This window comes from Thunnus maccoyii, chromosome 5 (assembly GCF_910596095.1).
Source record: "Thunnus maccoyii chromosome 5, fThuMac1.1, whole genome shotgun sequence".
Lineage (NCBI taxonomy): Eukaryota > Metazoa > Chordata > Actinopteri > Scombriformes > Scombridae > Thunnus > Thunnus maccoyii.
The window spans coordinates 33,832,758-33,904,846 of record NC_056537.1 but is presented as its reverse complement, the minus strand read 5'-3'; the positions used below and the strand labels follow the sequence as shown (position 1 = coordinate 33,904,846).

The 72,089-nt window shown below is 38.5% G+C and overlaps 1 protein-coding gene across 1 annotated transcript; it reads left to right on the top strand.

Moving 5' to 3' along the window:
- The first annotated feature begins 30,159 nt into the window (after positions 1-30,159).
- pard6a (par-6 family cell polarity regulator alpha) lies at positions 30,160-71,649 on the top strand. The gene is made up of 6 exons (XM_042412356.1): positions 30,160-30,604; positions 37,932-38,154; positions 60,038-60,327; positions 61,631-61,756; positions 63,884-64,083; positions 65,070-71,649. The coding sequence occupies exons 1-6, from the start codon at positions 30,488-30,490 to the stop codon at positions 65,389-65,391; spliced, it is 1,278 nt and encodes a 425-aa protein (XP_042268290.1). The 5' UTR covers positions 30,160-30,487; the 3' UTR covers positions 65,392-71,649.
- The last annotated feature ends 440 nt before the right edge of the window (positions 71,650-72,089 follow it).

Genomic DNA, 72,089 nt, shown 5'->3' with positions numbered 1-72,089 from the left:
AAGAGTCAGACAACTCTTTTCACCACCAAACACCCAAACAAAACCTCACCTACGGCTATGTAATGCACATACTAACAAAGTGGTGTTTGTGTTTACACAGTGTTGCAAAGTAAGCTGTACTAAAGTATTGTTTTGAGTACTATTATGTACTAGTATGATTATTTCTGTTTTATTCTTCTTTCCTCTACCACTTTAGTACATTTTAGAGAGAAATACTGTATACACTTGACCCCACCTTTTACCAGTTGACAGCTTTAGTTATTTATAAAAAAAGATGAACATAACTGTTATGTGCTGGCATCGCTCAGTATGCAGCAACAAAAAAGACTCCAAAGTGTCTGCATGTTCAAATAACCAATTCCATAGGACTGAACTGGCAAAATTGTTGTGAGACTGAATACTTTATACTTGAACACTTGGAATGTTTTAAAAAGATGCAGACATTCAAAAAAGTCTGCACTAGTGTACTTAATAATGTGCAAAAAGCAAAATAAGAACTTAAATCAAAAACCTGTGTCACTTTTAAAGCACCTCAGTTCCTTTGGATAATCTATGTTGAGGCAAAAAGAAGACCAATCAGCATGGTAATGGCACTCGGGAAGCCCTTCTGGAAACTGTCTGCAGTCAACAGTCTGCTCACTTGGTAATGTGCAAAACAGAAAAATGAGAACTTGCAAATAATGTACAAAAAAGAGAGTAAAAAAAAATTCCCCATTTATTGCTCAGGCACTCGCATGAGATGAGACATCAGAGTTCAGGGTTACTGTACAGCACATGGTTTTTTGCAGGAGTCTGTTTCCTAGACCATGCACAAGTGAGGAACACTGTTCTCCACCATGAGGACCTTCTGAATTACTTTGAATGTGTACCTCAGTTCCTTTGGATAGTCTATGTTAAGAACAAAAAGAAGGCCCATCAGCATGGCAGTGGCACTGGGGAAGTCCTTCAAACCACACAGGATTATTTCCTCCTCAAGGACAACTGACACATTAGTGACATCTTCTCCTTCTTTCACCATAATAATGCCAATACATAAAAGTTCAAAGGAAGCAAAAATAACCATTTGTTTATTCACATCCAGGTCTAGCCCTAAACACCTTAGAAACACATTATCTAATGATATAGCTACTCTACATGGCATTACCCTGGCCTCCAGCACCACTGTAAGGAATCTGGGAGTTATCTTTGATCAGGATATGTCCTTTAACTCCCACATAAATCAAATTTCAAAGACTGCCTTTTTTCACTTACATAATATTGCAAAAAATCAGGCACATTCTGTCTCAAAAAGATGCAGAAAAACTAGTCCACGCATTTGTTACTTCTAGTCTGGATTAATGCAATTCCTTATTATCAGGCACCCTAACAAGTCTCTAAAAACTCTCCAGCTGGTCCAGAATGCAGCTGTATGTGTACTGACTAAAACTAGAAAAAGAGATCACATTTCTCCCATTTAAGCTTCTCTGCATTGGCTTCCTGTAAAATCCAGAATAGAATTTAAAATCCTTCTCCTCACCTACAAAGCCCGTAATGGTCAGGCACCATCATAATCTTAAAGAGCTCATAGTACCGTATTATCCCACTAGAACGCTGTGCTCCCAGAATGCAGGCTTTTGTGGTATGTGGTTCCTAGACTCTCCAAAAGTAGAATGGGAGGCAGAGCCTTCAGCTATCAGGCTCCTCTCCTGTGGAACCATCTTCCAGACTCGGTCCAGGGGGCAGACACCCTCTCTATGTTTAAGAGTAGGCTTAAAACTTTCCTTTTTGATAAAGCTTATAGTTAGGGCTGGCCAGGTTCGCCTTGGATAAGCCCTTAGTTATGCTGCTATAAGCCTAGACTGTTCTTGGATTTCCCATGATGCACTGAGCTCTTCTCCTAACCTCCCCCTCTCCATCTGTATGCATTCATGTACGATTAATGCATGTTTCTAACTTGGCTTCTTCCCTGGAGTTTTTGTGATTTCTTGTCTCACAGGAAAATCCAGAGTCCGAGGAGATGGTGGCGTGGTCCTGTGGGTGTCCTGCCTTGACACCTTCTCCAGCTATTATTGCTATTATTATTACTAGTCATATCTCCATTATTATTATCATTGTTACTGTTACTATTGTTATTATGCTTCTCTGTGTCTCTCTCCCCACTCTCCCTCCTTCTTTCTCTCTCAACCCAACTGGTCAAAGCAGATGGCCGCCCACCTAGAGTCCAGTTCTGCTTGAGGTTTCTTCCCATTAAAGGGCAGTTTTTCCTTGCCGCTGTCGCCTGCTTGCTCGTGGGGGAATTGTTGAGTCTATGTGAAAAGTGCCCTGAGATAACTTTTGTTGTGATTTAGTGCTATATAAATAAATTGAAATTGAAAATTTAAATTGAATGCAGGGAGCAATTATTTAATAGTTTTGTTTTTGGTAGGTAGAACTTTTCAGGTCTTACAGGTCATTTTCAATTAATTGACTGATTCTTGCCAACTGTAAAAGAGAATTTAATTAACGATGCTGACCTCCACAGTTGTGAAAAATATGAGGGATCTTCTTTGAGAAAATGAGGAAGGCCCAGCAGAAGAACTGTCATCTTCCTGTGTGTGGAACTCTGGTAAAAAAAAAAAAGCAAAATAACCAATACCAATTATTGTTTAGGGAGCATCCTCTGCTTGAAGACAGTTATGAACAACTTTTCTTTTCTTCATCTGTCCGACCACAGCTGACCTGTCCATGTCTAGATTACTTTGTGTTTTCCCTTCTGAAAAATCTGGCAGAAAATTCATATTTGACTTTTTGGCCCTCTTCAGTTTCCTTGCCTCAGTTTAATCTCGACATTAAAAGAAAAAGAAGGAATGGCAAATGGCTGAGGCAGCCACTGAGGCTCTCATCAAGGGATGATGATGACAGGCTTGTCGTATCTAGGGTTGAGTCTATGTGGTATGACTTGATGTATACTTTCAAAGTTGCTTTATCATTAGGAAGCTCTGATATGCTGCTCAAATTGCACAGTTCATTATCAAATTCAGGGTCTTGATACTGAACCACGAGGTCCCCATTCAATCCCAGTTTGGTCTTCAGCATCAAGTAGAAGTCATCAACAGTTTTGGGCAAGTTGTTCATGGTGACTCTTCTAATGTCATCTTCATTCAGGATGATGTGCAGCAGCATGATGACTCTCACTCAAAAAGAAAAGTAAAGAACACAAATGTTACATAATTTCACAACTTGACTGAGTGCTTTTCACATAAACACTAGTATTCATATTCTGATCAGGCCTTTGAAGTGTCCTGGTTATTTATTTGCGCATGTAAATATCATGTCCTGGTTTCTGAAACCTGGATATGCCCTTGTCCCACTTCTGAGAAATCCCAATATGCTGTCTCCAATGAAACTGGAATACTAGTCTGCATACACACCAATGCTGTGTATCTGGTACCTGGCATCTTTCCCCATGTATTTATATGGACGTGTACTGAAAATTGAAAATGTGAGAAATTTGAATAACAATCTTGAGACCATAATATGTATAGAGACCCGGAGTGTTCAATATTAAGGCATACTATGCACGATTTTCCTAGAAAACAATGCATAGACTCATACAAAAGTAATCCCTCTCAATCATCACTTATGACCCACTAGAAGTGTGTGGCGGTGTATGTATCTACAGACACCCTGCCCTCTGCCTGTATTTTCTTATTTTCTTATTATTTCCCTGTGTCTGGGATCCTTCTGGGCATCAACCTTTGGGCAGTGGGTGTGTAGCCCCCCGCCAATAACAGCATGCAGGTGTGAGGTCAGGACTGGTAGCATAGCGACCAGATTACATTGCTGTCTCCATCTTTCTCCTCTGCTCTCTGCCTGTGTCATGGATGTATAAAGACAACAAGTCTGTGTCTGCTTGACCGAGGGCAGGGCTGAGCTCCACACACCTACCCACACACACACACACACACATACATGCAGAGCAGAGAACAGCAGACTAGATGAAGTTCTGCATCTCTCTACTAAAGGAAGGAATCTCTGTATGTATATATATGTATGCATGTATGTATGTATGTATCCTCCTCTATGTATCCTCTGCGTACCTCAAGAATCGTTCATCCGATGTACTTCATACCTGCTGAATGTATTGCTGGGCGCTCAAGGAAGTGCAGTGTCAAGTGTGAAGTTGTTTGGAGCTGTTGTTTGAGAGGTTCTCGAGAAATATATAAAAATATCTGAACTTTGAATAAACAAGTGAACAGCAAGCCACTCAGCTTCCTGTCTGAGTGCAGCAAGGGTTTGATATAAACACTGTCACATCACAGTGGGGTGGGGCTTCTAGGCTGCACCCTGCTCAGTTGAACTGCCCGAGAGAGGAGAGTGAGAAAAAAAGGAGAAAACAGGAGAAAAAACTAGCCAATAGGAGCGCAGACATGTTTGATTGGCAGTAGAATCAACCAATGGAAGGCCATAAACTGCTTCTACAGTTTAACTTCAGTTAAGTCTCAATGGTGAAATTTCTGTCTGATGATTTAAACCATTTTTCCTGATCATTTTAATTGATTCATTTGTCAATTGATACATACATTCTCGAGAAATAATAAGTAATTTACTGTTTCGGTATGTTTGGAACGTTCCAAACATATCGATCCAAACAGGTATGTTTGGAACAGGCTTTGCACTAGTTCATGCAAAATCCAGCAATGCGGCATCTTCATGCAGGGTTGTGTGGAGGTGTGCAGGGGTGTGGACCTGTTTATTTGTGCTTGAGAGTGTAGCTGCCATGAACATTCATTAAATAAAGTTTTATTTCTCTGATTCACAGCTTTGTTCTCACTACCGCCGCTCACTCTTTTCATTCACTCTCTCGCTTGCTTGACCACCGCTCTCTCTCTCTCTCTCTCTCTCTCTCTCTCTCTCTCTCTCTCTCTCTCTCTCTCTCTCTCTCTCTCTCTCTCTCTCTCTCATGCTCCGGTGTTGTTGAGCTGGGGAGGAGGGGCAAACTTGAATACTGTGTTTACAAACAGCAACTGACAAATCTTTCATAGTATGCCTTTTAAATAAATAAGACTATTCCTTGAGATGTTTACCAGGAGGAGTAATATATTGCTTTAGGCCAACTGCCTCATTAAAGTTATAAAATGAGCATTTTAGTTTAAAGCCAACAAGTCCAGTAGTAGTAGATCCGAAATACTGTGCGCAGTCTGTGTATATGCAGGGTAGTGGACAGTTTGTTCCATAATGTCTGTGGCTACTTTTGTAATGTTCTGTGATTCTCTCGCAATTCCAACAGAAAAAAGTACAAAGTTTACAAGTCCACCTCATTCAACAACAACAAAAAAGAAAAAACACTGCTTTTGTGATCACGTAGACCTAAGGAAAATGTAAAGAAAAAGAAAGACTCAGTTATGAATGCTATTACAATCACATTTCTGCGCCAAGTTTGTTTTTTCTTAAAATAATTGTGTTCTTTTGAATTACCCCATGGGGTAGCTTCCACAAGAACAACAACAAGAAGGAAAATATCAGTTACAATTACATTGTTTTCACCATACAGTTATTTTTGCACATAGTTTCTCTATTTAATATTAGTATGGTATTTGAACAAGATACTTTGATACAGCACAGGGCATGCAGTTAGCTCAATTATGCAGCATATCAGTGGGAATACTCCAGGAGCTGCTGCAATATCCTCATGCCAGCATCAGTATCTGTGCAGTATAATTCCACTATCACAACAGCTGATTCATTATGGAAACCCTCACATCTAGTTAAAAGTTCATCATATTGACTGCACAAAGTCAGAATGGAGCTGTCTTTTTTAACCATCAGGGATTTCAGAGAGCTTTCTGAGAGAAATTTAAATACCATTGCAGTGAGAAAGCACTATACAGCCACAGGAATTTTTTTTTCCCATGCAGCTGTAACTTGGCATGCATGGTGTAAAGATGACCATGTCGCTTGACCGCTCCCATGTCCACTAACCTAACCTCCTCACCCACTCACTCACACTTCACTGTGTTCACAAACTCTGCAGCTGATAGCATCAGTGAGCAGTGACCCGGGTGAATGAGGGGAAAAACAGCCGTCAACAAGCACCACAGATCATACACCAGCAAATGTGGATTTGTTGTCTACTCTAACCTAAGTTTTGCTGGTCTGTGCGACATGAAGTCCACTATAATGGAGGGATATGTCGGCTCATTGGGTAATGTTTGGTCATGACAAAGCAGCTCGCTGGCTAACATTACTGAAGCCAAACCTTTGTTACAGTCCAGAAAAAACACACTGAGATAAAAATACTAACAACAGGCGACTCCTGATGATCTTTTTAAGGCCGTCTGTGAAGTAGTAAATCATTTTTTTTTGTTTATATGTTGTTTTTTTAAAGGTTGATAGTATCAGCAATGTGTATATTGTATAAATACAGTCAGATGTGTAGCTCTCTATAGAATGTACTACAGTATATCTACAGGGACAAGTCATAGAAATGCAGCAGGAAAGCTTTCAGTGGGCTTTATTTCTGACACCAACGTCTTGTTTTTTGGTTGAATATAGATGTATTTCAGTGTGGTTACAATTTGACAGATGGCTGTCTGTATGAAAACATGTTAATTTTTGAACTTAAACTGAGTTTTGAAGTAAGGATGTAAACATGTAAAATGTTCTGTATATCCACAGAGTTTTGCATGTTGTTTGTGTTTGAGTGAGAAAAGTATTCAGGAAACTTGAAGGCTGTAGTCATTGAATGTTTTTTTTTGTGAAAACAATGCAAATGTGTCACAGTTTGGTCCATAATTGTTGCTGAACTCAGTACTGAACCATGCAGATAACCAATCTGTAAAAAATTGCAATACTTATGATAATGTGTCCATTATTATGTTTTTTTGTTTGTTTTGTTTTTTGCTTTGTGTTATTATTGGTTTTTATGAAGTAAACTCTGCACACTTGCAAAAAAGGGTTTCTGTTCCTCTGTTATTTGTCTGAAGTTGAATGAAATGTCACAAACATTTTATAACAGCTGTTGTGAAACAGAATTATCTTGAATAGATGATCCAAACACTGGAATAAAATCAGTTGCTGCTCTTAAAGTTACTGTAGGCTCTGATGAAAAGTCACTGAGCGGTCTCAAAATGTATCAGTTCTAGTGGGAAAGTTGCCAAATTGGCAACCCAGGCTAAGTGGCATTTCAGTCTTTGTAAATTGATTGATCATTTTTATAATCTTTAGTTGCTTTGAGCTGTACCTGTACATTCCATACACAGCAGTCCTCAGCACACAGCCCAATGTGACCTGTGGTTCTACTTTTCAGCTATGTCAGCACTGACTCTCCTGCATTCTGCCTCACAGGTTATTTGTTTCTCCATACTTCATATCCCAAATCTGCCCTCAGTTTCACATCAATAGTCATACACACACACACACACACACACACACATACACACAAACTCCCAGACATGCATACACACGTATACCCACTGACAATATACGCACGTAAACCCCTCCGCCCCATGCATCACTCAGTGTAGACCCTGGAGCTTTGCTACAACTGAATCACTATCCAAACTATCAGGAGGCACTCTCTCTGTGTGTGTGTGTGTGTGTGCGTGTGTGTGTGCGTGTGTGTGTGTGTGTGTGTGTGTGTGTGTGTGCTTATTTCAGGGCTTGAGGGGGTCATTCAATTTTAATTTGAAATGGGATTTCTCTCTGTCTCTGTCTGCTCAGCAAAACAAAAGCAACATAACAGAAAAAAGACTTCAACTCAATTATGCTTTTATGGTCTTTATAGGGGGAGGGGCAGCATATTTCTTTGTCTGGATTTCATGTTGTCTTTGACTGCAGACCTCATTAATGCCTCGTAACAGGGTGACAGCATTGCAACTGCAGTGTAAAGAAGATATTTTAGTGGAAAACTGTTGATTTCTTTCATTGAGAATTGTAGTTTTTACACACAAAAAACCACTGGGTTCAAATTTTACCCAGTTTGGGTCAATAGAACACCAACACAATACTGGGTCAATGTTGTCCATAAATCCACTCCAAACAAGGGATTGTTTTGACCCAGTTTTAGTGTTATTTTTTATTTTACTGTTGGTTTTTTACCCAAACTAAAGCTTGTTATAATCTACTCTACTCTTTTTAAACTTACATGTCATGGTTTGTTATAGGTTGTTTTTGTATAAGAAATAATATATTTGTGACTGTTTTAGCTAAAGCTTGTTGTGTGTATCACTGGGTCAAAATAACAGATTGCTACTGGGTAAATTTAATATTTTTGTATTGGCCAAATTTTGTATTGGTGCTATATTGTCCCAAACTGGGTTAAATTTTAACCCACTAATCTTTAATCCGTACTTATTTTGGATCTTTATATGGCTAAACAGAAAACTAAATAAGAATCGGTACAGATATTTGAAAACAGGCAGTCGATTAAATGCTGCCAAACATTTAACCTTTTTTTTTTTTTTTTAAATGTGATGATTTTTAATTCCAACCATGTCCAGAATTAATGCTCGCTGGTGTTATATCAGAAAAGCCAATATTACCGAGAGGTATCAGATCTCTCTTTTAAGTACTTTAGGAAAACCATCTGAACACTTGAGTTTAAGTTACCCTGAATTATCATTCAGCTAGTTAACATCTGTCTAGACTGGATGATACTGATGGACAGGTTTTACTGGAGCCTGTGGACTATGTATTCAATATTAAATAAATAAATAAATAACACATTATGGAATAAGCCTATAAATAAGAGTGAACCAGTAAATTTCAAAATAATTTCATAAAATAAATAATCCAAGTTGTTATTATGAAATGCTATCTCATTATTTTCATTTTATTCATTATGTTTATTTAAATTTTCAAAAGTCTGTTTTGATTTCATCAGTATTTCATAATATTTCTCCCTATTACACCTTTTTTTCACAGAATAGAGCCTGCAGACGGAGCCCATTATTTTGGACCAGTCACTGCACCCTCCTCTTTTAATCATATTCATGAAAACATGAATTATGAAATATGACGAAAAAATGATTAAATGATATTTCATAACTGAGTTTTAATCATTTCAATTTATTTAAATATTTCGTTATTTTGGTCTTTTTTAAATGTTGCACACTAGGGCTCCATAATGGACTATTTTTATTTTTTATCTACTGTTTATGGTCAGAGTCCTTCATTCCAGATCTAGTCTGGTAACTGGACTCTGGCACTCCGGCCCTCAGCCTCCCTGTTGAGGTATTCACGAAATGTTCAACTGAGAGGAGAGCATGCTGGAGGGATTACATATCCCATATGGCCTATGTGAACTGTCTCTTTAAATGGTAAATGGACTGTACTTGTATAGTGCCTTTCTAGTCATTCACACACATTCACACACTGATGGCACAGCCATCAGGAGCAATTTGGGTTTAAGTATCTTGCCCAAGGACACATCAACATGCAGACTGGAGGAGCTGGGAATCGAACCACCGATCTTCCAATCAGTGGACGACCCGCCCTACCTCCTGAGCCACATCCGCCCCTTTAGCAGGTCTAATGTTCCAAAACATTGTTTCCCATTTCCTTTTCTCAGTTTTTCTCTTTCTCCACACTTTCAGCCAAAAACCGCACAGACTTCTGGTGGTGCAATAGTGTTGGGAGCAGATTAAAGGATGGATTAAAAGATTTTTAAAGTCTGCCTTTATACAATACTCACATGCCAATATGTATGCTTAAAGTGTGACTGCAGTAATAGTAACTCTTCACAATACTGACAATCAAGTGACTGCTTCCTAACATGATTACATTGTAAGAAATGGGGGGCAAGATCTACAGTCCTTGCTCTGTGAAAAAAAAGTATAAAAATGTTGAGCTAAAGTTAATATGAGGCTTCAGCAGTCTTAGTTAGACAGAGCATGTGATTATCTTCCAGATTTCTAATCTTTTTAAAGAAAAATTCTCTGTGTTTTTACAGACAGTGTCTCTGTGGTGAAGAGAGACACAAAGAGGGAATTTCTTTCAAAACCTGGAACTTTGGAAGATGCCTACTTGATCTTACTAACTACGATTGCTGAAACCCTACTAGTGCAGCAGCAAGAGCAGCAACTGTGAGACTAAAGCTGAACTTACTGGAAGCAAGGAGTTCACGGGAGTCCCGCTGTAGATACCTACGGAGAAGGTTTGGATTTTTATCGAGAAGGGCTGAGTCAAGGGCAACTAGACTTGTTTTATGCCAGGTTCAGACTACATAATATCAGCCTGATAATAGCCTGATACAAGAGACATAGGCGGTAGGCAATTTGAGGGGAGATGCTATCCCCCTTGTTAGCAAAATTATCAAAATACATTGTTAACCTGCCATCCCCCTTGTCCATCCCCTTGTTGCAGAGAGAGTGCAGGGGCAGAGGGGTTGTTTATGTTATGTTATGTTAGTCTGCCTGACCCATTGATCCTTTATCTGACTGAGGTTTGTGCAAGTTAGAATCTGTGGCCCTGACCATGGCTCTGAAATATCAGTAGCCTAATTGTGCTGTGTATTGATAAATCCATGGTGCTGTCCGTGGTGCTTAAGTAGCAGACGGATTTATTTAGCCAATGTATTTAGCCTAGTAGCAGTTCTATTAAATCAATATTATAATCTCAATTATAATATTAAGAAGTAAGCTAGGCCTATATGATAATCCTGCAGTCCTAGGGTAAGCCTCCCATTTAAAAATTAACAAATCACCTACTGGACATAGGGTGTCAGGACTGAAAATGGGCATTGGTGCGCAACAATTGATTGTTTTATCCTGTGTAATGTATCATAGTGGACGACATCTGATGCTGCATCTGGGAAACCTCACAACATCCCGACAAAAAGACTAGCGTGTCAGAATTTTTTGCCTTGCCTCGCTGAGTACAACAACTTCCACAGCATGTTCCATGATTTTGACCAATGGGAGCACAGAGCGCTCTTCCACACAGAACTGTAAACATACCGAAGTGAAAGAGGAATGATGTTGTTGGTGCTGCAAGTGTGAACTGCACGGAAAGGTTCGTGGCACCAAGGCAACCAGACAGCCAGTATCATACACACTGTTTCAGATTTTTCCTGGAAGTCAGTCCCTGGCCCTTCCTTCCGATGACTTCACGCAGGTTGTGAAAGATAGCAAGTTATGATTGGTCGGGTACTAACATGTAGTCTGTCACGTGTCTTGGCCTGAAAGTAACTAAAGCTGTCAAATAAATGTAGCGGAGTAGAAATAGTAGAATATATCCCTCTGAAATTAAGCTTAGCTAAAGTTCAACCAGGAAGACTATCTTCATGCTACTCCATTTATTTATTCTCTCCTTCTCTGTTCCTGCTTCAACTTAATCAGCTGCCTGAGGGCATTCATGCTTTCAGTTAAACCAATCACATTTTGCCACATCCTCTGTGAGCTAATCATCTCATCGCTGTCAAACTTTTAAAACTGTTCCGCTCTCTGCTGCTGTCAGCTGTCATTTCAGTATCAGATCGCTGCAACCCTCTTCCACCCCATTCACCTCCAGTATTCATCAGATGGAGCATCTATGGGTCATTCCACTGAGCTCATCAGAGTCCTGCTCCACATCTCATCCATCCAGATCTTCAACCACTGCTCTCACCTCTTCACCACCACCACCACCACCAGTGTCTAGATTAAATCGGGGGGATATTCCTTAACAGCTCATGGCATGATCTCTCCCTGAAAACGATGATTTCACGAGGGACTCTAATCACAAAGACTTCTCACATATTTCTTCAACCTTCTCCATTGTGCACACTATGTTAAATTAATTTAATTTAATTACTCTCTAAGCCTCTCCTTCAATTGAGTCTCTCCTGATTGAAATGTAGTGGAGTAAAAAGTACAATATTTCTCTCTGAAATGTACTGGAGTGGAAGTATAAAGTAACATAAAATGGAAATACTCAAATACAAGTACCTCTAAATGTACGTAGATGCAGTACTTGAGTAAATGTACTTAGTTACTTTCCACCACCTGCAGTTGACAATACTTTGAAATTAAATGTTGCAAATCATTGAATGTAATCCAGAATGCAAGATTGTCCTATAAACGCTCTCTTTGGTGATAGGGTTGTTTCAAACAGTGCTGACAGTGCTTACAATCAAATAAAGTATTCACAAAGAAATGTTGGGTATTAGTGAAGAGAAGAAGAAAAAAGAATTCAAAGAGAAGAAAACGCAGACACACACAGAGAGAGATAGAGGCCAGACACAGCAAAGAGACAAAAAAGAGGTAGAGATGAATGCATGTGTTGCAACGACTCCCTATATTCAAGAAAGAATTAATTTTACTATGTTGAGGAATCAACTATGAGGCAGAGAGGAGACTATGCTTGAAGCTGCAGAAATGTGGGAGCTATGTACAGTATGTAGAGCTGTGCAGCTCAGCTCATGGCTGCAGGCGAGTTGTGGAGGAGGTCTTGGCTTCCCCCAATGTAGATTTATCTTTAGACCAATGCTTTGAACATTCACTGCCCACATTGTTTCTCCTCTGATCTGGAGATCTTTTGTGCTGTCAAGGATTCTGCAGACATCATCTCTGCAAACCAACATTTTCAAATACATGTGCTCCCAACACTAAACTGCTATTAGCTACAACCAGAGAGGACAGGTGTGAAGCAGTGTGCCTGTATGAAACATGCTGTTATTGAGGAATGGATTCCCAACGGAGAAGGACCATGTATGTAGAGGTCATTGTCAAAAACAATTCCGTCTCATGGTACAGTATTCTTCATTATATTGAGTTAAATGTAATATGTTGATCAGTATTTGTTACACTGTTACTTTTTGCTTAGTTTTGTCTAGCTGTGAGTAGCTCCACCATTTCCTTTGTGCATTGCATTGTGGGAAAATAGTGTCCATCAACAGCACACTCAAAAATCAAGGACTTTCTAGTCTGCATACGAACTGTTTTCAATATATTTAATTTTGTCACTTTTCTAGTGTGAATACGCTACATACTCAAAACCTGCTTAGAATTAGTGTGGACTGGAACATTAGGTGGTGATTCTTGTGCAAATGTACGTAGTTACTTTCCATCACTGGGCATTACTCCTTGTAAGTATTATAAAGTAACATAAAACTTTTTAACAAGTGGTACATGAGTTTCACACAGCAGTGTGTTTCCAGGTGCTGAGGAGTACTGCATATGTGATAAAAGTAGTAGAAAGTCTATTGTGTCTCCACTGGGGGAAATCTGATAAATTGCCTCAAGTGATGTCACTTAAGTCAGCATCAGCTGGGGTTGAGGACTACAAGTTTGAAAATGAAAAAAATCTGAAATGAGTGATGTCACCAGAAGTTATCTGTAGCCCACTCCTCATCTCTGTATTAGGCTAGCAGGTCCAGGCTTCATTAGCTGCTACTAGCATAACGCACCTGAATTTGTACAGGTGTGTATCAAGTCAAGTTGCATCATGGGTAATGTAGGTGCCAGGTTTTGACAAGGAAGAAGAATGCATGGAATATCTCTGCTTCTGCTGTATCTTTTTTTTTTTAGTTTTTTTTAGTTGTTTTTTTTTCATTAAAGTTTCTACACACTTCACTCTTCAACCAGCCTGCCACTGGACACAGATCTGCTCATCATTAAATTAACTCCACAGGTAAAGGGAGGGGGGGGGCTGCAGTCATTTATTCTGCAGTTCTGTCAGCACAGAGGGTTGTTAGTTAGATTCAAGTGCAGTTGTTTTCTAATGTACTTAACTATCATAGTTTCTCCTCACCAACTGTAGTAGATTTTATATTGTACCAAGGCTATTATAACCAAGTACCACTATCTTGTGGGTTGAAATAAATGTTTGCAGAAAAAAATAAAGCTGCAAAATTACACATAATACATTACATTTTTCATACAAAGGATTTCCAGTTTTAAGAGTCTACAGATATAAAAATATAGATATACAGAATATCCTCTTGGTAGCAGTGATACTGTATCTTTGAACAATCAATGTGGAGAAACTGGGCTAATGCTGCTCAGTGCATCTGTGTGTTGCTGCTGCCACAAGGTGGATAAAGAAAGAAATGCTGGAGTCAGTCAAAGCAGCAACAGCAAAGTGATGATTAAAATAATGCTGCTGCTGATGAGGAGGAGGAGGAGGAGGAGGATGGTTTAAGATAATGTAATAAGATATAATATACATAAGATAATTATTGTGATGATGGCTGATGATTATATTGATAAGGATGATGGTGGTGGTTGTGGTTGTAGTGATGATGATGACAATGATAATGAAGCTAATGACAATATGATCAACAACATCAACACCTCTCTTTGTGTGTTTGCCATTGATGTCAGCATTCATCACAAGACTGGCCTCCTTCATTTAAAAGGTCCAGAGATACACAGGTTTAGGTGAATTGGAGACTCTAAATAGCCTGTGAGTGGCATACTGTATATGTCATCCTAAAATGTAATGACTTTTTTCTGTGTGGTTTGCTCTTATGATTCACCAATCTCTCTCAACTGCACACATTTGTCATTAACCACTTGTTTCAGCCTGATCAATGTCACCTGTTCATGAGGAGGTGCATATTCATAAGATTTGATCATTAGTGTAATCTACACCCCTAAAATTGCCATATGGGTGACAGATACAGTATGTCACATGGGTTCAGCTACTGAACTGTGTAAGCTGCTGTGGTGAAATATGACAATAAAAATCGTCAAATCTAAAAAGAAAAAAAAAACTCTGGCAGCCATGTTGATGATGATATGGTGAACGGAACGTTAGTTTTGCAAAAATGCATTTAAAAGTTGATGTGAAGCTTATATGAGGCTTCATCAGTCTGAGTTAGTCATATCAAGTGGATATCTGACACATTTACAGTCTTTTTAGCATCAAATTCCCTCTTTGTGTTTCCTCAGACAGTGTTTCCCTGTTGAGCTGTGGTGGAAGTATAGTAACAAAAAGAGGAACTTTGGCATTCAAAAGACTGAAATGTTGAAAGATATCTACTTGATTTGACTCATTTGGATGCTGAAACTTCATATTAGCTTCAGATAAACTTTTAAATACATTTTTGCACAGAAGGAGGACTGTGGATTTTGTCCTCCATCACTGACATTGTAAGTTCATTATGAAGGGATCTTCTAATGGTCAGTATGAACAGGAGGAATGATTACAGCAAGAGAAACATGTTTCAATGTTCATTTGGCTCCTGACTGCTGTTTTAAGACGGACTTAAAAAATTGTGAATCTGTCCTTTAAGATGATTTCATATCATGTCATACCTCAGTGACAATTCTGTCATTTAAGAACAAATCTGTTTGTATAAATGGTTCTGTATGTACCAGTTCTTCCTTCACTTCATCAGCAAAAGACAAATGAACATGAACACACTCATGTTAGATAAGCTGCATCCAGTCAGTAGGCTCCTGCCTGTACCGTGCAGGGATTTAAGGTCAGCATTTGCTACATCAGTGTCAAATTCTCCTGGAAGGTTTATATTTTGTGAGAAACATGAAGTAACATGTCTCTCACACCTCACCTAACCTGGACCACCTTGACCAGCAGATGTCACCAGAGAATAATGTGTCAAATATTTACAGTAATTAAAGAAGTGGGGCCCCATAAAGGGAATAGGCACTTGGAAGGACAGAACCATTAAAAATCTTAATGTCCTACAGAGGACATTATAGCCAGACTGAACCTTAGTCCATGTTCTGAAGATATCAGTTTATGTTTTTAAGCCTTAGAAAGTTGAGAAATAAGCTAATCTTGAGGAGAAAAATATATTACAGTGTATATGGAGTGTCCCAAACATCATCAAATACAACTGAAGCTACTTACATTTTAAGATTAATTCCATCATCCAGACAAGTCTGATGAAATCAGGGTCAGTTTGAACTATTGAGAAACAAGTTTAACACAACCAGAGGATTGAGTTGTTGTAGTGTGACCTATTAACATCATGGTGGTGCTGTTTATCCACATTATAGACAGACTGAAGCGGCAAACGTCATTCTTCACATTCAGTCATATTACAAAAATACTTTTTTGTTCATCTGTATGTCCATTTTTCCACATGGAAAGATGTGATCATTTAATTTTAATTTTTAATTTTTTTTATTTAAATTTTTTTTTTAATAATATTTTTTATTACTTTATTTGACAGGGACAGTGCCAGAAAGGCTAATTTTCATCTGTTGTCCCCGGGCAGGCAAAAGTTGGAAGCACAAATATTGCGAATAAAAGCATTGAAAATACGATCAACAATAAAAGCGGTGAAAATATGTCGATACAAACAAGCCTGCACTGCATAGAGACAAGAAACACAAGTCTTAAGACACAGAAAATCAACAATAGCATGACAACACATTCAACAAATAGCACGACAACACATACAACACATAGCATGACAACACAAACAACACATAGCACGACAACACATACAACACATAGCACGACAACACAAACAACACATAGCAGACAACACAAACAACAAATAGCATGACAACACATACAACACATAGCATGACAACACATTCAACAAATAGCATGACAACACATTCAACACATAGCACGACAACACATACAACACATAGCACGACAACACATACAACAAATAGCATGACAACACATTCAACAAATAGCATGACAACACATACAACACATAGCACGACAACACAAACAACACATAGCACGACAACACATACAACACATAGCATGACAACACATACAACACATAGCACGACAACACAAACAACAAATAGCATGACAACACATTCAACAAATAGCACGACAACACATACAACACATAGCACGACAACACATACAACACATAGCATGACAACACATTCAACAAATAGCACGATAGCACAGTGTCAGGACTGGTAAAGTGTGGATGTTACATACAAAGCTTATGATAAACAAGAGCAGCTCTTACACTAAGCATAATAATGACAAGTAAGACAATAAACAACACGAAAAACACCTCACTGTTCTAGTGTTCATCACTGCTGGATGAGCAGAGGAACTTGTTACTGTCATTTACTGCAACACTGTAGCAGTTCATTGTTATTAGGTATATTCAGTGTATCCGATATTAAATATACAATATTTATCATTTAATTCTTCCTTTCTGAAAATTGCGAAAATTACAAAAACACTGACTTGAAGAAAACTCCACAGAATATATTTTGAAGCAAGAGTATGTGAAGACCTTGTGAGAGTCCCAAAACAAGGCTGAATACAAAAGGCTTATCAAATGGATAACAGACACAACATGGTCGCTCAACTGAAGCGCAAAGAACAGAACTAGAACATTAAACTAAACTGATTAGAATGAAAAGTTCTGGGCTAAAGTCCAGCAGATTGTTGTGCAACTGATACATTTTATTCAACGAATGTTACTGTTGTCAAGACTAACTCACCAAGTCACTGGAATGGCAAAATCAAATCATCAATGCATTAAAGTCCAGTTCATTTATTTATATAGTTATTTTTTTGTACAATTTACCAGCTGAAAGGCTGAAATAAATTCACATATAATTACTATTACAGTAAGCTGTATATTGAATCAGTATAATGTGTGACTGGAGGACAAATGCTGTGTGTGTGTGTGTGTGATCTTATTGTGGCTCTTTGCTGTTCTCCTAAGATGACTTTATAGTATTTATTGTTCTCTGAGGTACTTTATGGGAACTGTTATTGTTCTCTGTTGTACTTCCTGTGTTTTAGTCATCTTTATGGTTATTTCACTGCCTGTTCTTTGTGGTGTGTGTTTTCAATCATAGCTTGATGTATTTTTTGGTTTCTTGCGGTGCATTCACGTTCTTCATTGTATTTTGTAAGACATTCAGTGAGCTTTTGTGGTGTTTTTGTTTATCTTTGTTGTACATGTCTTATTTGTTGTAGTAGTTTGTGATACTGTGAAAGCTTTTTGGTATTGGGCAGTATTTAATACTTACTGTTGCAGTGGGTGGAGGGAGGTCTATGTGCCTTGGGAGATTGAAAGTCAGACAAGCTCGCCAACATTCCAGACTCTCGTGTTTTGACTGAAAGGAATGTATCTGGATAATGTGACCAGCTGGTGTTCTCAGGTGTAAAATGTAAACTGATTTATCTCATTTATCTAGTTTCAGTAGTGTGGCCACTGCACTATTAAAAGCTGTGTGTTTTTTTTCTGCTCAGATTTCCTCATATTTGTCATTAGCGTTTTATCTTTCCTTCCTTAATTGTTCTTGATCTTTGCATAAGAGCTTAAGCAGGTTGGTCTGAAGGTAAAGTGCAGATTATACACATGGGTTTTCAATGTAATTTTAGCTGTCAGAGGTTGGTTTCCATTTTAACATTTTAAAGATTGGAGTTAACTGGTTACAATCAATAAAGCAATCATTTCAATATCTGCGTTCTGTTATCCAAACACAGGTAAAATAATGTGAGGGGAAATTTAATGTAACATGGGATGAGATGTCTCTGTAGAAAATGAAAACTCAAAGAAATAATAGCAGCACATTTATATCCAATGTGGAAAAAAAGATGGTTCACAGGGTTAAATATCACTGGACAAATGAAATGTGGAGTAAACCAAAGAATTTGAATTTAGATATAACTATTTTACTGAAAATGATGGTCTTTATAATGTAACAAAGAAAAAAGGTGTGTTGCTACCCAAATTAGAGCTGGTGTTCTGCCTCTTCATATTAAACCTGCTTTAGAAGACAGTCAGGTGTGTGCACAATCTGGGGGAAATAGAAAATTACTACCATGGGGTTTTTTGTAATCCTTTTCTTAATTACATAAAGGATACTTGTGAGATGATGAATTATAATGACTCATGACTCATTCAAAAAGACACCTTCAAACTATAGTGAATGCACAAGAGCTGAGTCAGAGAGCATTACATCAGTAAGATGGGATCATATTTATTTTCGTATCGCTTTCTTTTAGATTTTTCCTTTTCTTTTTCTTGTGATCATTTGTAGTAATTTATGATGACAACTAGAAGCTGTAAAAAGGAGAACAGTATTGATGAGACACTAAATATGACACTAAAAAAAACATCAATACAAATTTGAAATAAATAGTTTATTCATTCATTTTTGTATTAAAAATTGAAAGTGAAAAATTGGTTGTAGTGTTATATACTGTCATTATATGTGTCTATCATTATACTTATCTTTTAACCCGTTAGTGGGAAAATGTTAAATATTGTGTGTTTAGTAAAAATAATTTTTTTAAAAAGGTTGAAAGTTGTTTTGTATATCTTGCTTTATGAAAACAAAATCATGAATGATTGATAAATTGTATAAAAAGACAGAAACAACTTCAGATGGCACCCTGATGAAGGGGAGAGAGCTGGAAATGTTTGGTGTCCATGACATCGGCTTTTGGAGAAAAGTTAGATGACGTTACATTTTGATTGATTGAAACTCATACTGCACCTTGTGTTTGTCCTCAAAATTAGAAAGAGTGCAGATTCCAAACATGTAGTTTTAAATGTATTTTTAGACTGTCCTTTAAACAACTAATAAAACAATCATTCAATCATCTATGGTGCAGGCAGACACACTGGTATGCAGATCCTGCTGTGACAACAGGCCTGATTCACTTGCCATTGTATGTCAGTACGTGTGTGTGTGTGTGTGTGTGTGTGTGTGTGTGTGTGCGTGTGTATGTGTGTGTGTGTGAGCGAGAGAGAGAGACAGAGAGAGATCCACCCTGTATTGTTAGATCTGAGGCCAGCCAGGAATGAATGAGGCCACCTGACACAGATAAAAACCTGTCCTTCAGCATCAACACCTGTCACACCCCCGACACACAAAACAAACCTACCCAGAATGGAGGCTGGGACATACCGCACATAACACACATACCTGAGCCGAACTTGATTTAACGCACCTTGCAGAGTGAGGCATGTGACTCACAGGACTAAATAAAGTACTCATAAATTCTCACCTCACTCAAGTATGTCAGATAATGTCTTTGTAATGAAATAGTGGTTTCCATTCCGAGCGGCGGCAGTGATATCAGCTTCACAAGGCTGGAGACGTGGGGAGTGGAAATAACAATAAGTCAGACGAAAGGGAACAAAAACATATAGGAGAGAAAAAACAAAATACTGACCAGATGCATTGTGTTGCTTGATGGCTGAAGGAGAAGAGAAATCAAAAGGAACTAGAAGAGTGCAGATCTCCTCCAGATGTGTCTGGGGACATGTATAGTCTCAGTTTTCTTTAAGATGCATAGAATAGTATAATGGTATTGAAACCAAGCATCCCGACTCACTTACAGTCAAGACGGTGGTGAAGCTAACAAAAACAGGGATTTATTCATCTCTTATCGTGTCTAACTTTAGTGGGTCATGACATTTTTTTTTTCATGGTAAAACAAAGCAGCAGAAACTCAACAACAAAAGAGAAGAAGCAAATTGTGCAGGTGAGATTTAGAAAATCCTTAGAGGCTTATAGAAGGAATCTCACCTCTATACACGTTATAAAGAAATACCAAAGTCATGTAATCCACAAAAACATGCAAACAAGTAACTATAGGATCAAAAAGCAAACATAAAGTAGGCGGCATAAATCAAGTGAAGACATAAAATGAATAAAATAATGTAATGAGGGTGTGTGAGCTCTGGTGTATGTGTGAGGGTGTATGCATAAGTGCATGCGAGTGTGTGCGTGCGTGTACTGAAGCACACTTATGTTCAGTCAACTCCTTATGAAAGAGTGAGAGAAAGGCCAGTTATAGTCAGATATGATCACTTCGGATAGTTACGTTTGGTTCATCAGAAAGGTCCTAAGCTTATATTTGAAATTCTTGAGAGAAGTAGAGTGAAATGTAATTTGAATATAACTGTTCCATAGCTGAGCCCCCCTATATCTAATAGAGAATATCAGGTATGGAATGAATCTGCAGATGCTCCTGTTCAAGATGAAACCAAATGTTTCTATGGATGTCAGTTTTTGAGCCATTGTCTTATGATCTCCGGCAGCCGTAAGCCTGGAGGAGAAGAAATGAGACATGAAAACGAAAGAAGAGAAGAAATAAGAGATGAACAGGAGAGAACAGAAGAAAAGAGACATGAAAAAGAGAGGAAATGAGAAGAATAATAGAAGAAAAATAAGAAGAAATTAGATATGAAAAAGAGATTATATAAGAAAGAAGAAATGAAAAGGAAAGAAGGGAAGAATTCAGACATGAAATGGAGAAAAGAAAAGAAAAGGAAAGAAAAGGGATACTTGGAAAAGGGAGGGAAAAGACACCAGAAGAGAAGAGAAGAGAAGAGAAGAGAAGAGAAGAGAAGAGAAGAGAAGAGAAGAGAAGAGAAGAGAAGAGAAGAGAAGAGAAGTATTAAATTAAAAGCAGTAAAAGGTTGGCTCAATAACTTGACTGGTTCACATAGCTAACATTCCTGCTTACATACACACATCTCTCTCTATCTCTGTCTCACACACTTGCTCTCACACACACACACACACACACACACACACACACACACACACACACACACATCCCCAGGGGAAGAAGCAGGAAAACAGAGGGATCGAGTTATGAGTCAGGTTTGAATTCATTAAGCTTGAGTTAGCTGGTTTCCTGGGTGTGGCTGCCGGTTAGTAGAGTCACATACAGTACCTCTCTGTCTCATCACACTCACAATCTCATATAGCCATGTTGGTGTTGTACCTACGACATCATAATTAATGTTGTTCCAGGACCATCACTGCAACTGACCAATCATGATGTCACAGCTTTATGACTTAGGGAAAAAGACCAGAAAATACAAAAGCACGGCTTAGAGGTTAGAGGGTTCCTAATTTACAGCATTAGTTTTCTGAGAATCTCTTTCATATCCAGGCAAAATTGGTATTATAACTGAAATATCCCTAAGTGAATCGAATCAAATATCAGATTGAAAAGGGACATTGGGTCGTGGGTTGAATGAGAGAATAAAAATAATTGCAGTAAATATAATTAACTGGCCCTTGGATGTGGAATTTGGCTCAAATGAACGATTACCCACATAGCTAGTAGTATTTGTAGCTAGTAGTATTTGTAGCTAGTAGTATTTGCCATGACCAGGATTAACTTCCATGTTTGTCCTGGGCCATCATATGAATGTTTGTCATATTTATTTAAGACATCTGTTTTAAACTTAACAAAACATTTTCTTTTATAACAGAGTTTCTAGAGGGCCAGAGTAAGTTTCAAGTTTAAAGCCTTCCTAGTGGAGCATGAGTAACATTTTAGAGAAGAAATTTAACAGACAGATCACAAATCATTAATGAATCATAGATCATACAGCAGACCTCAAGTGTTGCAAACATCCCTCATTTTCCAAAGAATTCTTTCTTTCTCATCTCCACTGCTCTACAGAGAATCATGAAGAAGGGGCTAGTATAATACAACTGGCCTAATGTTTCCCACATTTACATAAAACTTTACACCAGTTTATCATATAAACCAATTCATTATTTTTTTTACAAACTCTGTTGTGTGATCATACATTGTTTAGACTCACAATAGTGTGTGATACATTCTACTGCATAGCATGTTGGATTTTTGGACTCAGTGAAGTGTTGAAACAATTTAGTGTATATGTATATATCATATATATAGTAAGTGATACTGTCATAAATTTAGATGTTTTTTTTTCCTTAAATGGAAACAAGGTTAAATATCACTGTCAGTCCTAACCTCACTGACCTGCACTGAGACACTCAGCTGGTTGCATCTCTGCAGTGAAATGGGATCAGGGTAACTGCTGCTCTCAGTCTGTCCAGGTCACACTGGACTGGCTGTGTGACTAACACATTGTTCAAATTCACATTTCTTAGCATCTTATCACTTATTGTAATACCTTTAAAATACCTTAAATCTCACTTCTGGTAATTTCCATTGAGTTGTGTTTATATACAACACATGTCTGATAACACCTAAACAATGTGATGCATATTATGTGATACAAGGAGCTCTGAAGGCAGGTAAACAACCTCACTGTGACTGTACTGAAAAGGGAAGAACTAGATATGGTTTTCATATTGTGAGTGTAGCCATGTTTGAATGTGCTGTGTTCAGATGACTTGCCTCAAACTGAAACATTAGAATGCACATTGATAACCTACAGTTCTTTTACAAGACTGTTTCAAAATGTCTTAATGTGTTGCTGAGTTAACTCAGTGAAAATTCCAAATTACAATAAATTATTTGTTTATTTACTGTAAATGTAATGTGTTAATTACCACCCATGATTTTTAACAATACACAGGCTTTATTTGATTTTTTAAGGGGAAAAAAACATAATTCAACACATTATTAAGTTAGTTAAGTTAATAAGTTAATTACTTATTTAAGACATTTAGCATTTTAATAAGCTTTTGACAATGGCAGGAGGTGGCACGATACAGAACTAAAATTCACTTTATTTCATGAATTGTTGCATTTCTTACTGACAGAATTAGACCATGTTGTGTACACCATCACCGATGAATACAAATCAAACAAAACAATAACACAATGATTTATGATGAAGAATGAATTTTATGGGACAACATCTCTTCTAATCATCTAGTAAATTAAAAGACAGTGCTTAAATCCAAAACTGACACATACTACACATTATAGCATCTGTACATGAAAAAAAGTAATACACTCAAGACACAAAGTGTCTTGGATTTCTTACTTCTTTTTTCAATTGTCTGTACTGATATCACATATCTTGTCATACTTTGACATCTGGAATTAAACTCTGAAGTGATTGCTGCATTCTTTCTTATCTCCTCATTGATACAAATTCTAATCTCATTTATTATTAATTTCTCAGTAACTGTAAAGACTCAGCACCATGTGTGTTTTAGTCCTTTGCACCTGGAACAACATAGGGAACAACACCAACTCAGCAATATTGGATTGTCATCACACATACATTCACAGTATAGACTTACATATTAGCCGGTAGCTGTATTAGTAGTTTACTCACAGTAGTAAGAACATTGGCTGGAGTACTTCACATTGGTAACATTTCCATCTTCTAACACAATCAATTTGACATTCTTTTGACATTTGTCATCATGACATCACTGCTTCAGCTATGTCAGATATTTAATTAGAACATCTTCCAGTAAATATTCATTATTGAATACTGTGACAGACTAATAGTCAGGGCTGTATTAATCGGCGAGGGGCCCCCAGGTAAAAATGAGCTGAAGGCCCCTACTGACACCCCATTTCCTCCCACTTTCTGTGAATTGTGTCACCTCTAAAGGGGTATTACACCAATTTTACTGTTGTTATAACTCATTTTAAATGTCAATATAACCAAATACACAACAGAGCCGTTTCCATTAACCTGTATTTATCTTAATCTTGAGATGACATTGAGATTATGAAATAATGATTTCATTACTGCAGTGTTGCACAGCTTGGGAATCACTATTGGTTATCAGATAGAGTTTATGGTCTGTGATTAATTATTTCATGTTCGTTCCATTGTCTGACAACAGAAACAGAAAAATACATATATAAGACCAACTATATTGTAAAGAAAAACTTTGTTGCATGTCATACCCCTTTCTCTCTCCTTAGGTTTCCTTTCTGAATTCTCACTATAAACTATCCAATAAAGGTGAAATAGACACAAAGGAATATTTAAAAAACAGTCTCTTGTGAGTCCCTTAATGTTATGGAAGTACAAGTGCAAATTAATGGAGTGCTCTTTTAAGTACATGAATGTACCAATCAGGTATAGTGCATACGGCAGTCTGCACTAAGCAGCTTCATTATATTTAAACAGGACCTCAAAAACCAGCCACTACTGCTATGCTGGAATACTACCTCCCCAACAGCTGTTGTGCTCTGGTAGTTTGTAGAAATTTGAACAAAAATGTTTTTAGAAAGATGGACCATGTAAGCACATATCAATTAAAGAGGGTTTGAAGGGGACATATTATGCTTTTTCTGCTTTTCAGTTATTTATATCCTGTTATGATATTGGATGATACTGGTCAAAGTTCTGAAACTACTTCATTCTGCTCTGAGCGCTTTGTTTGCACTTTGAGATTTTTTTTTTTTTTTTTTTTAAAAAGGCCCTTCTTATTTTAGCCCATAGCTTGTTTTGGTGACATAAAAAAAATCAACCGCAGTGTGTCTTTCCAGAAACAAAGTCCCTTATATTCTGGATAATCCACAGAACACACTGAAAAAATAGTAATGATAATTCATGGTAACAGGGTCGTTGTTTCTGGAAAGAGGTGTTGCTGTTGCATTTTTCAAATACCACGTATGTTTTAGTGTTGTGAGCACCACAAACAAAATTCCGCTCACCTCCACTGTGTTGGGAAGAGGCAGAAGTCTCAGAGACAGAGGGCAAAAAAACCAATAAACCACTAGGGGTAAGTGGGTATATATTTTTTATAATCCTTGAAATACCTATGTAGAACATTTTTAACATATAAAGAACATAATTCCATATATTCATATGGTGATGACATCAGTCAGCTGGTCGGTCATTCGGTCTGTCCATTCAGCACTTTGGGCCAAAGCAAGACATCTTGATAATTACCAGGCCAGACTATCCTGAAAGTGGCTCTGGATATTCATGATCTCCAAAGAATGATTCCCTCTGGCGACCCCTTGATGCTCATTGAGAAAGCAAAAGAAATCCTGACTGAAAGTAATATTCCTCATGGAAACTGTGTCATTTGTCTCTTAGGGTTAGCGCCACCAAACTAACTAAACCAACTAACACACAGGTTTCCATGAAATTTACTGAAAACATCTATGCTCCCCAGTGGATGAACCTTTTTCAACCCTCAGTGATCTTTCCGCAATTGCTACCCATCACATCTCATAATGATATTTCATAATGTTATGGCAGAATTATATGAAATTTGTCAAGCACACTCTTGCTCTCAAGAGGATAAACTATACACATCATCATCAACAGATCATTATCCTAAGATCAAACTTTACAGCCCCATTAGTGGTAAGGTTCTATGTGTTGCAAACTCTTCAGTATCATCTTTATTCCATTCAATACTTTAATATTCAATCAATTCAATATCACTCGTCAAGATTGTAATGAGTAACTATAGTATAGTATGTTCACAGTATGTTCACAAAAACTAGTGTACAAACAAGGAGAAACATTGCTCTAAGTTTCCTCTAGATTGGTGCTGCCAGAGGAGGCATCATAGTAAAACACAAGTGATTCAATATTCAGACTGAATAATCAGTCATTTCTAATTTTGAGTACATGTCCCCCTCACCCCATACACATACACACACACACACACACACACACACACACACACACACATACACACACACATTCACTGTGTGTATAAGGATCAAAGTTTTGGCTGACTGTATGAGATCACACTGTCAATGCAAGTCCTCCCTTTTCCAACTCTCTCTCTCTTTGCATTCCTACATTCCATCATCACCAAGGGAGGAGGAGGAAGATGGGAGAGTGGTGGCAAGGACAGAAGAGGAATGGATGGAGAGAAAGGAGGAGTGGATAGAAGTGAGGAAGATAGGACAAGAGTGTCAAGGCAAGGAGACAAGAGAGGAAGAAGAGGTGAGGACAGAGCAGGAAAGAGGGAAGATTCTTGATGTAACTCAACAGAAGATGAAAATGACCTGAACTGAGAAATAGATAGTTTATGATAAAAAAAAACATAATTCCATTGGTTGCTCCTCCCTTCTCTCTGGAATGCATCCTTATCAGGAAGGGTTATATGTTGTTGATAATTAGAGCCTCTTACATAAGCATGTAGGGGTCCTGCCATGCGCGCACACACACGCACACACATACACACACACACACACACACTGGCCCCTGTACCGGCTGGTACTGAGAACGATTAGGATGGGTTAGCATGGGGTGTAAATCTAGATGAGGAGAAACTGAGCAGGATGAAGAAAGGAGAGAGGGGTGAAAAGCTGAAATAAAACACAACTGTACCTGTGTTGAGTTCAGTCTTGAACTATTTGCACACATCATGGTGAATCATCTTAATATTGAATTCCAAAAGTGTGAATGCAGATAACAGCAGTGTGACATGTTTTGATATTTGATGACGATTCATCAGTGCTATGAGTTGAGACTTAAAGTGACTAAATGTTACTTTTTGTTCGGTGTGATCAATTGTGATAAACATTTCACCATGTCTGCAAATTAACAGATTTAGAGAGAACAGTGGGGCATTAGTCATCTTTGGTGCGTTACATTTCTGCTCACAAAAGAAAGACACTTTCTATTTTAGTATTATTAGGTCTAAGTGCAGTGTCTGACACTATTGATCATGATATTTTAATCGAGAGGCTTGAGAGGTGGGTTGGCCTATGTGAGTCAGCACAGTACTTGTGTTTATCATACCTCAAAGGATGTGGTCTTAGTGTTTTGGGAATTTTAGATCCAAAATATTATTTTTCTTGTGTGATGTTCTCCAGGGGTCAATTTTAGGCCCATTATTGACCCCTGATAACCTGACCCCTATTGACACATTATCAGAATGTATCAAGGATATTAATAACTGGATGTCTAGCAATTTTGTACAGTCAAATAAGGACAACAAGGAAACCCTGGTAAACCCTGGAAAAGGCTAACAGAGGAAATCTCTTTTGAATTGTCACAATTGTCTCTGGAAAGTGTCACACAAGTCAGAAAGCTTTGCGTCATCCTGGATGCTGAACTCACTTTCCGGAGCCACATTAGCAGCATGATTAAGACCAGATTTTATCATTTAAGGAATATCGGAAAGGTTAGGTGCTTTTTATCCCAGAAGGATGCTGAAAAACTAATCCTTGCTTTTATTTCCAGTCGGCTAGACTACTGTAATGTGCTACTCACAGGAATACCAAAAAAGCATCTAGACCAGCTTCAGCTACTCCAGAATGCAGATACCAGAGTTCTAACTAGAAAAAAGTAATATGACCATATCACACCAGTGCTTAGATTGTTACACTGGCTTCCTGTAAATTTTAGAATTGCTTTTTAAATTTTAATGCTCATTTTTAAGGCTCTACATGGTCTGGTACCCCGGTATCTGACTGACATGCTTGTCAGCTATGAACTATGAACCAGTTAGACCCCTCAGGTCATCTGGAACAGGCCGTCTGGTTATTCCCAGGGTCTCCTCGAAAATTGGTGAAGCTGCTTTCAGCTTTTCTGTTCCCAGCCGCTGGAACATCTTGGAGCACACCAGTCATGTTAGGTGTGCTCCAACATTATTGTCTTTTAAAATTTAACTTAAAACTTTTCTTTTTAGCTGCACCTTTAGGTGGTCTAGGCTGCTAGTCTTAATTCTTTTTTAAATTCAATTATTTTAGCTTTTTAATGTTTTTTTTTTTTTTTTTTAACTTACATGTCTTATTATTTATTTATATGTCTGTTTAACTGTGTTTTAACTATTTTGTTTTTTGGCTGCAACTTAGCTAGCTCACACTCTGTGAAGCACATTGTGTTCCCACCTGGAATGAACTGTGCTATATAATTAAAAGTTTTGCTTTGCTTTGATTGCTTTTGCATCTCTGTTATGTCACTGACAAGACCTGAGAGAACAACAGACATCACATCAACCAAAGGTCACAGGCAAAAGTACCACAATCCTGCATGCATTAGAAGACCTTCAACAGCTTTGTTATACCTATTAGATTAGCATTTATGTTACTAAAGGCTAGCATAAACGGCTACTTGAACTTAGCCCTGCTCTCAGTGGAACAGTATTAGCTAATCTCCTGTGATTTGCAGTAATTGTAGAGGTCATCTGAGGTTCTCTGCATGACTGTAATCTTTAAAGTAAAAGCTCTCTGAGAGGACTAAAAATGTCGTCATCATCATTAAGCTGAGGTTGTCAGGTAGGTGGGGGAGGGGTCATAGGATAATGTACATAATGGCTACGGTAGACAACCATGCAATGCTAGTACTGCCTTTGCCCTTGCTTTACCTTTATTGTCCTACTCAATTGGCCACAATCACAGCCAACAACTGAAACCAGCACTGAAGTCGCAAGTCTCAGACTATATCTATTCCTAAATTTTATATTGAAATGCAAATTCAATTTTTAGGTTGTGTACAGTTCACCTGTCACTCTTCTCATGAATGTCTTTGTGAGGAAAAGAAACTATGATTTGTTAAGTGAGCTTGATTCCGAAGCTTTGACACTACACACTATTGACAGGATTCATGAAACTCCAGTTTTTCAGGTAGTATGTTGAGACAGGCGGTGCTTTCGGCCATTCTCTCCATAACTGAACTGTGTGTGGACTTTACAGGATTAAGTACTACAATGACGAGTGACAACTGTGTGTAGGTGTAGTAGCAGGTTGCTTATGTAGCCAAAGTCACACACACATGCACGCACACGCATGCGCACACACACACACACACACACACACACACACAAGAGATACACAGTGAGAGTCAGACATGTGGAGCTGGTGAATTTATGGATTTTGATTTGTGGGCTGATTTGTTGCATAAAGTCACATTCAAGAAGTTCACTTCAGTGTACTGTAATGTGATTGTGCATCGGAAATATGAGAACAGAAATGGGTTGGGTTGGTGTTTTCAGTTATGGTCACTGGTTGTTACTGTAATTTCTGCATGGGACCTCAAAAAGGCAGCCCAGCTACAAGCAGCATTAACAGTAGCAGGCTAGAGCTGCAACAGTTAGTCAATTAATCAATCAGTTGTCAACTAATTTGACAATCGATTAGTTGTTTCTAGGCATTTTTGAAGAAAGAATGTCCAAATTCTCTGGTTCCAGCTTCTCAAATGTGAATGTTTGTTAATATGGTTTCTTTAGTCTATGACAGTAAACTGAGTATCTTTGGGTTGCGGGAACGTCATCTTGGGCTATGGGAAACAGTGATCAACATGTTTCACCATGTTTGGCCATTTTATACACCGAGCAACTAATCACTTAATCGAGAAAATAATTGACAGGTTAACTGATAATGATAATAATCGTTAGGAGTTGTAGCCTAATATTAAGTAGCTGTCCAGTAGCCTAGTTGAAGTCTGCAGTTGTGGCAGCAGCAAAAAAGCAGCCTATGCTATTGCTAATAGGCTGCTGATATAAACAGTAGTCCTATAGTAAGATATTAGTACGCTACTAGTGGTGGCAATATAGGCTATTAAGAGAGTATGGTAGTATTGTGGTGTTATTACTCCAGCGTCATGTCCCGCCCCCTCCAGTCACCTCCGCAGCCGCAGTCTCACCAGGTTGGAGCAGCGTTTGAGGAGGAGGACGAGTCATACTGGCTTCTCACACATCACATCCCACACTGGATATACCGGACTCCACCTGTCGCGAGCGCTGTGGTTTTTGTGTCCGTGTTGTAAGCGCGCGCTGACACAGGACTGCACGAGAAAAACACAGGCGCGAGACGAGGCTGTGTTTTTTTTTTTTTTGAGCGAGTGTCGTAGTAGTAAACAAAACATTAACAAAGACAGGTGAAAGGACCGCTTGTGCTCTCACCGCCTGCTCTGTGTGTTGCCTTGTTTTTGTTTTGTTTTGTTGTTTTTTTTTCCCGAGGACAACGGAGGAAACAACAACCATAATTCTGGTGGATGGTTTTATCCGCAGTGCCTCAGCCAACCAGCCAACCGGGGAGCAGAATGTCAAGACAGCAGCAGCACCGGACGCCGTTAAAACTCACCGACAACGTGGTGGAGGTCAAGAGCAAAGTGAGTGGTGGGCTAATGAGGTTGTTTGACAGGTAATTTTAGTGGTAATGAGAGGATACAGCGTCTGGTTTCTACCACCGGTCTGTCGGTGCGCTGACAACATCGACATAACCTTCTGTTGTCGTTCATAGAAGATACGTGATGTCTCTCCATTTCGCTCTCAAATAAACAAACCGACACGTACGTTTTATTGTCCGACGTTTGTAATTTAGAGAAATTCCTCTGTATATAGGTAAAAAAAAAAGACCGGAGTGCAGCTGATAGGCGGCCTGGGTGCGCCTACATCGGCTACTGTCAGCAGGCAGCCAGACCCCAGTCCATCGTCCCCTGCTCCGTTTGATTCCGCATTTATTCCGCCGCCGCCTTCCTCCGTGTTAAAACACCGATTCTGCTATTCCACCTCCGCAGGATTCCCCTCTCTCTGCTACTGTGTCTCTATTCCGTTTCATTCGACTACATGCCCCGTTGGACTGCGTCAGAACTGTACTTTTTGTTGAAGTGTCACTATTGTAGATCCGTGTTGACATGATAGCACTAAAGGCTACAGCAGGTGTTACGGTCATATTTACTTTAACTAACAACTCGGTTACTGTTCTTCAATACTGTTTTAAAGTAGGCTAATAGTAGCTACTTTATTTGAGTAACTGCATTTTAAATTATTTTTTCTAAATATTACCTGACGGCTGATATAGTTACTAGTAAGTTTGCATAATCAGATTTAACAAGCAAAATTCATCAGGTATGCTGTGCTGTTTGACTGTGATAGACTGTTGATTTCAAAGGAAGTTCAGTTTTCATATAAAATTAAGTTAACATGCACAAAGACGCTAAGGATAAAATGCACTTCATCGGAAATCTTGCCTCTGTCTGATTGTATTATCCTCAGTTATTATTCCTTGGAGTTCCATAGGGTCTCATTCAGAATATACAGTAAAGGCAAAGTGTTTCATGTGTCTTTTAACATAAGAACAGCTACAATACTTCAGGTCATTGCAATTTGCCATATCCAAGATGAAAAATAAAAGATGAAAGAGGCTCCTCATTTCAACTCACAATAGTAATTAAACAAACATACACTCATACAGTACTGCCACTATATTGTTAGTTATGTAAAGTGTGTAAAGCTACATTTACATTTAAGCTCTGTGCAGCTGCTGTATCTTAAACGAGAAAAAATTCAAATACGGGCATCCAGAGACAATCTGCATGCCTGGCATCATGGTTTATCAAGGCCTGCCATCTCATGAGCTGCCACCTGTAGTTAAACAACTGCCACCTGTGATGCTGTAATATACTAACTCACATACTCACAGGGATGCATAGTTTGAGGTATTATGACTGCAGTACTGTGCTGAAAGAGTTTTATATATATATATTTTTTTATTATTATTATTATTTTTAATAAACACACATAGGGGAATGGACAGTGAAGAGCAAGGGGCATTTATATTCGGCAGCATACTGAAACTGAAAGTGGCAATTGGGCCCCTGACCTCTAATCCTCGCTTGTCCTGTTCTAAACAGAGCACACTGTAGTTGTAATTACTGTTACTGTACAGCCGTTCTAAATTGATGTTGAGTCAATTCTCAGATATCACGCAGATGAAAAGAGAGATTTAAATGAGATAATGATGATTCAGCTCGTCACCTTTCAACGCTTAGATTACAATTTGAGGGCAAGGTTTTCAGGATTTGGAAGGGATTTTGTGATCAATACTCATCTCACTAAGCTCAGAATAATGAGAGCCAGTGTTACCAGGAACACACACACTCACGCACACACTTACTTTTTTTCTCTGACATTCTGTGTGTTATGGTCTCTCTCGAATGTTTGTCTAATGTGACCCGCTAACAATCTTCTGTGTCTGTCTCTCTCTCCCTCTCTCTCTTTCTCTCTCTGTCTCACGCTCTCTTTCTCTTTATTGTCAAATAATTCACTTGACCGTCCTAGTTCTTTATCAGAAACAGTATTAGCAAGATAGAATAGCCAATATACTGTAGTTAACATCAACGGGCAAATACAAACTGTGCTATAACCAGCTAGAAGGTCTTTTCACAAAAGTCTGGTCACGTACATAGGTGCTTTTCATCCACTGGGTAACAAACATGAACACAGGAAACAAAAAAATACTGCATTCCAAAGAGTTCATACTTACAGTATCAACAACACCAGCAGCTTATCTTTTTCCTTTTGTCCTCTGTTCCTATTCAAACCATATCTAGATGGTATGAAAACATATATTTAGCATGTTTACTAATATATAAAATAACATAAAACAAATGCAAAATTTAGATCATGTTGTCATTTAAAGCATCAAAAAACGTTACAAGGACATGATAAGAGACTGTAGTAAAGTGTGTTTGTATGTGTAGGTTTTATTGATAAAGGGAATAATAATAATTCTGAGGACGGTACCGTCTCAGTGTCTGCCTGTTGGCTTACATGTGAATCTTATCTTAGTACTTACTTTTAACTGTCCAACTACTGTCATCATTGTGTATAGTGTTTTATCCACATCATTGCTGGTTGCAAGTCAATTCTATTTAACAATATAATAATAATAAGGATACATGAAATAAGGCTGAACACAGTATCTACTGCCTGATCACATTATGGTCCACATGCACTAAATGTGCAGATGTGATGCACGTTCCCCAGAGACATACTGTGCATTTATCACACAAGTGCACCAGGCTTTAGGTTCGCATGTAATTTGTGGGAGTGTTTGTGAGATGCATCTCTCTCCTTATAGCATCTGCATTCAAAGTAGGATTGTGCATTAGGTGGACACTTACTGGTACTGGGGTTGAAAATAATTGGATGATGCGGGACAGAGTGAACTGAGCAGCCACACATTTCTCCGTTCTCTATTTGTCTGTTTAGCATCTTCAGGTTAGGCTAACCCATTGTTGCTGACTTCGGAGTTAACCCCCTTCACTTTTCCAGCCGTTGGGGAAACAACAGACATGACTTTTCTTGGTCTTGAGAAGCTGCAGCATTTATTAAGTGACATAATGTAGTCTGTACCGTACATTTATTGCCAAATTGAAAACTTACTGCTAACCTTTTCCTCTGCTGCATTCGTATTCACCATCACTTTTCTGCTCTCTCACTCAACTACTCACGCGTTATGCACACACATTACGCACTGTCCTATAAGGAGCTACGCTACCAAGAGTTTCCTAGGCAACAACACAGAGGTTAATTCACGTTTTGGTACAGCGCAACACTATTGATTTCTGAATGAATGGATATTTGGTGTTATTATTGCCATTAAAAAAAAAAAATCTGGCTTGGCGGGGGTTCTCGCTATACAATTATAGGGGAAACACTGGGAGAGTTAATTTTGTGCATCTCTAAATTCTGTCTCTGTAACTTAGGATTTTGTGCTGCTCTTCTCTTGTGCAGTACCTCATCCAAACTAATGGCATGTCTGGTCTGAAACTGGCATAAGTTGTCCTGCTGTCTGTCCTGCTCTGGCTATGAGCCCACATCCATAACAGCATTGTGTAGCTGCCATTTCCTTCACAAGTTTCTGAGGTGTTTCATTAGCTGGATTCATTCACCTTTTTCGAGTCTGCTTACACTGACACATCATATTAAATGCAGTCATTTCTGAAGGGTTATGACTTTAATTTGATTAGAAACTGTGATGGAAGGCAGAGCCTGTGCTGTTGTAGTTATGCTGTGTAACAGTCTGATTACTTGGACAAAAATATGATTTATTTACATGTAGTTATGCAGCAACTCATGCTGGCATATCACTGATTACAATTTTTCTGCTTGTGGTTCTGTGTATATTAAAATAACAATCTTGAAGATCTTTGTTTCATTCTCTATGGCGATGAGCAGTAATTGCAGGTGTGTTTTTGGACCTCACTTGACCTCACTCCTAGAGATCCAGTGATGCTTGTGTGACATCATGTTAGCAGAGACCCGAAAAAACAGTACACCACTTCACACAAAAGTGAGTTGAAGAGCGAGTCTGTTGTGTTAGCTCCGCCTACATTCTCTGGCGGACCAACCACTGCTGGGTGATGGAAAACGCGTCACTAACTGTGCACCTCCTTTGAATTTGAGAATGTCACCACTGACACCCAGTTTGTAAATAATACTGCAAATGCAAGGGCTTTCATCAGTGGGCCATAGGTTCAATCGCCATTGTGTTACTTTATTTGGTGATAGATAGTGACTTAACAGACATTTATTTAAATGAAAATCTTCGAGATTATTACTTTAATTTGAAATTGTTAATAGGAATTGATCAGCAGCCTATCATGTTGGTGATTCATCCTCAGATCAGGCCTAATTGGTGGATTTCTTAATTTGCTTTCCCATCAGGCATTGTTTTCATCATAATCCGAATTATAAAGATCGCAACTGTTCCATTATAGCATTAATAACGGCTCTATTTACATGCGTACAGTAATGCATATCAACACAGTGAGTTTAGGCAATAGTCCTGTTCAGCCATTTACATAATTATAGAAACCTGCCTTTCCTTGTAATAATCCACTTAACTAGTCTGTATAAATAACATAATAAGTATTTCCACCATTTTAATTACCAGTATGCATCTCCCCACCCAAAATAACATGCTCCCTGTTCTAGTACAATCAGACCTATTCATGCGCATATACTGTGTGATATACAGTAATAGAGTGGAGATGTAGGAGGCTACGTGATACGATCTGTGTTGCCTCGGTTTGCTCCAAACACCAAGACCTCGGCATCTCCCCATGAGAACGATTGACCAGGTGGATTCCAAACGCAGTGTGTGAGGAAGTGGAAGTGAGGCACATGAGCCGGCATCTAAGCTAGGCTAAAGGCTAACCCCAGTCGACCAGCTCTCCTGTCAGTCTTCCTCGCCAACGTCAGCTCCATCGACAATAAACTAGACTACCTTCTCCCAAAGGCTGTTGATGAAAGAAGGTTTTTAGATTCAACATGAACAGTCAGGAACAGGTCCAATTTGACCACAGTGTAAAAGGTCTGGCAACGGTGCACCTGTTCTAAATATTAACATATACAAAAGTGCAGAATTTCTGGTGTGCACATAAACATAGATATCAAACTTCTGCAAGATTTGGCTAATGAGGGGTGAAATAAATAAGTAGGGGTGAGCTGAGTAATTGGAAAATCTAAGGGTCCAGTATGGAGAGTATATCTCTCTTGCATCTTTCAGAACAAAGAAAATCTGATTTGAAAAGTCTACTGCAGGCTACTCCATGACGTGGTATTTTTAGTTTTGCATTCATGTAATGTGAGAACCTCAAACATTAAAGGCTTGAGAGTTGCCTGCTTAGGAGCAGTCTTTTACTAAAAGAAAGTACCTAGGGCTGTGCTACAGTTTTTTTCAGTATGGATTAATCTGTCAGTAATTTTCTCCATTAGCAGTGAAAGCAGTGAAAAATATTCATTACAATTCCCAAAAGCCAGTCTTCAATTAGCTTGCTTTGTCCAAAGCCCAAAAAATATTCAGTTTACTATCATATAAGACAATGAAAAACATCATCTGAGATGTCTTTAAAAAGACAAACTAGTTTTTGTTGGTCGACTAATTTCTTTATTAACTAATCGTTGGCTCTTAAGCTATGAAATCTACAGTCTCCTGCTCTTGATGCATGCAAGTTCTGTTTAGTAGGTGACACTTTTCAATGTCAGAGCTACACATAAATGCTTGAATGTATAACTCGACTGACAACAGAATTTCTGAGGCCAATACCAGTATTTGAGAGTTTTAAAAACCTGAGCATTGCATTAGTTCAGGCAGAGTACATTCTCACCCACCATATACCCCTGCATTTATCTGTGACAAGAGGAAATTTGTTTGAAATCTAAAAAATGTGGGCTGTGGTACAATTATACTTTAGGTCCTCATGTCATTGTATGTGTTATCAACAAATTGGATGTTGAATCCACCATAACAGCATCCACATTAGGTATGTGGCAAAGCTCATATATAGCACATCATATTTCCTCTTGGTTTTGTTTGTAGAAGTAATGGTTCACTGCAACGTACACATTGACTGAAAAAATTATAAACCTTGAAGCTTACTGCAATGAGTAAGGGATAGCTACACCTACACCTGGTGCTGATGGAAGACCTCATTGAGAGCAAAACATCAATCATCTTTTTAGCTACCAGTTATGGTGACCCAGGGTTTAGAGTGAAAAAAAAAGTGTTTGCAAATCTCTTCTCATCAGTAGGAATGTGAGGCTTGGCTCAGAGTGCCGCTAAGATTTCCTTGATGTTCTGAGTGAACACTTTGTTTGTAGTGTGTGTGGCATGCTTCTGTAAAACACTACAGTTTTCTTTTTAGTGAAAGAAAAACAAGCTGTTGCATAAGATGACGCATCAACTTGATATGCATGGCAATTTGCATGGTTATGACTGACTGACTATTCATAATAATCATGTCATTGACAGTGACAGGTACATGGTGATGTAGGTGACAGGCACTAAACCAGAGGAGATTACTAAAAACTGTTGGTGAGAGCCATTTCATTATTACATATGCATTACATGTGGCAGACGCTTGTCTAAAACACCTTCTTTTTCCCACACATACAGTACCAGTCAAAAGTTTGGACACACTTTCCCATTCACTCGAATGAGAATGTGTGTCCAAACTTCTGACTGGTACTGTACATATGATGGTTTGGGGTTCAGTGTCTTGCTCAAGGTAATTGAACATGTGGAATAGAGGAGTGGGGGTCTGAACCAGCATCCCTACACTCTTATTGTGCATGTTGCTTGTATCTATAGCAAAACCATTCAGTGTTGGATTTCTGCTCACAGAATGCTTCTCTGAGCCAGGATACATAATAAAATTGCCACTTTACACTAGTGTATATGTATTATGAACATTCATGTTTTTTAAAAGAATAATTCTCCTTAAGACTAAAACAAAAAATTACTTTTACAACTTTGAAGTCATTCCAGTGTTACCATATATGGACCAGTGCACTCTCTGTATCCAGCAGCCATGGTTAGGGATTTCTGAGTCTATCAGATAGTGTTACAGGAGTGTGATAGGAGACAGAAATGATGCTGTTACATGATATTACTATTATATTACTAATGTTATACAGTTGTATGTATCTGACACCTCTTTTGTCTTTGATGTTATGAGTGGCTGCAGCCAGACACACTTAAAATGGCTAAAATAACATTATATTTAAATTAAATTATAAACTGCAAACAGTGATAGTAGTCTGAGCTGTCAGTGTATTAAATTGCAAGTTGATCCTCTGCCATCCCCCACTGAGAAATATCCCATGGAAGACATCATATGATGTTTGTGTTCATTGTCCTGTTTACAGTTTGAGGCAGAATACCGTCGCTTCGCTCTGAAGAGGAACGGCCCGGGGGGCTTCCAGGAGTTCTACCGTCTCCTCCAAACCATCCATCACATCCCTGGTGTCGACGTGCTACTAGGATATGCCGATGACCACGGAGACCTCCTTCCAATTAACAATGACGACAACTTCCACAAAGCTGTGTCGTTAGCCAATCCGCTGCTCCGCATTATCATAACCAAGAAAGGTAAGACCTGGAGGGACAGACTGGCAGTTGCAACAGAGAGAACATTTATCAAAAAGCTGTCTGAACCCCTGCACATTTACTTTAACCCCTCATTGGAACTCATAGAACAGCTTGGGATGAAAACAGACATTTCTAAGTGCTCTACCTGTTGGCTGCCCCTCCTAGCTTTCAAGTGTTGCCTGCTGGTGTGTTTGTGTGTTTGTGTGTATTTGTGTGTGTGTGTGTGTGTGTGTGTATGTGTGTGTGTGTGTGTGTGTGTGTGCGTGCATGCGTACGTGTGTGTGTGTGTGTGTGTGTGGGGGGGAGAGAGACAGGGGCTGTGCACAGCTGCAGGGAAGGTCTTTGTTCTCCACATCAAACATATTTAATCGTCATACACAACACCACCTGATGATTCTTTGCCTGCCTGCTTTTTTAAACTGTTTCCTCCCCTGAGGTAGGCACTATGTTTTGAATATTTTCTGGGGTATGTCTGTTTCGTTAGACAGTGCAGTGTAGGTAGGCAAAGATAGATGGAACAGAGACACTGTAAGACATCACAAACCCATCACATCATTTTCCATATCTATATATATACATAAATCCTTATTCTTTTCAGTTCATTATTGATGGATACTGCAGTCGATCAAAAAAATTGCCTGTCAGCTTTGAAGTTTAGCTTGAATTTAGCCTCACTCAACAGTATGTCATGACGACAAGGATGGTTATTTTTTAAAAAGCGATCTTATATTGTTTTTTATTCAATATTTCAGTTTTTTCGTAGCCTTTAATAAACAGCAGGCCAAATGGTGTAGACGTTTTAGAAGTTGAAAAAGATGATATCAGAAGATTGTGTGTGAATTTTGTGGATATGGATAAAACCACATTTTCATTGGAGCTGTATGCTCATCAAGGTTTCAGTTTCTAATAACATGTGCTGTCATGGATGCCAGTTTGTGTATATGGAAAGTAAACTCCAGGAACACGCTTCAGTTTTTCATAAAGACTGGTGAAAGAAGCTCTGAAGAGATTTTGAGTTACAGAAGCTAGTTGAATAGAGGCTAGCATGGACGTGACGTCAGGACTTTGGCTCTCTATACAGTGATGAGTACATTTACATGAAAGATGCAGACATCCACTCACAATGGGGTCACAATGAATCTGGAGTTGTTCCATGGTTATGTTACCTAACCAATGTTGTCACCGTGGTAGCAACTTGCCTGTGATGGCACTCAAAGCGGCTATGCCCTTAATTATGCATAACTTAAAGCCTTAAAAAAATTTAAACGGGTGAGTTACATAAAAATTCACCCCTGTATAGTTGTCATAAACAGAGAAATTAGCTATAGAGACCAAAACCGTTTTTTGTACCAGGCTGTAAACATGTTTATCTCTGCTTTAAAGTTGGGCATTTGAACATGGAGGTCAATGGGGATTGACTTGCTTTTGGAGCCAGCCTCAAGTGGCCATTTGAGGAACTGCAGTTTTTGGCACTTCCTCATTGGCTTCATTTCTCAGTCTTAAGTGAGGTTGCCACTTGGCTGTGGCGCGTCTGGTGGGATAACAAGCATTGACTAGAGTTGCTGCGATCAGCTTCAGTGGCCATGGATGGAACGCGATGCGGATGCTTCCAGTGGGATCGAGTCGTTAGATGTCTTTGTGCAGATTGGACAAGGTGAAGTCATGTTGAGCTAGTGCAATCTGTCATTTACAGTGTGTCTGCACAATGAAGCCTAATAAGATAATAACATAACATAATAATAATAAACTAATAACATAACCTCATAAGTTCGGTGCATGTAGGGTTATGCTTATCATAGAATTTTGATTCTGTTTGGTCATCCTAAAAAACATAGCTACACAGTGATATACTTGTAGCTAATCCTACAGGTCAGTATTTCCCACAGCTCACACTGTCAGCCTATCACAACCAGGCTGTTCTTCTGTTTTGAGTAGAGCTGCAACGAGTATGCAAGTAATTGATTAATTTAGTAATTGATGTCGATCGACAGAAAATTATATTTTGATGATCGATTAATTGTTTCAGGGGTGGGTTTTTTTCAAGCAAAAATGCCAAATATTCACTGGTTTACTGATTCTTGATTCTTACTGATGATTTTCTGCTTTTCTCTTTCATATTAATAGTAAACAATTACACGCAATAAAGTAAGTGCAGATATACAGTACATACACACACCCAAACACTGCATACTATATATACACAATATATATATTATATATATTGTATATATACACAATAAGTAAAATAAATAAATACAAGATTAAATAAATAAATAAATTCATAAAAACTAGTGTTGTGCCCGTTCAAAATGTGCCTGTTCAGAACAGGCCGATTGCGTGTTATTTCTCAAGAACCGCATATGTACAGTTTGTATGTGTATATGTACAGTGAGACTTAACAGAGGTTGAACTGTAGAAGCAGTTTATTGCCTTACATTGGTTGATACTGCTGCCAATCAAAGGTGTCTGCGCTCCTGTTGGCTAGTTTTACGGCCTCCACTCCTGTTTTTTTCTCACTTTTTCTTCTCTCTCGGGCAGTTTAACTGAGCGAAGTGCGTGCCTTTCTAGCTTTTGCAAGTCATTAACACTACGGATGTAATGCCATTTTTTACCACAATGTGGGTTGTAAAGGCGCTGTCCATATTTCCACTTGTTGACTCCACGGGCAGAAGAAGAAGCAAATCAACGTTGTTTATGAGGTATTTGTATATATTTCTCAAGAACTGCTCATCCAAACAACTTCACATTCGACACTGCACTTCCTTGAGTCTCCAGTAATGCATCTGCCAGGTATGAAGTAGATCGGATGAATGGTTCTTGAGAAACACAAAGGACAAACATACAGACTGACAGACAGACAGACAGACAGAGATTCTTTGCTTTATAGTGAGATTAACTACCACCCAAAAAACCAACGAAAGGCCCCAAAGGCCAAATTTGATAATATATGGTAAGTTTATCTTCTATAACATGCCTTATTCTTTCAATGCGTAGTATGTCAGTAAATTAAGTCATCCAATTAACAACTGTTAGAACAACTTCTTTATTCCAGTTCAAAAGAAGCAGTTTCTTTGCTCTGCTTAAACAATAAGAAAGAAGTTGTGATTTATTCAATGTTGATATTGATTCAGATGTCCCCAGAGTTATTAGGAGTGGACCTCTGTCATATGTCTTTTAAATAATTTAGATGAAATCAGTCCAATAATTATGTAATTTTGAACAACTGACAAAACTATGTGTAAGATCTGCCTGTTCTATTGTACACTTATCACAGCTAGGTGGTGCATCAGAAAATATTTTATGTAGTTTTGTATTGTATTAGTACAGTCTGTGCACGATTTAAACTGAACCAGGCGATGTCTAGAGTTAATTAAATCTAAGTTAATCTTTTTTATACTTGGTTATTCTGATATTTTGACTCCTAACTCTTTTTGCCATTTGTTTTTTAATGCAGACATAGAAGGGTACATAAAACATTGTAAACATGTAAGAATTGAGTCAATGTCTTGCTGGAGTTTGCAAGTGGATTCAGACACCTTCCTAAAATAGTATCTGAGGCTTTTTCAAAATTAGAATTATGAGAGTATATATAATTCCAAAATTCTAAGAATCTAAAGAAGTGACTATACGGAAGCCTGAATTTCTGTTGTAGCTGATCAAATGAGGCAAACGTTCAATCTAAATATAAATCTACAGCAACACCTCTAACTAGTTTTGTAACTCATGAAACAATGGACGAGATGGGCTGTGTGTGTCCTACAAGAGACTAAAGGAAGCTTTCTGAATGCCTTAGATTTTGATTAAATCTAAAGTTTCTTTCAGTATATGCATCTGTGTATCACAACCAAAATAAAGGTTTGGCTCTAAGAAGTGTTGTCTTTTACTCATGTTAGCTGGCTGATTACAACAGTAACAGGGACACAGCATACGCAGATGTACCTAAAAGAGGGTGATGGAGTGATTGCAGTACATACTGATGACATACTTAAGTTCAAAATCAGAATGCTGTTGTTTTGGGCATGACAGGGTATGATGAGGGACAATGCAGCACAGATGAACCAAACCAAATTCAGAGTAATTACCACTGTCCAGCCTTAAAGATATATGATTATTATGCTTTTTTGGCCAAATCATATTGTCTCCTCGTGATCCAGTAGCAAATAGTTTGTGGCCCAGGAGTTGGGGACCACTAAATTAATTTACCGAATCAATCAAAGAAGGTCAAGTTTATATATTAGTTAATGAGTGGAGAAATGTCTGGATAGTCGAAGTTTGACTATTTTACTGCTAGAAAGTCATGTTTACTGGATCTATATTTTACCACTGGGAAATGGTGTGAGTTGGTGCAAAGATTTAATGAAGAATTTATATCTAGCAGAATCACTAATGAGTCCTGTGGCACATGAGGGATGTGTCTGTTGGCTGGGATAAAACAAATAAACTTCTCTTCCTACCTCTGTTCTGTGTACATCCGTCCATCTCCATGTTTAATTCTTCCATCATGGATTATGTGGCTGATTATTGTGTACTACACTGCTGCTTTGTTGCGTCCCAGTGCACCTACTCTTGCTGTGTCTCTATGTCTTGCATAATTCATGATGTAATGATGCTAATCTGCTGTTTAGCAGGCTGCTATTGTTGTCCAGAATCACAGACAGCTGCTAGTTTAATCAGATTAACTCAGTGGTCTGGGAGAGAGAAGGAGAGGGAGAGCGCAGTGGATGGAAGATGTGTAAGACAGATAGAATGAAGAGAGAGGAAGCTAGAGGAAATCAATTTATGCACTTTAGTTCCAACATCCAGTTTAGTAGACCATTCATCTTACTGATCTCGCTCAACAGACAATGCATTGCGAAATGTTTCAGAAGTCTATCAAATTCAACGCAATAAAATCTTAAACACACACACATGTTGCATTAGGAATAATGCCGTAATATAATCTCCATTGTGCTGCAGGAGCTAGCCTGCACCTCATTAGTAAGGATTAGGCTGTGAGTTAGGCAACTAAAAATCTACTCACCAAATCACTTTATCTTTCATCCCTGAGGTATAATCCTGTTTATACACCACATCCACGTGAATAGAGAGAGTCATTCAGCTGAAGCCTCTACTAGAATTCATACAACAGTGTGTTCTCTCATGGTGTTTGGGGTTCAGGCAACATGAACAGATCGAATGAATTTCTCTACAATTTATAGTAGTCTTTGCAACATTATAGTGGCTCTGTTATAATATTGCTCTGTATTAGGACTTTGAAGTGTGTTAAGTGTATGTGCAGATCTGTGAGGTTGTAAAAGCTCCCTGACTGCTTCAAAACATCATTAAGCTCTGTGCTTCTATGTCAAGGCAAATGGGAGTTCATTTTGTTACTGAAACAGCAGATTCTCCCTCTCCATGTGTGCCCTTCTCTCTCTCTGTCCTTCTTAAATTCATATTACTTTCCTGCATTCTGTGTGACCTTTACTATGGGTTGTTGTTGTGTGTTTGCAGACGAGACTGTATGTGTGTGTTTGTGTGTGTGTAGTGAGATAGAGAGCGAGTGAAAGAGTGATAGCAGCCCATCTGGTGTTGTAAACCATTAGCCACTGAGTGGGATTATCTTACTCTAAAAGACTTCATCAATCATATCAGCTGTGTGTGTGTGTGTGTGTGTGTGTGTGTGTGCGTATTTGATGTGCACAATGTAAAAGGTCTGAAAGGATTACATAGAGGAGGTCGATGTGTAATATGTGAATTACGTCCATCTGCATCAGTACGGCAGTAGTAGCTCTGGTAACAATCTCATCCTGTATTAGTAGCGCTGTGGTAGCTATGGTAACAGTTCTACAGGAGTACTACAGTTGTAGTCGTGGTAACAGTCCCATATAGGTATCACAGTGGCATGGTTACAGCTCTGCATGAACAGTGGTCACTGTGGTGTCAATCAAATATTAGTAATACAGTGGTAGTCATGGTAACAGTTGAGCAGAGGAACTACAGTGGTCATTGTGGTGTCAGTCACATAGTAATACAGTGGTAGTCATGGTAACAATTTAGTAGGGGAACTAATTAGTTTCATACTAGAAATGCAAGGTACAACAGCACCCCAAATATTAATTTGAAAACAGATAGTACTTGTTGTTATTATTACATGATGCAACTTTTTTCCTGACTCTGTGAGGCAAAAGTAGCTCACATAAATTACAGCTGAAAGAATGAAGTACAGTGGTAGTAAACAATAAAATATTGTTTTTCTTGCTGATGTCAACTTAATGATGATTTATGTACAACTGTCCTGGATCTCCCCTAGTCTGTTTGCAATGAATGGGTAAGGGTAAAGATGAATTTGCATACTCAAAACAAATAGGTGAAATAATCCATGGTAGGTGAGCCTATGGCAGATTAATTTTGCATCCTATTGGGGAAAGAGACTATAGGCTTTGTGATAAAAGAATCACTATACCAATACCAATATTACCCTAAAGCTTGTTTGTGTGTGTCTGTGCGTGTGCATGTGTGTGTGTGTGTGTGTGTGTGTGTGTGTGTGTGTGTGTGTGCGTGTGTGTGTGTGTGTGTGTGTGTGTGTGTGTGTGTGTGTGTGTGTACGACAGACATACTAAGGGAAAAAGAGTGAGTGAAGGAAATGAAAGATTGAGAAAGAGAGATTGGGAAAGAGCAGGCAGAGGGAGAGAAGGAAGAAGAGAGGATAGATGAAGAGAAAGGGGGGTTTATCTTCTTCCTGCCAGAGGGTGCCACAGAAATGACTTTCCAGAAATAACACCAACACACAGACATACACAAATAAACACACAGAATGGTGCCACAGTTGCTGGCATGCTTGTGTCTGTAAATGTGTATAGGAATGTATTTATATAATGTTCCAGCTGTCAGTGGCAAAGCTCCATGAGCCCTCTGACTGAAATCACTGAGTTATGGATGGAGAGCCGGCTATAGACGACTGAAAATATCAGTGTAGAACATGACGAGAGGAGGAGGAGATCAAATATTTATACACAAGCAGTGACATGCACGGATGGAGGAAGGAGAGAGGAAGACAGAGAGAATGAGAGAGCTGGAGAGATAGAGGTTTTCTCTCTGCAGTTCATTTAGTCAGTCTTCTGTCTTGAATCCCTGCCATGGCAGCAAATCATCAAATGAGCTGAAATGAGTCAAACTAGAATGAACTGATACAGTCAGACTTATAACAGAAGGAAGACAGTTAATGTTTGTGGTGCTTTGGCACTGCTGGCACAGAAAATGCACCATGGCTGACAGGCAAACTGGAAAGAGGAAAAGAATAGAGACCATCTCAGTAAATATCACGGTTTCACGGTATCATGGCATACCGTATTTCACAATTATTATTATTATTATTATTATCAGTTGCAGTGACCCTTAAAGGAATGAAAACATAAATTTTCTTTTGGTTGAACAAACACTTTATTATAGTTGAAACATTTTTTTAACGTTAGGATGTGTAAAAACTTGGTTTGCGCGTTAGCACCAGTGATAGAGGAAGTATTCACATCCTTTGCTTAAGTAAAAACACTAATACCACACTGTAAAAGTACTCTGTTACAAGTACAAGAAAATCTGAAGTAAAAGTATGTGAGCATTATCATGGAAATGTACTTAAAGTATTAAAAGTAAAAGTACGCAATGCAGAAAAATGTCCCCTGTGCTAAAATATGTAATATCATTAGATTATTATTACTCATGCATTGATGTAAAAGCAGGATTTTACTGTTGTAGTTGGTTGAGGTGGAGCTCTTTTGAACTATTTTGTATCCAACTGCAACTAATGATTATTTTCATTATGGTTTAATCTGCTGATTATTTTCTCCATTAATCGATTGTTTGGTTTCTCAAAATAGTGAGAAATGCTGTCAGAAGTGCTCTAAACGATTATCAAAATAGTTGCTAATTTACTGTAGGTGTGTGACAGCAAAGCCAGACTGATCTCGTCTGTACCTTTAACTCTCACACACACTCACTTATGTCAGCCCCCTTTATGGGGTCAGATCAGGGTCAGCGTGTGTCTGTTTGTAAGTCAGAGTTTACCAAACAGACAGACAATGCAGATGTAGCCGGGAGCCCGGATGTGGAAAATTATTTCAGTAGCACATTTTATGATTGATGTTCAAACATTCACATCTTTTTTCGTTAGGGTTTAAGGTTATAAACAGGACACTTACTTTGATTTGCACAGAGGGAATTTTTCCCTCCTTTGGCAGCCACTTTGCTTCCACATATTTTACAAATTGGCTTGTTTTTGCAATATCCAAAATATTCCTCTACTGCTGATTTCAACTTCTTTTGGGGGGATGGAGATTGGCGGCATCAGTCTCGCTTCTCTCTGCCATTTTCTCCACTGCATTTGTGTCTGTGGCGCCAGTTGCCGAGTCTGACAGGCAGTCGAGGAGGAAAGGAGATGCGCAGGCACAGGTGAGATTCTCCGTTCGGTTGTTTTTTTGTTTGTTTGTTTGTGTTTTTACAAAACTGGTAAAAGGCAAATGTACGTGGTATGATAACCATCAATTTTCATACCATGGTATACCGCGAAACCGGGATACCGCTGGAACCCTAGTGTATAATCACCTGAAAATAAGAATCGTTGTGTTTTTGATAGAATGGGCCTGTTATATCTACATATGGAGCAGGTCCTCTTCCATGGAGCCCACCATGTTGCACCACCATGTTTCTACAGTAGCCCAGAATGGACAAAGGAAATACTGCCTCTTGAGAGGGCCTTTCACAGCCACCATAAGTTCTCCTACACGCACATTACTGCCACCCTTAGACCATTGGGATAATGTGAAACCATTGGCAGGACTGTGCATCACATTACCTGTGTGCACATGTGCAACCCTGTGAATGTGCATGACCCTCTCGTAAAACAACTGCTCCATAGCAATACTAGAGGTCAGAAAGCTCACACTGTACTTTTAATCGTGTACATTCTATATTTACATAATAATCCATTCCACATGAGTTGGCTGGCTTAATTGGTAAAACTTATAGCACAATCCAACAATTCAGTGCAAAATTCTGTACATTCTTATATTTTTCTCTCAAACTATGCAATAACAGTCGAAAAGTGCTTATTGTATTTAACATAAAATAAATAATGAACAGTTTCAAATATGTTTGTAGGGAGTGTCTCTGCATCTGTAAATACTCCCAGGGAGTAATAATTCAAATAACAATACTGTTGATAATTCTGTGTCACAAACCAGACGTTTTATTAACCAGTGGCAGTATCTCCACTTTTGTCGTGCATTCCAGTGAGCTCTGTTGGTCGTGTTTGAGGGTGGGAAGGGTTCTTGCTGCTGTATTAGCAATAATAAAACATGTTTGGGTTTTTTGTAATGATTTCATCAATGACAGTCTCATCATCGAACAGTTATTTTGACTTTAGTTGAGTCCAAACACAGAAAGAAAGAGATGAAGAGACAGAGAATAAACTCCAAAAGGCAGCTCTTCAAACTTTTTTTTCTTAGTGCAAAGCCCACAGGGAAGTTATTGAAGGGTCAAATTACCATATTTCTCCTCCTACAGCAGTCACTAAGACAGGTCTCTGTCAGCTGGCAGCTTTATCGGTGGTTCATACAGACTGGAGCTGCTATAGGAGAATCTAAAACCTCTCTGTTCTGGTCTGAAGAGAAGAGAGGAAGGTGAATGCCAGAGATGCATCAAGTTGTCTTAGTACCTGTTTTATAGACAGGTTGTCGGTGGTGATCACCTCCCAGTGTAGAATTAAAGGGAAACTTTGGGATTTTTCAACCTGGACCCTGTTTCTACCCTATTTTCCCATAATTTTGTGTCTAAGGGACTAATGGGGACAACAATTTTTGAAATTGGTCGAGTATTGAGTGAGAGCGCTTCAGCCAGCAGCCACGAAACAGGCTACAATATAATCCTTTGGGGCAATAGTGCACTGTCAATGTACGTCCACTAAAAGTGCTTGTTTTTGTCACTGACAGGCTCAGATTGTTATTATAAGTGTCTGACAACATTATGAAAAGACCATACGGAGAAATAAACGTTTTTCTTTACCTTTTGCTTTATCCAGTCTGTTTATTATTGTGTCTAACCGAGTCTCGCTCAAGGAGAAGTCTTGTTCTGAAATCTCATGAGTTGACTTGTTGCAAGAAAAACAAATAAGCACTTTTAGTGGACCTACAGTGATGGGGCACTATTGCCCCAAAGGATTACATTGCAGCTCATTGTGCAGCTGCCAGTCAAATCAAAAACTGTTAGAAGAATCGTGATAAAGTTAACACTGTCAAGGATAAAAGTAAGCTCATTCCTTGACCAAAATCATTAAGGAAATTTTGACTGTGACATTTTGGTCCTATGAATTTCATGGATAATTGCAAAACTGAAGAGCGGAGGCTTTATTAAAGGAGAAGCGTGTTATTGTATGTTTCAACTGAGGTTGTAAGTAGGTGTTAAGGGTTAATACCACACCCTCACAGCATGCACTGTGCTCTTTGTTTCATGTCATGCCCTGTCTGTCTCTCCCCGCTGTACACAAGCCCATTGTAGACCTGCACCGGACTCAGCCATATGGCAGCCCCTTGGGCTCCAGATGGTGGGCACTACAGAGTGAGGTCATTGTTACACATGCACGCGCACACACACACACACACACACACACACACACACACACACACACACACACACACACAAGCTTATGACAGCTGCAGATCAGACACATAATGCTTTTGGGACAGATATGGGACAGAGACACTCCCACAAACACACACATAGACAGATTAATATCATATTTACAGATTTATTACCTGTTAGTCTGTCATCATTGTTTCAATCAGTCAGTGAATCATTCACTCAGCTGCTGCTAGTCAGCCACTCACATTTGTAGTCATGTCATGGAGTGAAATGACGTGTTATCATTCTTTTTAGAATTTGTATATAATTTCTGTTTTTATTTTTTACCCTTCAGTTTGTTCTGATTTAATTGATGATAATCTAGGTGTTTGGATAATATATCCAATAGATAAATGAGTGTAGTAGGTGTGGGTATCACCAGTATAATGAATGGATAGATAGGTGATGTAGATATTTATTAGTTTTTAATGGAATAATGATGTTTCCGAGCCACCTAGACTCACAATTTTATTGTGTTTATAGTATTTTGCCTTTAATATATAGGGTATAGTAGATGAGCAGACAGGAATGGAGAGTGAGAGTGGGGGGTTATACTGTATGCAACAAAGGTCCTCAGCCGGAACTGAGGGACACTGTGATGCATCCTTAATATTTACATCAAAGACAACAATAGAAATACTGTACATCTTCGTTCTCATACTGTCAACTAACTAATAATAACCTATAGTGGCTCATTAGTTTTTTTTAAAAAAACAAAACTTACTTTTTACAGTAATTTCCGGCCCTGGTCAGTCTTACTGTAAGTCATACAACTAACAAACTAGTCAATGAACCAGTCAGTCAGCGTATCATCCAGGCAGTAGTTTATAGTTGGTCATTTATTTATTATTACCAGGGTCTGCCAGGGAAGACTGGCCCTCAATGAACCAAGCCCCCACAGTTCAAACATAACATTTCATGATGTTTTTTTTTCATATTCTTTGGCAGTATACATATCAGTTTATGAAATAGTGATCTTCATTGACATGAAAATTAAATATTTATAGACTTTTTTGCGGTTTCAATGTGTAAATATACACGAGAATATGGCAACACATACATGCAGAAACACAGAGCTCCTCATATTTGTGTCTTTCTGAGGACCATTCACTATTAGCATTCCTTCCCTACCCCCTAACCTCCAACTATACCTTTATAACTTAAACCCTTACCATAACCTCATTGTAAACTCAACACCTAATTCTAAAAACAGCTCCAGCAAGAATGACTTCACTTCAAAAACACGTCTTCACTGAAGGTCAAAATCAGATTGGTTCCCACAAAGATGGAATTACAGAGATACACAAACGCACATAGAATCTGACCTAATTGCATTTTTCTCTATAAACATACAGTGTCAGGGTTTACACAAAAAACACATAGTCCAGTATATGTTGGCAGACTGAAGGCCATGTCAAACATATCCTCAACCTTCGATCCATGATTGACTTAATTATACTCATTTTACAGTCTGGATTCTGGATGGTTTAACATAATTAATACCATTTTGGAATCACGTTCATTTTATTCAGTTAACCATTGTGGTATTTAAAACAATACTCCCTACAACACAAAATAAAATGTTTAACGTCGTTACTTTTAAGCATAAAAGTGAGAGCCTATCAACATTAAAAAGGCGTTGTAACAGTTTACGGAAAATTTGGGCTTTTGAGTATTCCTTTGTTTTGATAATGCCCAGATAAATATTCCATGATTAGAGCAGAAATTTAGGAACATGAGAGGTTAACAATACTGTAGGATTTACATGGGATTAAAATGTTAATCAGATTTTGGGTGTATCACTGCATTAAAGGAAAGGGTTGGCCTCATATTTTGGGAAAGGAGAAAGCCTACAATATCGTTCTATCAACCTACTCTGTGTGTGTGTGTGTGTGTGTGTGTGTGTGTGTGTGTGTGTGTGTAAAGGAGGCTTAGCAGTGTGTGTGTGCCTTCAGGCTTTCGTCTGGCCCTTTCTGCTGAGGTTCTGTCTCCTCTGTCTGCCCTGTCAGGAAATACATACACACACATGCCAAATGTGTATGCGCGTGCATGCATGTGATGTGTGTGTGTGTGTGTGTGTGTGTGTGTGTGTGTGTATGTCACATTATTGTGTGTACTTTTACCATTAATATTGCTCTCCGTTGGTCGATACTGCTTCTCAGAGAGTGACGTCATGCACACACACATGCTGTGAAGGAAACAGTGTGTGTGACAGAGGGAGGAATGCTGTAAGAGGAATGTAGCAGGTCAGGTATTTGTCTCCAGCAGAGAGGCTGCCTTTACTTTGTTTGCTATTCTTCTTTCCCAACTAAAAAAAGTAGGTATGAGTCTTGGTAATTAATATGTGTGTGAATGTGTGACATGCTTCTTTGACATGCCTCTCATCGCTCTTTGTCACCAGATCCTTAGTGTGTCTATGCTCTGAGGCAGCATTACTGCCATGTCTGAGTGACTTTAAGGTTTACAGCAGTGGCGACTGGTGACCGCGGGGGGGAGGGGGGGGACAATAAAAGCTTCGTGAGCAAAAAGCCAATAAGAGTTATTTAATCCACGCAAAATATGGACAGACGACAAGACAGGGGGGGCTTTTAAATCACAATGGTAGAGGCTCAGTGGTCGATGACTGTCAGCAATTGGCGATGGCCAATGGCATTGCCCATTGGCAGGATCCTACCTTCCACTTAAGAGTACTGCACCGATTAGCATTCCTATAACATTTTCGCTCCTACATTACCCACAATGCAACTCGGCTGCTGACAGTTTGGTCAGATGCTGCAATCCATTGCAAGTCGAAAGTCGATAGTTCCGAGTCAGTCAGTATTCCTGACTTCCAGTCATATGCATCCCAGTGCATCTGCTCATGAAAACATGGACGCCCGCAGCAAACTGATGTTAGGAAGGCCATGTATGTGCAGGGTTTCATTCCAACCCAACACTACAGCAGCTGATTTAATAGATCAGCACATCTGAGACAGGAAGCAGCAAGAGACAGGAGGAGTAGGCTAGTACCGCATGCTCGCAAAGACTTCTATCAAGCACAGATCAACTGAATGGAAATGGAAATGGCAACTACAAAGTTGTTAAAGCATATTTCAAAACACGAACACTACATAAAGTAAAAAAGGATGAAAAGGTAATTCTGTTCACTGTGTGCACTGCCGTATTGCTGTGACATCAGGTGTGTTTCTGTTGGCGAATTCGGGTAGATGGATCTTGCCCGATTTTCCGACTTTGAATTCTGACTTGAACGACTACCATTTCACTTTTCCGTGTCGGAGGTTGTTTTTTCCGAGTTCCATGTACAATGAGTTGCAGCAAGAGATCTGGGTGTGTTATGCTAGTAGGGGCTAATGTATCCTGGAGCCGTTAGCCACAAGTAGAGATGAGGAGCAGGCTACTTCTTTCTAAGTGCACACAGATTTATTGAAATTAGAGTTATGAATATGATAAAAATCTGGAATTAATTCAAATTTGATAAGCAGATTCAATACTGAAATTAGATTCACTAAGTGAATTCAATAATTGATTCAGATTGGATAAAATGCTATCTAACCCAAACTCCAAAATTGCAAAGCCTCACAAAAATGATCAGTCTATAGGCTGTTTGAAAAGGGATGCATTAATGCAACACAGTACATTCCTGTCCATTCCTTTGTTAGGTCCCAAGTTTATCCTATGTTTCCAATTCTTAAGTAATCAGTTAAATCAGATGGCCGGTAAATGTATGTATAACACTAAAAAAAGGCATGAAGTCATGTTACTTCTCAAAAACAATTACTGTGCCCATGAGTGTTTTTCTGTGCCCCTGCATCTTTTAACTTAGCAGCACAAAATAAAGCTTAGTGCACAACAGTCAATAAAATAAAATGTATAATGGCCTTTGATTAGCATAATTGAAGTTGGTAGGTGTGTTGTCTGCTCAGTAAAAATTGTCTGTTTTGATGTGTAACCATGTCAGTCTAGCCAGTTAAACATTATAATTAGTTAATAGAGGTTTACAAGATGTGTGTAATGACTTGTAAGTCATATCCCCTTCAGCATTTTAGAATGTTGTTGTACAGGTACTATTAGAATGTAGTTTTGCTAGTCACATTGCTGGCATAGTTTTGAACCCTCTATTAGCTTGTGCAAGACAGACTGCTGAAGTGCCAGAGCAAGACTCTTCCATTTAGGCATTTCCCTTGTCTCCTATGAAGACCCTGCAGTTTAAGTCTTGAGGAAGGGATTGGAGAGTGAAAGGAGTCAGGTGGGGGGTGGATGCGCTGAGCAAATCTCGGGAGAGACTCAGCAGCCACAGCCGTTGAAGCTAACCCCCCCCCCACTTTTCCACCAGATGGGGAAACAACAGACAAGACTTTTCTTGGTCTTGCAGAAGCTGCAGCATTTATTAACTGACACACTGTAGTCTATACTGTACATCTACTACCAGATTGACAACTTACTGCTAACCTTTTCCTCTGCTCCACTCGCATTCATGTCACTTTTCTGCTACTTGTACTCACTCAACCACTCATCCGCTACACACACATATTACGCACTGTCCGATTCCTTAAAAGGAGCTACGCTACCAAGAGTTTCCTAGGCAACGACACAGAGGTTAACTCATATTTTGGAACAGCGCTGCACAGAGGCTGCCAAACGCTATTGATTTCCGAATGAATGGATATTTGGCGGGTTTTTTGACATTAAAAAATTTTTTTGGCCTGGCAGGGGTTCAGGGTTAATTTACAATTATAGGGCAAACATTGATATAATACTTAATTCAAATACATTGTACCTTGGACAACTTTTTTAGGCTCACAAATCTTTTCTTGCTTTAATCCCTGATCCTGTTTGCGTTTCCACTGCATTTGAGGAACCAGGTATATCATGCAAATTAGACCCATGAGGAATTAAAAAATGATGACAGCATTTAGAGATGCAGTATGAAGACATGAGGAAACAACAACACAGATTTGTCCTGTCCTGTTCTTTGTATTTATTGTTGAATGAGCTGGATGTAATAAATAAATTAAAAGGAGAAATGCAGAGGATGAAACTGAAAAATGAAACTAAGAGGATCTGTCTCCACAGTAAATTCTGTTGAGTGTTTGATGGTTATTTATTTTGGCTTTATAACGTAAGTGACATAAAACAATCAGAAAATAATGTTTTATTTCTCTCATTCACTGCTTTGTCTCAGCGTGTAGTCTGTCTGCCAGGAACGCTGTCATTAATTTGACTTTTTATCCAGTTTGAAGCCACATATTTATGACATACTTTTTAGATCTTGGTTGTTTTAACTGTATCTTTTAACTAGATGAAGGAGTTTAATCATAGGATGGCTGGATATTAAAATATCAGTGAAGCAATCTATGCGAATGTGAGCTCTCTTTTAAAATGAGTTGGGAAGCCAACAACAAAGCTTAACTTAAAAGTAAAGAGTACTTTAACGTTCACAAACAAAGAGAAACTTCCTCCCCTCGTCCTAAATTGATACGAGAGTACTTCATCCCCAAAGTTCCTGTACTTTTGGAAATTAACCCCCCCATACAAACAGAGCGGGGACTTTTTGGGGAGGTAAAACAATTTCCCTGCAACTTAGTTTAGACCCTGGTTTCTCCGTTGGAATAGAGGAACTGAGTTCCTCAAAAGGTTCTCAGTGCCTGGGGAAAGTTCTTGTGGAGGAAACACAGCTTGTATGTATTTCAATCATTGAATGATTATGTAATATGTGGGTGTTAAGTTTTTGAATAAACATTCTTTGTTCTGCATTGTTAGGTAGAATACATTTTAAATTTTTATCTCACATTTTAGGGCTGCAACTAACAATAATTTCCATTATCATTATAATTTAATCTGCTAATTATTTCTCTTAATCAGACTTGTTTTGTCTGACTGACAGTTAAAAATCCAGAAAGAAATTCACTTTGATGTAAAACAATGATGTAAAAACTGTAAGAAGCAGCAAATCACCAAATTTGAGAAGCTGGAACCAGCAAATATTTTTGTTTATCAAAAAAATTGTTTGCAATTCATTTTCTGTTGATTGACCAATCGATTAGTAAACTAATTGCATCAGCTCTGTCACGCTGATACATAAATTGTAAACATAATGAATCTATGTTTTGAACACTGCAGGTTGTTTTATTTGTAGATTTTGCATTTCCATATATATTTTGTTTGACCAACTTCTCCTGCTGTCTGTCTAAACAGTAATGGACCAGTTCAGTCTCTCTTTGGGGAAGCAAATAAAAGTCTAACTAACCTTTACTGACTGACAGTAATATGTCAGTCTGTGTCATTAAAAGTCTAAATGAACACTGACTCACATGAAGGGACAACAGCTCCTTCATTTGCTGAAAGTAAGCATTGTGCACTCTTGGTCACACCCCAATCATGATGTCACAGCATGTGTTTTCCACAGACAGGATATATTCAAATAATTTGCAAAGGCTGACAGGGAGGCTAAAAGGTCTACAACAAGCTGGTCGGGTTACTTTTGCTTAGGAATTGTTGCAACACAGAAAACAACAGCAGAGACAGACAGATGCTTGAAAACATTGTGGGTGATACTGCTCCTTAAAAAAACTTGACCTCACTATATTGCTAGTATTCTTGTCAGATAGCTTCAGAAACCAGTTACAATGTATGTATATTTGGTTCACATCAGCAACATTAAGTAATGTGTTGTTCATTCATGAGCCTCTAGAACAGCTTCAAGTCTCCTTGTCATAGATTCTCCATGTGTGTGGAACTCTACTGGAGGGATGAACAGCATTTTTCCCAAACATATTCCCTCATCTGCTGTTTAGATGATGGTGGTGGAGAGTGCTTGTTCCAAAATCTTCCATAAGTGTTCAGTTGGGTTGAGAGCTGGTGACTGAAGATCACAGCATATGATTCATATAATTTTCATTCACATCAAACATCAGGGAGACCTGTGAGCTGTATGGAAGCATCTGCATTCTTAATGTTTCTACACTCTTTTATATAAGTTTATTCTTTCATTTGTCACCTATCAATACCTCAGATTTAGATTCACACTAGTTTACATTGAAACTAAATGCAGCTGTAATGTAAGGCTATGATAGAATCCGGTTAAGAATGGTGTGCAGCAATTCTGTTGTTACAGCCAGATAGAAACAGAAATCAGATATGTTGCTAACATTGCCAACATTCAAAAGAAAAACAAAAACAGTCTGACAGACAGCTTCAGGAAGTTGCTGTCAAACCAAGAGTATGATTGAAGACTTGTCCTCCAGTTATGTGACATGACTGGGCATGGCACATGGCCTCCAGAGGAAGGGAAATTTGTTTTGATTATGCGGTTTACACCAGTCAAAATGCACACTCACTGTGTCTATAATGGTGCTTTCAGCAAATAATTATCAAACTGCATAGGGCCTGTAAAAAGCCTGGACTTCCTTTGCGTTGTGATTCATAGTGATTTAGTAGCTTTGTCCAGTCCAGATGCGGTTAATGCTCTCAGAAGTTAGTGGATATGGCCTTGATAATCCTGATTGTCTGTAAAATTTGATGTTAACCCAGTGTGAGTCATATGTTATTGCTTTTACTATATGCAGTCAGACATCAGTGGATGAATGGATCACATCTGAGTCACATCTGGAAAAGAGTAACCCTTTAACCCTTTCAATCTGACCCCTGTCAACCCTGTCTTTTCAGCTCACTGAACTGCTTAAATATGTTCCCACAATACAGTAACGGCTGTCACTCGTACTGTTCCCTGCTCCTTATATTTCAGTGTCTGTGAGTGTGTGTATGCATGCACACACACTGATAGAGGCAGCTGATACCTCAAAGAAGGAGACAAAAGAGAATCATCTGGTGCTGAACAACAACGATGGGATTATAGACTGAGATTAAATCCATCAGTGTTTAATCTGCTTCAGTGTCTCAACCCTCGATCCTGACCCTCCACAGCAGAAATCTTCTACAATCCTTTGATATTAATCTTAAATCAATCAGGCAAGTTACTGTGGGCTGCAGTCTTACTTATAGTCTCAGCAAGGAGAGGGGTGGCAGTTTCAGTGGGATAGAGAAGCTTTGAAACAGGCTATCAGAGACAGGACTTTATTCCTGATTCCCCTGTTAAGTATATGGATGATATTTTAGTTATAAGCCTTGGTGTTGTCTTCTTTTTTTGCTCCTCTTTTAATTTGCTGTTTATGTCTTATGTACATTTCCATAGTACAGTAAGAGTCATGTCAGAATCGCACACAATCTGCTGCTGTTAGTTTCTATTTTTAACAAAAATACATTTTCATTTATGAATTATTTCTGGTTGCTTCCACTTTTAGTGTTTCTAGTTTTTTGTAGTACAGACCATTCCAGGCTTTTCAGTTGTTACTCAGTATTAAAAGTAGCAGCATCAGTACACTTGTAAATAGTTCTATATGTAGTTTCACTTGTAGTTATAATAGTAGTTCAAAAATCATTAGTAGTCAAAGTTTTAGAAGTAATTGTACTTAGAGATGCAGTGTGTAGGATTTGGTGGCATCTAGTGGTGAGGTTGCAAATTGCAACCAATTGAATACACCTCCCCTCACCCTCCCCTTCCAATCATGTAGGAGAACGTACAGTGGCCACGAAACTTGCGAAAATGTGAAAGACCCTCTCTAAAGGCAGTTTTTGGTTTGTCCGTTCTTGGCTACTGTAGAAACATGCAACATGGCTCTGTGGCAGAGGACCCACTCCCTATTTAAAAATAAAGGGCTCATTCTAAGGTAATGAAAACACAACACGTCTTATTTTCAGGTGATTATACACTAATTGTATGAATATTATATTCTATATCTGCCAAGTCCATTCCGTTAGATGCCACTAAATTCTACACGTTGCACCTTTAATAATACTAGTAATAACTGTAGTTATGTTGACAGTTTTTGAAGTTTTAGAAGTAGGTGTTAAAGTACTTTCCAGGAGTTGAAGTAGTGGAATCAGTAATTGCAGGATTCAGGAAAGTCTTTTATTACATATCCCACTTTTCTGACCATCTCATATTTTGGCGAAGTCAAGCTGTCAGCTAATTGTTGATGAAACTGCAGAGAGACAACTATGCCAAAGTGAACAAAAAAAGAGGTACATACAAGGTGAAGAGTGGAATTGGAAAATGATGTGAATACTGTAATCCAAATATTGATAAAGACCCCCTTGTACATACAGTCAGAGTAATAGATCCAGATATGAAATATGATACAGAAAATAATATTTTTGGAATGAAGTGTGTTAATGTCACCTCAAACAAGAAATAAGAAAAATATTCTGATGTGCTGTTCTACTTGATTAGATTATGTAGATAAACCTGTGATGGTGCTCTACGGTAAATGAATAATCCTCTTTCCCTTTAGCAACCTTTCTTTCTATCTACTTCTCCTCTTTTTTTCCACTTCTCCCACACCTCTATGTGAATGAAGGTGGCCAGCGGGTCATCCCTGCTGTAGGTTTCCACAGCCAACTCACCAAACAAAATGTTGATTTTCATCTATTCTGCAAAATCTGCATTACAGTGATGTTTCAAAAAGTCATTACATTATCACTACAATACTTTCATTCAACTTACAGTTGGTAGGTTTAGGCATCTGAAATACTTGGTTGTTGTCATTGGTAAATATGAGCCATCAATGACTGCCGTTATGAGGCGGGATGGGAAACTTGGCCTCTAGTGTCACCTTTATTTGTCACTGTACTGTATGAACTTGGCACTGAATGATGGCAATGGTTCAGTATTTTTCCTCAATGTAGTACAGCTTCATATACCATCAAATCTATGTTCTATTGGTATAAATAGAATAATGTCCAAACTTTTGGTATTAACAAGGCTCAAGGTTCATTTTAATTCATTTTAAATGTTAAATTAAAATAGAACAAGTATATAAAAGTATCACTAAAGAAATTAAGAAAGGAAAAAATATATTGTATTTACAAGAAATACACAGTTACTTATACATTATATATACACACGTTTTTAGACTGTATTTGCAAAATAAATGTAATATGCAAGTTACAGTGCAAAAAAAAGTGAGGTAGTAAAAAAATATGAAATGCACAAAAATGCATAAAAGATGCTTTCAAAGATATTCCTTTATTCAAACATATTCTGGTAATATTAAAAACATCAACAAAGTTAACTGTTTTGTAGATGTGTGAATACATGATGTTTTACTGTCTGGGTTTTATAAGTCTAATGTCATTCTTGTTTGAGACATATTCAATCTGCCATCTTGTACTGCAATAGAGGACCACAGTGGAAATAAGCCCTGGGGCTTTTTTTGTATTTTAATCCTTGACAATTTGACCAGCCTGCCATGTATGTTTTAAATTTTGTCAAATAAATATATCTTTCCATCTATCTAACTTTGGCATCGGTATGAACATTTGCTACATGCATAGCTCTAAACATTAAAAACCACACCATCTTCTATGTTTTAATTATTATTCACTGTTATTTATGACAGAAGTGTATTTGAATAAAATGATAACTTTGGAAGTAAATTTTTCATAAAAATCATTTTAGACTGAACATGTTCTTTAACATTTTTTTTAATATATCTCAGAGATATCAACATATGTTGAGGTCATAAAGAACTGAAAGATAATAGCACTGTTGGAAACATATGTACATTTAGGGACAAAGGCAACATAGGACTTTGTTATTATCGTTATGTTCCCTCAAAAACAAAACCCCCACATCATGTTCAGGAATACACTTATCTTGTGGGGAACTGGCCAACATGTAAACTTAATGTTATACACTTAGTGTACAATATAGTTATACTATACTATCCCAATATAGTTAGGCTTCTTTTTTTAGCTAAGTGTATTGGACAGAGCTGTTCAGTAACCATCTACATGATTTTTCACTATAACTCGATAGTTAGCATGAAGCTGACTTAAATGTAACAAAGTTTTTGCATTAGGCGTACAAACACTCAAACTAGTGTATGCTATACTATGAAACAATTGGTAGGATTTTGTATTGTGTCACCCATGTGCACGTGCGGGTACATGTGCATTCTCCTGCTGCATGCATGACAAACCAAACAGGGACACAGTCATAAAAAACTGTTCCATAGCACTAGAGGTCACAAACTCCACAAGGAATGTTTAACAGTTATCAGGCAGATCTCCTAGATGGAAATACTCCTTTAAATGATGTAACAAATTCAGTATAATTATAAATGTACAAATGATTAAAGGTTGGTTTTATCTCTTTCTGTGTTTCTTCTTTAAGAGGATGAGCCTGTAGTTTTTGCCACCAACTCCCTTCAGAGGCGTAAAAAGGGTCTGGGTCTAACTGGACTCCGCACCACCGGATCAAGTTCCACCCACTCAAAGAGCAGACCAGGCCTTATGATTGGCCTACCACAGAACTTCAGGCAGATCTCTTCCATCATTGATGTGGACATCTTACCTGAGACACACCGACGTGTACGTCTCCACAAGCATGGTACCCACAAACCACTGGGTTTCTACATCCGTGATGGGGTTAGCGTCCGGGTGACACCACAGGGTGTAGAGAAGGTGAGATTAATCATTTCATGTCAACCTACTTCAATGTTTCAGATAACATTGCACCTTTCAAGGTTACAAATATCTCTTATATCTCTTAAATGAATTGAATGCATTATCTCTGATTTCCTTAAAACATTCCTTGAAATATTCAATATACTCCGCTAAACAAAGGAAATGTGGCCTGGTGAAGAGCTGTAGCATTGTGTCAAGGTCCCCCTTGAGCTCTGCCCCACTGTCCCAATGACAAAAATACACAGAAATGCCAATCTATAGTTTTACTGTTTCAAGATTCCGTATAATCAGCCTTTACCTTGATTTGACCCCTCCAGTGACTTTAAAATCCCTTTGAATTAATACGGGTCAAATTGGACCCAGAACACCCTCTATGTACAAATATTAATACCAGCTGCACAAAAATAAATAATTTTGAAATATTTACATTTTTGTATATTCTGGGCCACTTTAGGAGAAGTCACAAAATTTCAGGTTTAAATAATGTCATTTAGGGTGTTTTTACTGCTTTCAAATGTCAAGATGGGTAAATTTTGACCCGAACAGTATGTAAAGGTTAAACACACATACATTGTCAAACAACAGATGGTTTCCCTCCTGACTGAAGCAAGTCACCGTCCCTCATAACTAGCCTACAGTGCCAGGGGCCTGAGAGATGGAGAGACACAGTGATCTTCTCGAACAAAGTGGCTCAAAAGTAGGCCAAGTTAAAGAAACCACTGAGTAACAGTAATGTAACGGGTGTTGTTGTCAACTTGACTACTGCACCGTCTCTCCTCTGCCCCGCCTATGGTGAAACAGAGGAGAGGAGAGAAACTCAGCGTGACCATAAATGACAGCAAAACACAGTAAAGATTCTGACACTTAGCTGAAATGAAATAACATAAATAAACATAGTCTCTACTGCGTTTTGCTGTTATTTATGGTCGCGCTGAGTCTCTCTCCTTTTCTCTGTTTCCGTGGGAGAGCTCAGCGGATCAGAGGAAGTACTTGAAGTACTTGAGGTGATGACAACTACACTTGTTACATCACTGTAATAATGTGCAATAAAAGTTTCATGGGTTATAATAAAATAAGTGTATCTTAACCCAAGTTGTGAGTCCTTTTCCCCAAAGTGAGTCTTGAGAAAGGGGGGTTATCTTATATTGGGGTCGATATGGTATACCAGCGCAACCCACTTGCACATGTTTTTCTTCACACAGAATAATTTTTGATATCATATGCGATCAAAACTGTTGCACTGTACAGCCCTGCATTTATTTTTTTTATGTTCTCTTTGTCCTTCTCCTTGCTCCTGTAGGTTCCAGGGGTGTTCATATCCCGTCTGGTACGTGGCGGGCTCGCAGAGAGCACAGGGCTGCTGGGAGTTAATGATGAGATCCTGGAGGTCAATGGTATCGATGTAGCAGGAAAATCTTTGGATCAGGTAAATATAGTGCCCAAAATTGACCTACTTGGGGACCTGCCAAGCACTGCCAAAAGTTAAAATGTGTTTTTTAAAAGAACAACTTATATTAAAATACAAAAAATTACAACATTAAAAAAATATGAATGAAATATGAATAGTATGATCAGGGAAAATAAGATAAGTTAATCTAGTAAAATGATAAAAGCACATTTGTAGAATTGTGTGGTTTGTTTTATTTGTATTTAATTGCAGGAAATGTTGAGACATCTATTTATGGATGTCTTCCAAGCAGTTTAGGGAGGTGTGAATGTCCCTAAGGGTATTAACAGGATCACAGCTGAGATTTACAGTAGCTGTGAATCATCTGTATAAAAGTGAAAACTGACGCTTCTTGTGGAGTTTACCTCAGAGGAAACATATGCTAAAAAGACTGTTAATGTGGCAGATATCCACTTGATATGACTCGAAATAACTCAGACTGATGAAGCCCCATATAAGCTTCACATCAACTTTTAAACACATTTTTGCATAAAATGACTGTGTGGACACACTGTGGATTTTGTTCTCCATCACCATCATTGAAAGCACACTGAAGGGCATCTTTTAATAGCCAGTATGAACAGAATGAATGATTACAGTGACTGCTCGTATGGACACCTGACTTGTTTTAAAACACACTTGAAAAACCTGTCCTTTAAATTTGAATGAACTGTTCTGGACATGTGTGTAATAGTGCACAATTGTACTTCACATCATATTGATCCAGACAATAACCACCTGCAACTGAAACCTATCACATTGGAGTAAATAAAATGAAAGTATAATTTAAAATGTGGTCTAGTATTTTGAGCATCAACATTGTAGTACACCACTGGATTCAAGGTTTGTCTACTACAGACCTGACATTGTGTACCCAAGACCTAAGCAATTTGGGAGGAGACTGAGGTGCAGAAGAGCAGGGGATTGTCATTGGGTTTGAAATTTTAACAGTTGACGTGGCTTTGAGCTGTCTGACAGGCCAGGAAATTCACCTCCTACCATAAACAGTGGGAACCTTGCTTGAATTCCATTTGGCCAAAACATGGCCTCAGGGGCAGTGAACAGTTGTATACTAGTCAATTTAATCTGTTACTGTTACTGTTGGCTGTGTGCCAATTTCACGTTCACTGTCATTTCTGTAATCTCACCACAGCTGCTACTGAGACACGTTTCATAAATTCTAAGACATTAATAACATTTTTTGCAGTGTTAACTAAAGTGGATCTTTTAATGTGAAATCATTACCTTAATGTTACCATCACAATAGTGATTCTCCCATATTGTACTTTTCACATTTTATTTTCTAAAATATTTTTTAGTTCTATCGTAATTCAAAAACAGGCAGCAAAGCCTGCCTGCAACATTGGTCAAAAGGGTGATTTGATGATGATCCTAATAAATGGACATCAAACACTAATAACAGTTCAAATTAAATGTGTTTTTCCTGTAAATTACAGCATTTCATTTTACTGAATTTAAGAACAGATCTTAGCATTTTGCCATGAAATGTGGAGGATGTAATAAGCCACACAGTTTAGCAATGAGACAGTAATCCAGACAGACGGATCATTGACCAACACAACTATACATTTTGTAGGGCCCACATGCCTTGAACCCCTGGAACCATATCTGATTCCAGTGTTTACCCTATAATAGTACAAGCCTGGCGGGCCGCCAGGTCAAAAAATATTTTTTTAAATGCCAAAAATAACACCAAATATCCATTCATTCAGAAATCAATAACGTTTGGGAGCATCTGAGCAGCGCTGTTTCGAAACGTGAGTCAACGTCTGTGTCATTGCCTGGGAAAATGCAGGTAGCGTAACTTCTTTTAAGGAATAGGGCAGTATGTAAGCCAGTGAGTGGTTAAGCGAGAGAGCGAGCGTCAGAAATGTGACAGTGAATGTGAGCAGAGCAGAGGAAAAGGTTAGCAGTAAGGCCGTATTCAGAAACAAATCAGGCGGTGCAGCGTTCAGCCTCAGGGTCAAGCAGAGGTGTGTGCGGGTGTGGGCATGTTTATTTGTCCTCCAGAACGTAACCGCTGTGAAACAATCAGAAAATAACTCCCCCCCCCCCAGAGCTTAGAACATCTTTTTACCATTTCAGGTGACGGACATGATGGTGGCCAACAGCCACAACCTCATTGTGACAGTGAAACCGGCTAACCAGAGAAACAACGTGGTGCATCGTGGGAGTAAAATGTCAGTGGGCAACTCTGGTTCAGTGGGCTCAGCTGGATCTACAGGCTCTGCTCTGTCACATGACTCACCAAGCCCCGCCTCTCAGAGCAACCCCATCACTGCAAGGTTTGACATGGACATGGACTATTTTTTGCACTGAATCTGCTCATGAAAAATACTGAACAGTATGTCGAGCCAATTTTGTACCAAGAAAATCAACTACACATGGACTGAAAAGTAGTCAGTGTTTCCTCAGAATAGCATATATGCCAGGGTGTAAAAGCCTTTAAAACAGCACTGAGACCATTCTGACCCAGGATTATAAAGACAAAAATAGACACAAGCAGCAGCAGGAAAGGTATGAGGAGATTAAAAATGAAATTAGTGTGCAGTAGCAAAAAGAGACCAAGGAAATAGTTTGTATTTATGTAGAATTACACAGAAGATCATGTACCATTATAAACATCTTCACTGCAATTCCCCCTGATGGCCAGTCAACAGGAATTTGTAAAGGCTGGCACTAAGCAGTTACACATGTACAGTAAGTGCTTTCCATGTTTCAAATACTTTTTAGAGTCTGCTGGAATTTGTAGTTCTTTCATCTGGCTGTCTGCATTATCATTTGCATAATGTTAGTGACCATTATTAGGCAATCAGTGTAAACACAATCCTAATTCGTCTGTTGAATACCTGTTGAATAGGAGGGATAAAATGTAAGAGTATCAGACTGTTCATTCATAAGTAACTGTTCATTCTTCCCAATAGGTCCCACAACTAAAACCAGAAACAGAATTCCAGCACATTATACTTGAACCCAAAGTAAAACATGGTGCATCCTGCATACTATTTAACACATCAGTTCAAACTGTTGCAGTATAATGTACAGTAGGTTCAGGACATTCAGCAGACAACCAGTATTAATCAGCCTTACATTACATTTGTCATTTAAAGAGGCACTAATCAATATTAGTGCAGCAATGCTGTACGTCAATCTTGTGCTTTAGATCATTTTTGCAGCACAACACATTTGTTACACATCTGCATCAGACTGTAATTTCCTGATTGAATGTTTCTATCTTCATAATTTTCCATTTCATCTGTTGTTACCACAGCAACAGCATTGCTGAGGGTGACAGTGATGATGAAGATGATGATGGCGACCTCATTCTAGAGAACGACTGCCTGACGCCCTACGAATCTCACCGGGTAGCCAACAGCAACAACACTAACCTCAACAGAGACTCACCTAGCAACAGGCTGCACAACTCCACTGTGGTTAGGCCCCTCACACAGAGCGTCTCGTTGCCCAATAGCTTTGGAGCACCCCTGAGTGACAGCTCCATGATGATGTCCAATCACAACGGAAACCCCGCCCACACAGCCAGTAGCAGTCAAGAGAGTATGAGAGAGGACGGCAACATAATAACACTGTAACCATGACAACACTGAAAGCAACACTGTAACAGTGAGGACTATGGAATGTTAGAACCATGGTAACCAACCACAGAGTGCTGTAACCATGACAACTACAGACGACTGTGCTCCCGGAAACCAGATAGCAGACTCAAAAGCACCTTTATCTTTTAACTTGTCTTTTGGTTAAGGATGAACCTGGAGTTTTTGACTTCCTTGACACGTTATGACACTTACAGGACTGCAGAGATACAGCTTCATGTCCCATGCTAGCCAGGGTGGATCATGGGCTTCCATCATCTATGGGCAACGCTAACTTTTTACATCTGCAAAATATGGTTGAGGTAATGTATAGAGCTGAATTGTAAGGTTCTAGAAGCAAAAATATCATTTACTGTCAAAGGAGGGGAATTATTTAAATGCCATAATGTATTAACTGATCAGTGTCGACTTACTGAGAGCAAATTGATTGAGTAATAATGTAAATGCTTCTGTAAAAGCCATAAGTCAGTTTGATGTCAATGTATGTAAGAAATCATCTTTGATTCACAAATTGCTTGTGAAACCTACAAAACCTAGATGAAGTTAGACCAGTCAAAGACATTATTACCAACTTCAGGAAAGTTGACTTGTTGGATACTACAACAGATTAATAGAACAAATACCGTAAAAACATGTCTGTGGCGGTGCAACAAGCAGCGCAAGCAGCGCTCTGACAGGCTGATAGATTCCTGTCTGTGTGGTGCACAGATAGAAACAATAAGGTGGGAGGTTAAATCAGATGAGGCAGTGCAAAGCCAGTTTTTTGGTATTTTGGTGAAAACTGGGTCTTAGATGTTGTGCTAGACCAAAATAGACATCTCAAACTTACATCTGTTTCTGGGCCAAAGTCGTTCTTGTTGGTTTTATCATCAAGAACAAACTAAAACCTTGCTGGAAACATGCAGCAATAGTGGAATAATGCTTAAAATGTAAATAAACTATTTTAATCAAACACTCTTCAACCAGTAGATGTGTTTAAATTGACATTCAAACAGTCATACAGTAAATCAGTCTGCATTGATCTATAAATGAATTTGGGTGATTCTTACAGTATCTGTTGTCCACAGATTGCAGTTCCAGTGCACATCTCACTTCTCAGTTGTCATTCTTCACTGACTCAGCTGTTTCAGAGCCAAGAGACCAGTGTTGCGATTGGCTGAGAGTGTATTTATCAATCACCACACCCTCTGATCTATAATCCTCCTCATCTTTGCACATACATGGTCTGTGTGCTCAAGAACTACTGCTTTGCACTGACCGTTGCACTTGCAACATGAAAATAAGGCCCTAAAGGAAGGATAAATCACATAACACCAAAATATATACACAGCAGAACAGAGAAAAGTGTTCAGAAACAGTTCAAAGTGACAAGAAAGGGATTCAGTGATATTTGCAATACTTAATTATTATTTTTTGTAATTATTTAGATTTTTCTCTCCTAATCAGTTGTCATACAGTTATCATGATTCATCTCATTGGTTTGATAAGAGGCTTAAAATCTATATAGGGATTTTCTGAAATGTGTATAAATAACATGACTGGGACATTTGGTTCCATAGTACACATTACTGAAAAAAAGATGACCAGCTCTACTATATTGTTAGACCAAGACCTACCTTTTTACAATCTGGCATTGTAAATATGGAAACACGATTGCTGTGAATCACATATATCAATATTATAATTTTTAAATAATTTCAGCAACAGTTACTCAGGAAAAAAGGATGAGAAGCAGATGGAAAGGTGTGTTAAATGGGCGATGCAGATACACAGTGATTATCTTTGAAGATTTTCTCACAAAATTTAAGAGTCTGAGAATCAGAGTCATCAGCTCCCCTGCGCTTCTCAGCTAAGCAAACTATTCACATGCACATGTAACAGTGGACTAAGCAGAAGTTTCTGTTTTGGGCGGGCCAATACAAAAGTGGGTGGGCCATCTTTTTTCAGAAAAACTGACTTATTAAAAGAAGAGGAAAAAAGAACAAACATAGACAAACTGAAAAATGAGCAACCAGTTTACTTTGCAACATTCTGCATCACAAAGGCAATAACAGCGAAACACTGCCTATCCAACATCCAGTCTGTAAAGGCTGTACACAGCAGTAAAGACAAAAAGCGGCAAAGTGGCAACTCAACGTAAACCCAAATAGCAAAGGTGTTAACTAAGACAGCAGTTGCACATGTAACATTTCCCTTGTGCATTCATTATTGCCTACAGCCATTGTTGCCTCAGTACTGGTCAGCTCATGAAAAACCAAGTAGGCACGTCAACAGTGACAACAATGGCGGAAAGTTTTGAAGACAAGTTAAGAGACCAAGTTCTCCAAGTGTAGCCATGTTTATTTTTTACATCACGCTTCTCCCTCTTCTTCTTTGCGTTTTTTGGCGGATTTTACATCATGTAAATCCAGAAGTTCTATTTATATCCTTAGTTCTCTGGTGTGCCCTCTAGTGGAATCTTCCAGGAACATGCAACATACATAGGCAAGTATGTGAACAATAACCTTACGACACAGCTGGTCGTCGACACTAATGCGTGGTTAAAAAGTAACTGTATCTCCAGCCTTACACCCAGGGTCTGTTTTTGCTGGACCAGCTCACACACGACAGAAAAAAAGTATTACAGCAACACAAATGGGCCTATAGACCGCCAGCCACCTGGGGGCTGCAGTTCCCCCAGCACCCCTACTTCCCGTGGCTATGGGTGAACCCGCATCAGGCTGACCGGGAGAAAGTGCCGTACCGCCAGGGAGAGAGTGTCCAGGCTGACCTCGCTGTGGGCTGATGAGTCTGGTGGACTCAGTCGATGGAGGTGGTGGCGCTTCTTCTTCCTCAACTTTTTTCAAATAACACATTAGAACTTTGTTTAGCTATTGTTGTAGCATTAACATTACATCGCCTTAAAAGCCAGCTAGCTGGCTGAAGGCAGCTCAGGAAGGTCAGCGTGTCAGAACCAGAGCAACCAATTACATTCCAGAGACTTCCTACGACTTATCTCAACAGTTTAATCAGAGGACAAATTCAACACACAAGTCAAGTCAACAATAAATCCAGTTAATATTTATTTATTTCCATATATATATGTTTTATATTTATTGTTACAAAACATATTTTGATCAAAGTTGGCTGGGTGGGCCAGTGAGTAATGTGGGTGGACCAGTGTCACCCAGGCCCATTACTGGCTACACACCTGACATGTACACAAACACACTGAACCAGTGGGGAGTGGGGGTCAAAATAAGGAAATTCCTGTCATGTCAAACAGTCTGAGAGCAGTGCAGTATGGGACACAGAGTGCTCTTTTACTCTTATCTGGGTCACATAAACCTGTGCGTGAGAGTGTGTGTGAGGCCATGTCTTTGTTGTTGGAGCACTGGGGATATTGCCTTACAGTCATAAATGTTGGCTGGCTCAGTCACACACTGCACTCTTTCTTTACTGTCCTCTGTCTCACATTCAGCTTTCAATCACATCAAAATAATTAACAACAATCAAACAATCCAGTATTCTTTCTCAAAATCTTGGCCTGACTGTCAAGCATAATCATAGTGTCAGTACTGTTGACAAAATATTAGCTTACAATACATGCATTCACAGAGATACTGAGATGGGAACCATGCTTCTTCATTTAAAGTCATAATATTATACAATGTACAATAGAGGTTGTACAAATGGTTATAATGGTCATAACCACATAATTGTGCTCAACCACAGTTATTTGTTACAGCATATTAGTACATTTTTCATTCATGTATCAGACAACATAACCAGTCATAATACCCTAATAGAAATGTTATACAGAGCTCCAAAGTCTGCCAGTGTTCAGTGCCATGTTGGTCTAATTCTGCTCATAACAGCCCTGGGGAAGGTTGAGGAAAATCCTGTTTATGTTAGCTTGACCTTGAGTGAAGACATAGAAGCCATTTAATACACTGAAAGAAGTGTGACTTTATTAAAATAAAGTAAATAGTTATCATTTTAAAGTAGCATTTTAACTTTTAAGTGCATACTAATTCACCAGTGATTCAAATAGGTCTGGTGTCGTGCTCACTGATGGTTGTTTCCTCTAGTTTGAGAAACAATCAATTAATCAGATCTTTGTAGGTAAGATTAAGAGTGAAATCGGCTTACTGTCTAGCTACAGCCATGAGGAGTACAGACAAAAAGATGGCTGCAAAAATGATGAGATGTTGTACAGGTTGTTGTAGGTCAAAAAATAATAACTCATAAATCAACTTATTTCTTTGATCATTTTGAAAAACTGCTACCACAGCATCTGCGTGGAATGAAAATGACGATAAATCAGTGAATAGTGATTGATTAAAGCAAAACAAAGATTGTCTCCTTTCAAACAGAAATGAGCTGAACATGAACATGATGTTAGGCTGACAGACTTACTCATTGGATTAAGTAAAATCTGTGATGAACAGTCCTCATAGGAGAAAAGACAAATAACTAATTTGTGTTACAGCTTGAGCTTTCCTAGAAGGCAGAGCAGCCACTGAGGCAGAAATTACTTACTATGGACTAGCTAACATAAACTCTTAGTGGAAAAATAGCCTACATATAATTAAAAAGTTAAAAATGGACATTTCTACAGTATGGTTCCCTTTTATTGGTTTATTTCACAAGTATTAGTTACGTATTTACATTACATAGTTAGTATGGAGTCTGAATATTAGCTACTACAGTATATTATTAAAATGTAATTAGGTCAAAGTCACAAATGTTAAGACTTTGCATTCTGCAGTTGTTTAAATGTTGTGGGGAAATATTAACAGCATTTACTGTGGAGATCACACCATTCTCACTGAAGGACATCCAACTATAGAGACTTTAAAAGATCACTGTATATAATATAGACAGTACTTGTTCCTAATGGTAAATGCCCTCAGACTTTTCTTCTCTCTCATCCTTTTTCCAAAAGGCTTCATTAAAATGTTTGGTAATGAGAAAAACTGGCCTTTGAGGTGTAAGGTGTAACTTTACGGTTAATTTGAGCCGCTGTGTCCCGGATGTTTGGGGACGTTACAGAGGTTAGGGATAGGACAGTTTAATGCTGTCTATCAAAATGCTACTGGCAAACAGCTAAATACATTTAATTAAGTCCACTGTTGCTGTTCGGCAGCCAGAAAAGATGAAGATGTGCTCCTGACCTGATTATATGTTGTCAACGTTTTGATGTCAACAACTGCTTTATGCACACACACACACACCCAAAACATACACTTTTCTTTTTAATATATCTTCATGTGAAAATATAAATGTAAGATTATGAAACAAGGGAGATTTTCATTACCTGGGAGAAGTTTTTATGTAAGAGAACATTTTATATGTGTAAAATATGGAGAGTATTTTTCTTATTCTTGTACTTTGAAATTGTATATGAGACAGGGGAGCTGATACAAGCAGTTTGTGTGTGCAAGATTGCTGAATGTGTTCACATGCACACAGTGTTTGGTTTATGTTCAGAACATTAATGATAAATGAAGGAGGTCTTTTTCAGAAATTTCCATTTCCAGATTTAGGTAAAACATCAATTCTGCTTTAATTTGTAATGTATGCATGTCAATAGATGCTGTGGAAATACTGAAATACTCACTAAAAATGAACATTGGACATTGGTGTGCATGTCAACGCAGTCAATTAAAGTATCATGTTAGGTGCTAATCATGGCTTATAAACAACATTTATCCTTGCTTTTATATAATTATCTTTGTGTGTCCCTACCAACATAAATAGGGGTTTAAATATAATAAGGCAAACACCAATCTATTGTAATGGTCATATTAAAGTGGCAATCTCAAAGATGTCCAAAGATTTTCATTTAAATAAATGTCTGTTAAGTCCCTATCTTTCGCTGAATAAGGTAACACAATGGTGATTGGGCCTATGGCCCACTGATGACAGCCCTTGCATTTGCAGTATTATCAAAGAGTATGATTATTAGGAACTGGGTGTCAGCGGTGACTTTCCCACAATGCATTCAAATCAGCTGACGCAACAGACTCGCACTTCATTCGTTTGTGTGTGAAGCGGCTTATCTTTGTAAAAGCTTACTCTTTTTACTGGTGAAGTTTTATTGCACATACAGTAAGTGTCTCTCCTATGTTGTACTGTGTGTGCATCACACACAGAGAAGGCTGAGTCCTGCCCCTCGCTGCTCCTCAGAGCAGAGGAGAGGAGACAAAGTAACACGGTCATAAATGACAGCAAAAACACAGAGTCTCACACTGAGCTGAAATGAAACAAGTGCGCATAAATTAGGTAAATAACATAAAAAAACTGTCTCTGCAGTGTTTTGCTGTCATTTATGGTCATTCTATATCCTCTCCTCTCCACTGCTCTCTTGTGTTTCAGCAAGAGCTCCTTGTGTGTGTGTGCTGCACACACAGCAGAGCAGAGGACAGTGAACCAGGTGAAGTATCCGAGTTGGTGACAGCTACACTTATGTTATTGTAAGTGCAATAAAAGCTTTGCGAGTAAAAAGCCAATAAGAGTAATTGATTAATATTATCCGCACAAAAGAACACACCTGCAATTACCACTTATTGTCATATGGTGCCACCAAAGTGAACGAAACAGAGATCTTCGAGATTGCCACTTTAAGGCAAACAATTGCTGGATTATCAACAGGAGCCCATGGCCCCTGGGTCCCCTTAGCATGTTAATCTGAC

Bases quoted from the DNA above. Each gene is read 5' to 3' on its own strand.
- pard6a (XM_042412356.1), top strand. From the start codon at position 30,488: ATGGTTTTATCCGCAGTGCCTCAGCCAACCAGCCAACCGGGGAGCAGA. The intron at 38,155-60,037 runs GTAAGACCTGGA...TTCTTCTTTAAG, and splicing joins CATTATCATAACCAAGAAAG to AGGATGAGCCTGTAGTTTTT. The intron at 60,328-61,630 runs GTGAGATTAATC...TTGCTCCTGTAG, and splicing joins CACCACAGGGTGTAGAGAAG to GTTCCAGGGGTGTTCATATC.